At 33.6% G+C, this 72,089-nt stretch overlaps 2 protein-coding genes across 2 annotated transcripts; both read right to left on the bottom strand.

Annotated features, from left to right (window-relative positions):
• Positions 1-16,595: 16,595 nt before the first annotated feature.
• On the bottom strand, positions 16,596-37,446 carry LOC120422761 (protein real-time; the record flags this gene model as incomplete). The annotated part of the gene is made up of 8 exons (XM_052706930.1): positions 16,596-17,184; positions 21,020-21,120; positions 21,184-21,454; positions 26,342-26,416; positions 26,698-26,819; positions 26,885-27,143; positions 36,303-36,882; positions 36,959-37,446. Coding segments are annotated over 8 exons (2,073 nt in total), but the record flags the coding sequence as incomplete, so codon positions are not given.
• A 3,197-nt stretch (positions 37,447-40,643) lies between these two features.
• LOC128093106 (tigger transposable element-derived protein 4-like) lies at positions 40,644-46,213 on the bottom strand. The gene has a single exon (XM_052708814.1). It carries the CDS (start codon positions 45,832-45,834, stop codon positions 44,731-44,733), a length of 1,104 nt encoding a protein of 367 aa, XP_052564774.1. The 5' UTR covers positions 45,835-46,213; the 3' UTR covers positions 40,644-44,730.
• Positions 46,214-72,089: the final 25,876 nt, after the last annotated feature.

Raw genomic sequence — 72,089 nt, 5'->3', positions numbered from 1 at the left:
GAAGCGTGTCCCTTTTCCGTCCCTCTTCCAGTTACACCAGATCGACTGAGATTGTCCACCGGTTCCGGGTATGCAACAACCAAGGTATACAAACAACAACGGAACCTTCAAATCATTTAGAGGCTTGGTGGTGGAAGTGTTAAATTAAAATCCACTTGGGGGCAGAATGGACCACCCTTTTCCTGCCTTATAAAAACAATCAAAAGTTACAAAATTGGAGCTAAATGGATTATTTCACTCCTGGTAGCTTCACAAATCACGTTTAATGCAACAAAAGTTGATTTTTTAGTTGTTTCGAAAAATAGTGTCTTTTTTCGACATATTTACACTATTTTAAAAAATCTTTGTTTTTTCAAGTTACTATTTTTATAAAAGTGATCAAATTTCATGGAAACTATAATGGAAAGGTCCCTCAAGTAATTTCTTATCACCCTTCAACGTTGTATTAGAAGAAATGGCTTGTTTTCTAAGGTGGCCCATTCTGCCCCGCAGGGTGGTCCGTTCTGCCCCGCACCCTGGAAAGTTAGTCGAAAAAACTTTTTTTTTAAAGTGGCTCAAAAATAGTTTTAAGTAAAAAATTTTCATCAACCAAGTATACAACATTGAAGGGAACATTCCAAAGCATAAGCCTACTACACTGGATTCATAAATTTTTATGTTTTTCTATGGTTTTTGGTGCATTTCCCTTAGGCGGTCCATTCTGCCCCCCCTGCCCCTATACAAAAATGCTGAAATTTGTAAGACCCACTGAAGTTGATGTCAAACTAATTTTAATAGGGGAACACCTTCCCCTCAACCGCGTTACGTAATAAATCATCGCTCCCATTCAGACTTTCTTGTAAATATCGTGAGTTTTTACTTTCGTTCAGGTTTGGCCTGGTTTGACTACAGATTCTGTGACAAAAAAAAAAGATCGATCGATTAATTTAAGCCTCCTATACTGCCGTTCTACGCATAATTGTCCCATGTTCAAAAAAGTGCAACTGAGAAAAATGCGATTGAAATTTTTCGACCGATTTCTGTGTTTCTACGCATAATTGTCCCGTGGGTTCCTATTCGCCCTATGTGTCCCTAATCGCCCCAGTTAGCAGTTTATCACCCTTATTTGTGATCCTCTTGCTATACAACAGGTAAACAAGGCATAATGCTTAGTAAAACTAATGATTCCGTGTAAGAAAATACTTGGTGGGGCAATTATGCGTAGAAGTTCAACGATGGGACAAACAGACTTGGTGTTGTTTTTGATGAGTTTCCGAACAAAGTACCAGATTTTATGTGTTTTTCTTAAAGTACACAGCAGACTAAACTTAAAATTGGCATAAAGTCAAAATCGTCAAAAACTGACATGGGACAATTATGCGTAGAACGGCAGTATACTGCCGTGCTAAGCATAATTGTCCCATGCAGGGTGGCCACTCAAGTCGGGAAATCGGGAAAGTCGGGAATTCGCCAAAATCCGCAAAAAATCGGGAAAAAGTCGGGAATTTGTGATTTTTTGTCAAAAAGTCGGGAAAAGTCGGGAATTGTGAGCATACTTGTTTGAAAATTATTTTTTAACTTTTGAACATTTTTCTAATTAAAGTCACTCATTTCTGCTTTAGTAACTTTCTTTAAATTTAAGGTTCTTTTGACTATTTCAATATATTTGAGTATGGAAAAGCTGTTTAAGACATTCAAAATCTTAATGAATATTGGGGTCTTTGACACAGATTTTCATAATATTTTTCTATGAATCAAATGATCGCTATTATTTTTTGTTCATTAAACAAGAGGTAAACTGCCGTTCTACGTATAATTGTCCCATGTTCAAAAAAGTGCAACTGAGAAAAACGCGATTGAAATTTTTCGATCGATTTCTGTGTTTCTACGCATAATTGTCCCGTGGGTTCTTATTCGTCCTATGTGTCCCCAATCGCCCCAGTTAGTAGTTTATCACTCTTATTTATGATCCTCTTGCTATACAGTATGTAAACAAGACTCAATGCTTTGTATAACTAATGATTCCGTGAAAGAAAATACTTGGTGGGACATTTATGCATAGAAGTGTAATGATGGGACAAACAGACTTGGTGTTGTTTTTGATGAGTTTCCGAACAAAGTACTAGATTTTATGGGTTTTTTGAAAAGTATACGACAAACTAAACCTAAAAATGTCATAAAGTCAAAATTGTCCAAAACTGACATGGGACAATTATGCGTAAAACGGCAGTAAAGTAAATGAAAAACTAATATAAAAATAAAGCCTAATAGATTCTATTTAATTTTGTCACATAAATTGAATATTTGAAAACAGATTCCAAATTGAATGTGGCAATGGTTGTTTTTTTGTAAATATTATTAATTGTTTAACTAAATTCATTAAGTAATTTGAAATATGTTTTTTTCTTCCAAATGTTATGCCGTTCTACGCATAATTGTCACATGTTCAAAAAAGTGCAACTGAGAAAAACGCGATTGAAATTTTTCGTCCGTTTTTTGTGTTTCTACGCATAATTGTCCCGTGGGTCTCTATTCACCCCATAAGTCCCTAATCATCCCAGATAGCAGTTTATCACTCTTATTTGTAGTCCTATTGCTATACAATAGGTAAACATGACACAATACGTCGTAAAACTGATAATTTCGTGAAAGAAAATACTTGGTGGGACAATTAGGGGAAATCTACCCTTTCCAATCAAACACCTATCTTCGTCATATGGAGAGTTTGATGCTCGATTAAAGCTCCAAAAATACTATTTGGGCTATAAACTTACCAGCAACAGCACCGCCTCGAGTAAGCACGCAAATGTATGCCACTTACTGGCCAAAAAGATCACATTTAATGCACTTTTGATCATAATTTGTATTTTGCGAGACCACTTCTCATCATTTTGTTGGCACACACAGTGACACACACGAGAATCCCTCAAACGCTTAATGAATATCGCCAAAATTACCTTTTCACTTTCGCTTACTTTTTCACGGCGCTTAAGATATGAAATTGCTTCCAACTACCGGCAACATGTTCTTTTGATCATTAGTAAGGCACTCACTTGAAGAATAATCCCGAAAAATGTAATAAATTAGCAAGCGCCATCAAAAAAACAAACGCGTCAAGTCGTTTGACGTTTCAATTTTCACTTTGCATTCCAACCGAAGGCTGAAGAAAACCGAGCGAGAGACGAAGGCAAAAAAGAACAAAGGCTGGCCGTCAACACCACCAGCAGTACAGCCAGCGATGCCAGGAAACTTTCCCTATAAATGCCACTTTTCGTGAGTGTTCGTTTGAACTGTCAGCGCAAATGGCAACACTCGACAGAGTGTTGGAAGAAAAAAGAACTAAGCCGATATTAGAAAAATGGGCGTGGCCCAATGCATTCGCCTCGATTAGAATACCCTTGGGAATTTTTTTTTTGTTAAATGCTTGGTAAAGAAATAGAATAACTTTTAGTGAAAGTGAAAATAAACAGAAATGTTCACAAAAACTTGCTCTACTCGTTGGTGTACTTGGTTTTAGTAAAATTCAAGGGAGACTCTAGATTATCCAGCATCATTCAAACACGACCGCTTATTAGGATTAAAATGGGTAGATTTCCCCTATGCGTAGAAGTACAACGATGGGACAAACAGACTTGGTGTTGTTTTCAATGAGTTTTCGAACAAAGTACTAGATTTTATGTGTTTTTCGAAAAGTAAACGTCAAACTAAACCTAAAAATGACAAAAAGTCAGAATCGACCAAAAATGACATGTGACAATTATGCGTAGAACGGCAGTGTTGCCCTTGAACTTTTTTTTTTGTGAGTATGGGTAAATTACCTACCATAGATAAAGCTTGATTTTCAGTTTTCGGAAAACTTAATTATCGCATAAAATCCAAAATTGAAAAAAAATTACGTTTTTAAAACATAAAGAAAATTTTGAAATTGCAAAAAAAATATCCAAGAAATTTTGAGTTATTGCAAAATTGTTTAAAAAAATAGTCTCATCAAACATTTTGCTTAAAAAAAGTGGGAAAACATACAATCATATCAAACTGAATTTTCATTGAAAAAACAAACAGTTAAATACTGACCACTAGATAAATTAGCATTGATTAGAAAATTCAATATCAAAAATTACAAAATTAAAAAGGGAACTTGGCAAAAACATTTTTTTATGAATTCCTTGACATTTTTTTAAATCCTTTGAATGAATAATAACAGCAATTATGTTTGAATCATTCTTTGATTTAAAATGATGATGAAGTTTTAAAAAAATAGGATCGAGATTTTAAGTTCAGTTATCTTTAACTTTTTGTCATTTCCAGTTGAAACGAAGTATCAAAAACTATACGTTTGCCAATTTAAAAACGTTGTTGAACGTTCGTTTTTTTAAGCTGATTTAATAAATTTTCACTGAAGCCTAAAAAGTGTGCCTAGTGTCAAAATTATGGGGAGTAACATGACGAAAAGGGCGCAAAATCGAAAGGACAAAAATATTTGTTTTTCTTTATTTTTGTTTCGTTAGTTAAAATGAAATTAAATGTGTACCATTATCCGGGGCAAATCGAGACACATGGGGTGAATTGAGAAGTGATGTTAGCAATGTTTTTGCACAATATTTGAATATTTTTTATTGGTTTAGTTAGAATAGACACAAAACAACCAAATTAGTTTCTAAATTTGAACTTTTTTTTCATAGAAAGCATTCTTTTCGAAAATTTACCAACACATTCAAACCATGGGGTACCATTGAAGTTGGTTTGTTTGACTCAAAAACATGCTTTCTTGTAAACGCAAATGTGGTAAAATGTACCATGCTTCCTCGAAACTGTATGGTAGTGAATACTAAATCATGTTCATCTTTTCTTTATTGGAGGGTTAAAATTACTATGCACTACTGGACATCGTAAAATTGACAACGTAATTTATTCAAATCAAATTTGTACGGTTTGTTTTAAGCAAAATACATCGGTGTGTGCCTCAATTTAACTCCACAATATGGTAGCAAAAACCATGATTGGACTTTCAGTGCATGATGATTTGAGTATTATCTAGCTTTAAACTTAATGTTACGATGAATTGTTTCAGGTGGAAACTTTTGCTCGGATATCCCATTGTCTGGAGATGGATTTATCAAATTCGAGTTCCTGAGCCAATTTCAGAATAACTTGTATTAAAATGTGTATATTTATCCATTTGAGCAATTCCATGTCAAATAAAGAATCGGTTGTACCCGACCCTCTCCGATTTCAATGAAACTTTGTAGACATGTTATCCTAGGCATACATAAGCCATTTTTGTGTATATGTAGCCAGTAACGCTCGATAATGACATTTGAGAAGGGCGTAAGTGTTTTCAATATTTTTGTACTTCGTAATTTAAATATTACTGTATCTCGAAGCCGTTGCATCGTATCAAAAAGTGGTCAAAGACAAACTTGTAGGAAATTTGACGGGCTTTCCGAAAAAAAATACACTGAAAGAAAAAAACACACCACTTTAATGAGTTTTTTGGATTTTTAAGTTTAAAAGTCAAATTTGAAGGTGAGCCTAAGATGTTACAAAAAGACTCACGAAAAATGCAGGATGGAGCAACTCACCTAAAAAAATACAAAAATGTCTACAAAAATGTCTACAAACATGTCTACAAAGTTTCATTGAAATCGGAGAGGGTCGAGAAAAAAGTACCTAAAAAATTACTGTTTTGGGCTGGTAATGCTCATTTATACTCTTTACTAAACTAAAATTTAATGAAATCATCGATTCACAATTATTGGAAACTAGGTTCATATCCTACAATACGAAATGTCAACCGACAAGAGCAGATTCTTATTTTTTTACTTTAATTTTTAAAGAGTAGGCATAAATGGATGAAAATCAACTTTTTAGTTCTTACAATGAGCTCCAGGTCGAAATGTCGAAAATTGCAATTTTTTTAACTTAAATGCTTATAACTTCCGTTAGATTTGAACAATTGGGATGCTTCATAGTGCTCATATTTAGCCCAGAGGTTAATTATATGTTCAAACAACCCCTGAATTTCAGGCAGATTGGTGAGCTCCACAACGTCCCTAACAATGGGCTATGCCCTGTTCGTGGACTCGCTTTTAAGGTTTCCCAACAACATGGTTGAGCTCACATATTGGTTTAACCGCCTCAAATTGTAGAATTAAATTAACATTATGATGATCTGTAAGTTCATTGGCCAAATAAGAATTTGCGAAAGACATTTCGGAGGATTTCAAAAAGACACCTGCTGGGAAGCTTTGCCTGAGACCTGATGCTAAACATATATTGTTGTTGGCGGAATTTTTGGTTTATTTTAATGAAAAAAAAAATCATTCTGAGCAGCTACAGGATTATTTTCCAAAAAAAAATAAGACTTTTTATATTTTGATTTGTGACCCTCTGAAATGTTATTCCCGAAACAGCGCCACTAAACATTTGGTGGCGGCTTCAGCAAGCTACTTCAGTATCACGGGCCTGCTCATATCAGACCATCGCCGGGCCCTGGGTTACATATAGCCCTTAATAGCAACGTACTTCCCAAACACGGACGTGAATTTCAAGTACCTAAAAATTCACGTCTTACGTCTTACGTTACAATCACCGAGCGTGCCGTTCATGTGCCAAGTTCTCCTGCTTTTGATGGCTTGTGGTTAAATCCAAATTTCACGTTCTGTCGGTAGTTCACACCATAGTGATCTCCCGGACATTTGGTTACTAGATTAAAGTTCCAACGGTGCAAATCTTCCCCCCTGTTTTTTGAATGATTTCTACCCAGAAATATCACAGGTTGCTTACGAACACCGTTTCGATGTCCTTTCATCCAATGTTATGCTATTTCCGCTATGGACACCCTTGTTGGATTCCTACAGTTGTATCAGGTGTAAGGACGCTTCGCATAGACGCTCTTGCCGCCATCCATTGTATGATTTCTGCAATTGTGCTCCTAAAATGAAACGGTACGGTTACACGCCTTGGTTGGGTCAACTCCGTTGTAACTCCAATCTTTTAAGCAAGGCTTCCAGTAATTTTTGTTCGTTTTCGGACGGTGTGATAGCTAAACAATGTCATAACAATAATTCCGATAGTTTGTTCAGTCGTTTGAGCTGTTGAGCTGAGAAAATGTTTTCTGATCTTCAACAGTTAAGGTTGGTTTGTATGACTCAATCTCACCCCAGACCCAATGGCACCCTAATTAACGGTACTTATCTACGTCGGTGTTAGGGAATTTGAAACAATTCAGTAGTTAAACCAAAGGACATGTTACTATTGATATTTTAAAATCATATCATTACGATTAGTTTGAAGCAATGCTTGAAAAGGGATCGATCGCTGGATGGGACTGCTCGATATTCGATAGAACTTTCTGTCAGCGATCATTTCCCAAATCGATATTTGATCGCTGACACACATTGGCGAAGCCTACTGCGATCGATAACAATGGGCATGAAACACGTTTACTTATTGTAGCGCACATGGTATTGATTATTCAGTTTGATGTATTACTAGATTAAAAAAAAATAAATCTTCTTTTCCCCCAAACAGCAACAACTTCCACATTCTGACACGGTAGAGTTTTTCCAACGCCTCTCGCCGGAGACGCTGTTCTTTGTGTTTTACTACATGGAGGGCACCAAGGCGCAATACCTGGCGGCGAAGGCTCTCAAGAAGCAGAGCTGGCGATTTCACACCAAGTACATGATGTGGTTCCAGCGCCACGAAGAGCCGAAAATCATCAACGAAGAGTTCGAGCAGGTACGGGTGTTTAGCGGACGTTTTTGTTTAAAATTTCTTATTTAATTTTTGTGTTTTATTTTTGCAGGGAACCTACATCTACTTTGACTATGAAAAGTGGGGCCAGCGAAAGAAGGAAGGATTCACTTTTGAATACAAGTACTTAGAAGACAGGGACCTGAATTGATCTACGATGATTATGGAAGTTCTTTTTTAAAAAAATATTATTAAAAAAAAATGGAAAAAACTGTTCAATAAAAATCGGAAAATATACTGAAAGCATATTTGAAACCAACAACAACAATGCGATCAAATTGAAGTCCAAGAAAAAGATAGAGAGGAGAATCGAAATCGTACTACTGAAAACAGGCCAGTGTTCCGTCACCAATCCCACACACACACACACAAACAACCGGGCCGTCAAGCAACCAATCGTTGATCACGTTCAGAGAAGACCCCTTCGTCGTTCCTTCCCCCTGTTGAGAGCAAGCAACAGAATCGTGCTGATGTTGACAAAAAATGGAAATGTTTGTTTTCTGTATCAGAGAGAAATAGAAAGTGAGAGTGGAAAGTCTTGGTTAAAATCACACCATCACACAAACACACACACACATACAGAGAGAGAAAACAAAAATCACCCACGTTTAACCACTTTCAACCTGCCAGTTGATTGGTGTAATCTCGAATTCAGATCCGCGTCATCGTGACCTGCCGCCCTGCGTTCTGGCTCATGTAAAATTGTCAAGTTTTTTTTTCTTCTTTCTTTCGTCTGTGTTATTCCCTATTGTTCTGTTCGTACGCGTACTGCCACCATCATCATCGCCAGGAAACGGGTCGCAAATTGTTTCGGTTTGGCTGTCTCTGTTGTCACGAGATTTGCAGTGTTGAAAAAAAAAACAGCGGGACTTGTTTTGGAATATCATGTTTGCCAGGTTAAATGTTATTATCGGAATCTTCTTTTAAACACGACACAAATGCAGTTAGAGAAAAATAAAAACGCTTAAATGAGGCATGTGTAAATTATTCTAGCCATAGACAGAACCAGAAGCAAACTTGTATGATAAACATCACTAAAGCAGAGCAAAAGTTAAGAAATTCCCTTCAATTTGCAGTTTGTAAAGCTGAAAACATCTTTTAGCGTGTAAAGTGTGTCATCTAGTTATGTGCTTAGAGACAAGCATGGTTTTTTTGCGGGAGTTGTGTCGGACAAATAAAAGAAGAAAAACGAATTAAAAAATCCACAAAAAGTAAGCTATTTTCTTCATCCAAGTCGAGAGTCATCTTCATACAACGTAGAGAAAAGCACTAGAAAGAGGCATTCACACACACAAACACACATCTACCACCTAGAACCACCTGTAGAGAGGAAAACGCTGAAAACCCCTGTTCAAACGTTATTACAACAACCGTGTTTTTGCGAACAATATAAAAGTAGAGAAAAATCAAACAAGTGAAGTAGAGCTGTTCTTTTTACTCCTGGAAAGAAATTGCTCCTTCCGCGCAAGCCCAGAACAACCCGCGACGCGTCATCGGACTAGAGGAAGAGAGAACAATCGCAGTAGGCCAAGAAGTAGCTGTGCCCGTCGTCGTCGTACGTCAGATAAAGAAAAACAATAGTCTAAAGAAAAGTGAAAACAAAACGAAGAAACGAGAGAAAACCCAGAAAACATGAAACAAATAAGAAATGAGAAAAATGAAACTGCATTAAAATGTGATTTATAAATATAGATAAAATAAAAACAAAATACACTTATATATTGAAAAACAAACAAACAAAAAAAACTCACAAGTATTTGTTAATATTTTTCTTGGAAACTAACTTAACAAAAGCGTAATTTAAAGAAAAGAAAAGAAAAAAACGGCAAAAACAAACAAAAAAAAACTGAATTCAACCACGGTGCGAGCAGCAGTGAAAACTCATGTAGTCAATAGTGTGGAGACTAAGCGCGGCAGCAGCAGCAGCAGCCAGCAAAACGACGAGAGTGTATGCGGTGAAGTTTTAATAAAAATCGAATCATTATCACACCAAAGTTTTGTGTTGTTCAGATTTAGAGTCCCCCCACTCCCGAAAGAAAGGTGGCGAATCGAATGGAAAAATTGGTTAGTTCACCCACTAGGAATTTGTAATCCCCTTTCTGATTTTAGGCTAGTCTGCAGATCGGAAGGAAAGGGGTCAAGAAACAGCTTTACGAACGGCAGGACAAAAGAGAGGGAACGTTTTCTTGGGGCTTTTCTTCACCCTCTCTGGCTTGCTTTCGCTACCGCTGCTGCCCATTTGAATTTTTTCTTGACAGGTTTCTTCCGAAGTGCATACCTTACATTTGACGAAAAAGAAAAAGCTATGTACAGGGTAGCATGCCACAATGGCCAACTAAACTTTTAGACATTTTGATTGTTGCCCAGTACAAAAAAAAATATCTAAGAAAGTAAATTTCCACACTGTGCTCCAAAGCTACCCCCTCAACGTCTAAGTCTTCGCTTTTCGCTCGGTTTTCTTCAGTCTTCGATTGGAATGGGTCGCCAAAAGACTTGGCGCGTTTGTTTTTTTATGGCGCTTGCGAATTATTTACATGTTTCGGGATTATTTTGCAAGTTCCAAGTGACTAAATCGTGCTTTCCATTTCATTAGGGCACAAAACTTTTGTAAACAAGAGTGTATCCACTCTCACACCTTATGCAAACTGTCATACGAGTGAAAGGGATACTCTATTGTTTACAACAGTTTTGTGCCCTTTTGAAATGTTAGGCTCCAAATAAAGTTCAAAAGAACATGTTGCCGGTAGTTGGAAGCAATTTCATATCTTGAGCGCTTTGAAAACGTTAGCGCTAGTGAAAAGATACTGATGGCGAGAGTCTGCGATTAGCAGAGCAGCGAGTCAGACGTGCGTTTCTCGTACACCAAATAAGTACTAAAAAGTACAAAAAATACCTCACGGCAAAAAAAGGCGGTCCTCACCAGTAGGATCGGCAGATTTTAAGAAGTTAAAGAATGCCGATGCGCGCCTGCAAAGCCAGGCAGTTTGAGCAAGAACGCTCAAAATTCGTCTGGAAACCAGTTCGCTACCCTCCCTGTGGACGTGAGCGAGAAGGAAGAATTTGAACGACGGGAAAAGTTGCCACCCATTTTTGTGAAAACATCGTCATCGGATTCGATGCGAAAGTGGCTGACCGGGTTTATCAAATCTGGTGCTTTACGAGCTTCCATTCGCTTGTGTGCAGATGGACTCAAAATTCTGCTACCTACCAGAAAGGATTACAACTACGTTCGGGATTTCCTGAACAACACAAAGATTGAATACTACAGCCATGACGATCCAGGTAAACGCCCCATGAAACAGGTCCTCCGTGGCCTGTACGGCGTGCATGTGAGTGTGCTGAAAGAAGAGCTCAAAACTCTGAAGTTGAACGTGATCGAAGTCTTCAAGATGACGAGACACAACAAGGACATCAAGTATCGTGATCAACTGTACCTGGTTCATCTCGAGAAAGGATCGACAATGCCGTCTGAGCTGAAAGCAGTTCGGGCAATTTTCAACACCATCGAGTCTTGGGAACTTTATCGTCCAGTGCACCGTGACGTGACACAGTGTTCGAACTGTTTGCAGTTTGGACATGGTGGAAGGAACTGTTTCATGAAGAGTCGTTTTGCAACCTGTGGAGGTGAGCACAAAACTCAAGCTTGCAGCACAACCAACGAGAACATCGAAGCCAAATGCTTCAATTGCGGCGGTGACCATTCGACCAAGAATCGGAGTTGCCCAAAACGGACTGAGTTTGTAAAAATTCGGCAGCAAGCGACGACAAGGCACCAACCAAATCATCGCAAAACACCACCAGCATACACGGACGTGGATTTTCCTGCTTTGGCGTCACCAGGAGCGGGATCTGCTCGAGTGGTTCCAAATCTGCAGCCATTGCCGTTGTATCAGCGGCAAAGAGTTGCACCTCCTGGCTTCAGTCAGCAGTAGTGACCTGTTTTCACCACAAGAACTTCTGAACATTTTCATCGAGATGACAACAACACTGCGTGGTTGCAAAACTCGTACGGAACAAGTAAGAACTCTTGGAGGATTTAATTTAAAATACAGTTCGTAGTTTACTCGTTCTAATGATTTTGAATATTTCAATGAATTTACTTTTTTTTAGTTTTAAGTTGGGATTAGTTGTTAAAGTATTTTTTTTCGTTTTTACCCAAATATATTCGATTCAATGCAAAAATGTAAAACAATTTGAAGTAAATAAATGAATGTGAACAGTTAATAATAAAACGAAAAATATAACAAAGATTAAGAGCATTTAGCCATACCACTTAGAACAGGGGTGCTCAAAGTTTTTGGATGGCGGGCAAATTTGAAGTCCAAATGGAGTTGCGGACCATATGTATAACAAAAATTGGTTATTTATAAAATGAAGTTACGTTTTATAAATTTAAAAGACCAATAAATACATCTATTACTTGAAGTTTCTCTTTTAATGTTTTTTTTTTTTCATTTTTGTTATTTAACAATAATAGAAACCGGGAAATGACAGCTTTCCATCTGTTTTGATGATATTTTTCTTTTCGGTATTTGAAAAAGGTATTAAGTTGAATGTACTTGTGTTTTCATTAAAATTTTAAGTTTTTCCAATATTTTGAAAATTATTACATAAAATCAAAACAATTTAGGTAACGGCGAAATTTTATCTTTAAATTAAGTGTAGAAAATGAAAATGAAAAATTAAAAAAAATATATTTATAAAAATTTAAATTACAAGCTAGAACATTCAACATTTAAATGAAAAAAAAAAAAAAAAACTGTTAGAAAATGTATTATACACTCGTACAGTTGATTTGCTATCTTTATTTTCAAAATATGAAAGATTCGACGAAAACATCACTGTTTACACGAAATTTGATTTCAGATTCGGATTCAGCGCCAAAAATTACTATACGAAAGCATATTCTGACCTTTAAGACATATGCTTGCAACGTCGTGTAATTAGTAGGCCTTGTTTCTGATTTTTTTTTAAAAAGGTCCAATAAACCAAATTTCCAGTTTTTGCATTTTGGGTGTTTTTGAAACAGCCTTGAGTCAGGGGTATTGAAAAACACCCAAAAAGCAAAAACTGAAAATTTGGTTTATTGGACCTTTTCAAAAAAAAAAAAAAAACTCCAGAAATATCTCTGGGGTGTCGAAATTGCATTTTCTCAGAAGGAAAAATGGTCGCCGTGAAATTTCCTACAAGCTGCATGTATGGTTTTACTGGGAAAAATAGGCTACCATAAATTAAATGAACATTTCTGAAAAAAGTTTCGAAAAAAGGCGATTTTTTCGGCATAAATCCGCCTGGGAGGATTTAACTTTAACTTTGGTCCAATATGAATAGTGCATCTTAATCTATGGACAAAAACCTATCGTTTGAAGATAATACACACCTGATCGAAACAGTTTTTGTAATGATTTTAAGCGATTTTAGAAAATTTGCTCAAAAAAGTGACTTTTTCAAGAAAATCGAAGAGGGGGAACGAGAAAGTATATTATTATTTTTTCTTGTCTAAGAAAACATTGTTCCTAACATCATAATCTATCATTTAAGAAGAGAGCACCTGAAATTCCTCGACATGACCTCAAAATGGGAAAGGCTAATAGGGGAAGGTGGAGCAAGACGACCATATGGGCAATCGCTCGTATGGCCGTAATTTTTACAATTTTGATTATTTCCAGTATGAGGAATTGTTGCTAGCAATGCAATTAGCTGATTCTACTACCACATAACCGCCAAAACGACGTAAACGCCACGGGGCATGAGATTTAATGAAGTTTTTTTCAAAACCTTTGTTTTCTTATAATATTTGGAAAGTACAAAATAAGGCTTAGGGTTCGATTTAAGGCTCATTTTATCAAAATGCTATTTTTCCTAGATCAGTAGTGTCCCTACCAATGACTTGCACCTATTATAAAGTATGATTTAACTTTTGGCTATTTTTGTTGAGAGCTTTTAAAAAACCTTGTCCAGGTGGGGCAAGTGTACCATATGGATTTTTATTATGGAAAAAATACGAATTGCTGCAACATCATATTTTATTGGGAAATAAATACATAAAAGTACTTAAAAACTGATAAACAATTGATAAAAAAAAATTCCGTACAAAATATAGTGATATTATGAAAATTTCCTTTTTTTCATCTAAGTAATAATTTGTTTTTGTATAAACGATCAATTTTTTAGTAAAATATTATTAATTAATCAAAAAATTAAAGAAACGTTTCAAATACATTCTAATCTGATGTATTTAAGTGATAACAGTTCAATTGTTAGCAAATTAACATGTTATTTCATGCATTGTACCACTAGTTGAGAAGAACGTACGGAAAATCATTTTTTTTAAAATCAATTTTTTACATTATAAAACAGGATTTTTTAAAAACTTCTTCTATCAAAGTCTTAGTCAAGACCTGGAATAAGATGATTATAAAAAAATCCGACAGATTTTTAACGTTTTTTATGGGTTATAACGAGCATTTCCTTAGCTTGTTACACTTGCCCCACTTTCCCCTACCAAGGAAAACAGACCAACAAGGTTTTGGGCAAACCTCAAAGGATGAGCGATTCACACCTGCTTCAGCTGGCAGCAAAGTACAAGAATAACTATCGGGAGAAGTGGAGGCCTGTCTTAACCTGACTGGATATTCTAGCCGAAAACATGGCGAGGTACGAAGATCTGGAGGATTTCGATTTGTTGGCGCAGGAAAAAAATGATGATTTTTTTAAGAAGGAGGAGTTTGGGGACGAAAATTGGTCCTAGAGAAAATGACAGCTGGTTTGACACCAACTGTTGTCAAACGAAAGGAGTCACTTTTTAGTTTGACACCCCTTTTACACGGAGTTCACACACACTACTAAAGGTTTGTTTTGATAGTGTGCGTGAGCGCCGTGTAAAAAGTGACAGTTAAAATAGAAATATAACTTTCATTTTCAGCTAGTGCGTGTGAACCATGTGGAGAAGTTATATGTCACTCACTTTACTCTGTTTATTCCCAAGTAATTTATTATATTTTTCCATAAATCAACAAGTTAACACAAACAAACAAGTCGTAGATAAGGGATCGTGCACAAACCACGTGGCCTTTAAATTTGAAAGTTTTAAAATTGAATTTACGAGCCAGAGTTTTAACATTTCAATGAAAAAAGTGTTTTAAAATGCACCTGTGCAGTTGTTTTGCAGTTATTGTTTACAAAATATTTAAATATTGACGAAAATTTTATTTTTTACGAAATAAAAGTTTTTGCGGTGCCTTGCATTCAAATTTCATAAAATTCAAAATATTTTTAATCCAGCCCAAATGTAGGGGCGACATAAATTTGAAAAATATTTGCAATGGCCTTAGACGTTCAATTATTATTTCTTGGGCGTTTAAAATTTAACAGGGAATAATCCAGAATATTCTGTAAAGAAATGTTAAAAAATCGTATAAAAAAAACCTATCATGTTCAAGAAAAAAAAAACCCCTGAAAATTAACCCTTAGCAAATGTTGGGAAATAGGCTAGTTTGTTGATTTGCCAAGAGACGGATATTTTCACAAACAATAAACAACACAATATTATTAATTTCAATGCTTTTTATTTGCAATACCTCTTGAAAACAATCATACATTCTCGCTTCTTCCTCTTTTTTCCACAATCATATCAGGTCGCCAAAGTAGGTATATAATCAATCACTGACAAAAAGCGCTCTCATACAATAATAATAATAATAATCCTAATAATCTGTGTATCAATAAACGGGAATTATTTGAATTTAACATGTTTAACGAGATTACTGAAAAGTGTTTTGTTTTTTTTTAACTTGTGTACTTTAATTAATGTGTGTACTTTTATAGTTTCTACTGACAATAGCTGGTTTGATTATGTGGTTATGTGCATTCGCGCGCCGTTATTTCTTTTTTTCGCTGTTTCTGTTTCTTTCCAAAAATATATGAAGTATCGATATATGAGTTTTTGTTTTTATTCTTCTCTATACGTATATTCATGATGGTTGGAATCTGTTCTGTTTTCGATATTGACTGACGTGGACTGTTTAAATTGCATTGCTCGAGTCAATTTAAAAAAAAAAACTTACCTCTGCTAGCTTCTAATAACACAAATATCTAATATCCCATCATATCGGCCAAATGTTTCCGCCCGCTGAGATAAAACGAACAAACGGGGACAACGTATACTGCTGAATTCTTTTTTCTACTAGTCGACATTTTGCGATTTATGTTTCGGGCGGTTTGAACAAGGGTAAAATTAAATAAAGTCTGTCTTCTTATCACTGGAAACGATTTCCGTACGGTACCCGATGAAGAAAGTATGCGAAACTAGTTTCACGTAAATAGTACGGGCATTGAGTAGAGTTTTTTTTAAGTATAAAGGATAGATTGAACGCAACAGCAAACGACGGGGGTTAAAGTAGAACGTGACTTGGCGGTGAAGTTAACAGATGTGAGGTAAAGATTCTTGTTTTTAAATATTTATATTACTTTTTTGTTGTTCTTGTTGTCTGTTTGCGTTGTAGTCTAAAATTGTACATTCATTTATTTTTATGTACAGTTGGTTGTTGATTAGTGTTTCTTGTTGTATATTCTCTTTTTGTAACATTGAGTTCTGATCGGCTTGACTGCTTGCTGCTGTGTATAATAGTATAGTACAATTTGATTTAATGTTTGGCTACTTTTTATCTGCGACCACGAATAGAAAAAGGGCGATTTCTAGTCTAGTTATAAGCTTTGTTCATTCCATAATTGTGAGTGACACATTGATATCGATAGTTTTCCTTAGGTTTGTTTGTTTCCTTAGTATAAAATTGGACACAAAAGCGTTTGTTTCTGTCTGATTTGCTGATTGGTGTAAGCTGCTGCGGGGTTCTTTGTTCTTGCAGGGGGATTCTGTTTCGTTCACTGCTTGGCAAATGTGTTACAATTAACAACATAACGATTCTTCTGCAATTTGCTTGATATTGTCTTACATGTCTAAGTCACGCGGACATTTCAATGTATAATTCTAAATTTGCTAATCACTTTTGACACCTTTCCACCATCTAAGACTCACTGTCACCTTAACGCGTAATTGATTCAAATCGTGTCCCTCTTCCACGCTCCCCCTTTTTTCCTCCTACTGTTAAAAGATTCTCGCATTCGATTGTTAGCTTATTGTTACGGTGTTACAACCTTCGAATTAGTCACACGATTTTGTCCTAAACATCAAATGCATTCTCCGCGTACTGAACACACACCGTCACTTGAGCTTCAATCTCCCTCCGTCGACACATCCTCGCCGCCACTTCATCGGGACTGTAAGCTGTTGGAGGAGAAGCCCGACTGCAAGCTGGTCATCGAGCCCTTGTAGTTGGCCGAGCTGAGGATCTCGTGGAAATACATCAGCTGGGCGGGACCGTCGCACGACGGGGGACACATCCACTGCAGGACGTACGTGCCGGCGGTGAGCATCTCGTGGGAGCCCTGAGGGATGGAATCGAGTATTTAGGGGAATTCACTTCGAATCATGTTAGCAAAATTGATGTTACACTATTTTCAATCAATACATAAAAAATCGGAAATCTTAGAAATAATATCAGTACAGTACTTGTTCGGTAGCTGGGCTCAGACCATAGCTTATCAATGCAAATGGTTTTTTGTAAAACCTTAAAATTTACTTTTATTTTGACTCAATATTTTTTTTGAGAAATTGGAGTTTTTCTCTATGAAAAAAAAAATTACAATAGCATATTAAAAGAGCACAAATTTGTTGACTTCAGTTTTGAAGGTAAAATCAAATTTGCAATCGATATACCCACATTAAGGCCGTTGCAAATATTTTTCAAGATACTTTCTGTGAAGGAAGGCCGCTAAGCTAATTTTACAAAATGGAGTAAAACGAATCTATGAAATTTCCCCGAAACCCATATTACCGAATGGACATTTCCCCGAATGCCACTTCCCCGAAAAGACACTTCCCCTAATAGCCATTTCCCCGAATTACATTTACCTGAATTTCCCGTTTCCCCTAATCGTCCACATCCTCGAATGCAATTTTCCCGAAAGGGCCACAATCCCGAATGCCACTTACCCGATTAGTCATATCCCTGAATAGTCATTTCCCTGAACGCCATTTCCTCGAACGAGGTCAAGCGGATTTTCCGCTTGAACGCGTTCGGAGAAATAGCATTTTATAAGAAAAATTTTGATGACAATTTTTATCAATTTTTATTCGTTCCCCGAACCTTCTGCTTGTGGGGCAGAAGCAGTAACCATTAAGCCACGGACCCAGTGCATTTGTCCGATATTTGGGTTCTTAAACAAAATTCGAAAAAAAAAAGACAAATTTCCTTGCAAATTTCTCTAAAATAAAATCTAATTATGCGGTTGAATACAAATGTTAATATAACAAAAAAAATTCTAATAATTTACAACATTTAATCAACAGTTTACCGAAAAAACTGCTAGGTGAAATTGAGAAAGAAAATAACTGTAAGTCTTTTCCATGACTTTAGCGGCTTTAGCGAAAATGATAATTAAGGGATATGATAATTCGGGAAAATTAAAATTAAAATAAACGGCAATTGGCGTAAGTGTCACTTCGGTGAAACGGCATTCGGGGATATAGCCGATTAGGGGAAATGATATTCGGGGAAATGGCATTCGAGGTTGTGGCTGTTTAGGGGAATGGTATTCGGGGATGTGGTCAATTAGGGGAAATGATTTTCGGGGAAATGGAATTCGGGGAAATGAGCTAGACCCGATTAAAACATCCATTATAAACCATTTGTACAAAGGTTCATTTTGCAGATTAAAAAGAGCTTTATCGTGGTGATAATATTAACAAATTAAGCTTAATTTTAGGACCCAATTCGATCGATGAAAAGATCATAAGATATAGCAATTAATGATTTTGTTTATGTTAGTATAATAAGATTATATTTAGATTAAATTTTCCACAGGTCCTATCTGCATAAGAAACCCATGACTCATAGGTTAATTGAAAATTCACTCTAGATATACTCACTAGCGTGCCCAGATCCTCAAGGAAGGTGGGGCAACAATATGAGCGTTTTGAAAATTTCGTCGTATTTTAGAACAAATTTCTGAAGATGGTGGGGCAACTGCTCCATGTTGCCCCACTCTGTGTACGCTAGTGGATATACTGTATATTTTTACAAATATATTTTTTATAAAATGTCTTATTTTTTGTGATGTATTTAATTATTTTCATTTCGTAATATTTTATTTTAGATGATTACAACTTTTTGTGCTGAGCCTAAATGGCCGTTTCCAAGTATTTATTTTCGCGAGAAAAAAAAAGTTTTTGTGCTGTACATTGAAATTTCATAAAAGTTCAAAATATTGCGAACCCAAACATGCTAAATGTGATTATCAATGAGCATGAGCATGAGCATGAGCATGAGAGACCACCCATGGTTGTCCTTCTCCGTTGCTGAACAGGACCGTAATATCCTATCAATACAACCGACCATACGCTTAAACGATCTAATGGTGTTTCCCTTATCAACAGCATGTATGAATGCGCTGAAAAGATAAAACATCAAGATCATTCAAACTAGATCTGGAGCAAATAGGTAACAGTCGTTGGCCACCAACGGCGCCCGCCATGTCAGTTTGTAGGTCTCGGGGGATTGGGAAGGGAATGTTAGTTAGCACAGGTTGCTACAAAGGGTGGGTTCTATACGATATCCACACCCCCACGTGTGCCGGAAAACTACTTCTACTTGGGATTTTGTTAGTGGGTAAGGATAATGGCCAGGATTCAACATAGAGGATGATGATGCGACCCAATAATCAATAAATTTTGTTTAATGATGTGATGTATTATGCATTCTCAAGGCAAACATTCGGAGGATGCGGATGAGACTATTCCCGGTTATTTGGTGTTGAGTTTAGCATAAATGATTCAATCTTAGACAGCCGGCTGTGGAAAGATAAAACCAAATAAAATGCGAAAACGCGAAACCGCCCGGACCGAAAAACACACACAATCGGGGGGAAAACAAAGACGGAAACGGCAACGAAAATCCGGCGTGTTGACCGCGACGCGCACCGTTCAAATTCTCCAAAGCAACTCACATGCTAAATGTGATTATCAATGCATTTTAGATTGTTCTCAGTTGATTAGACTTCTATTTCCATTGAAATTTTGATGTTTTTTGAAAAAATATTTTTTTGCCCCCTGATTTTTCGGACCAATTTTGAAGGGGGACATAAACTTGAAAAATATTTGCAACGGCTTAAATTGTATTTTTTTTAAATCTTTAATATTTTTTATTTGTTTTATTACTAAAACTATTTAAAAAATAAAAAGCTTTCAAGCCGTTTAAAAAAGCGAAAATGTGTAGATTTCAACAAAATACCACTCGAATAGCCCGAAACGTTTTAAATGCATAAAAATAAAAATGTGTAAATTGACATTTTTTTCAATATCTACTTAGGGAGCGTTCTTTTACTATGTAACGCAACATTTAAGATTTTTGACCTCCCTCCTTCCCCCGTTGTAAAAAAAATCTATACAAATTTTTAATAAACGTATGAAGCGTAATATACAGCTTTTGACTGCGTAATAAAAGAACGCTCCCTCAAAAATCCGCGTATTTCAACCGATTTTAGCTCTTTTGGATGAAAATGAAGGTTATTTGTTGGACTTTCATGGTAAAATTGTTTGGATACCTAGAGAAGTATAAAAAAAATATTTACGTTAAACTGGGGCAAAAAAGAACATCTAGGATAGTTATGCGTTGAAGTAGAAAAATATGACGTTCAAATTTCAATCGCTTAACTAAGGTACCCTTTATTTTCATGCATTAAATTCTGTTTAAAAATAGGTTTTCAACATTCTTCAAAAACACATTCTATATTTTAGAATATTTTTTTCATTTAAAATTTGGCACACAAGTTGTTTGAAAGTTATTTTTAAAACATGTAGATAAAAAAAAGTTTAAGCAGTTTAAATGGGAATTAACCTGTTCCGAACGAAATGCTCAAGTTTGACTGGATAATTCCCATTTAAACTTGTTCCTGATCAAGGCTTGCCAGTTTTCAACCGAATGGGCTAAAATTGGGCTTGAGGCCCCATGTTAAATACTTTTTTGGACAATTTCATATAATTTTAAATCTGGGTAACTTTATTTCTTTCCGGGCTTATACATACATACAGATTCAACTTTTAGCTTTTCTAAATCTGTGTTTTTTTAATTCTGAAGGACGCGATATATTTAAAAAAAATTGCTTTGATAACGTTGGTAAACAATACAGAAGTTTGGAAAATTTAGAACAAAACAAAACTCACCTGAACTCCCTCTTTCGGTCTGCATTTCACTTTGTCTTCCAGTTTGGTATAGCTCACACCTTCCTTGAACTCTGGCGCGTCAAACACGGATGAGAAAGAATCTGAAAAAAAAACCACAGAATGTTTTCAATCAAACCTAGCATCACCCTTATCCTCCAACTCACCGTTTGAGACCTGCTCAAACTGCTTGTCCGTCCGGTACAGCGCAAACAGCAGATCGTTCCGCAGCACGTCAAAGTCCCACGTCAGCACGGAGCGTGGGTCCGCGTTCCGGATGAGCAGCTCGAATATCTGGCCCGGCTTGAGATCGACCGATTTGTACAGGCCGTGGTGATCGTGTGGCTGTGCCATTCCGCCGTGTCCGCCGCCCTCGACGTCTATCGATTCGGACTTGTACAGGTGCTTCGGGATGAGGCCACCCTCGTGAATCAGGGTCTGGAAATGCATTGGTTGAGAATAAGGCATTTGTTTCTACGTAACAGCTCAAGGAAGTTTAGCAATAAGGAGTGAATTGATATCAATTTTAATAAGCGATAGTTTGCTGATGGTGTTGTTGTATGTTGGGTGGCCGTTGAAACTATGCACTTTTTGTGTTTTGCTTCCAATTCCGAGACAGTGAGGAAAGAGTGACGAAACATATTTAAATGCACTTGAAATGCTTAGACTAGTGGATTTGTGATGAATGGTAAAAGCAGCGAAAATTTTGGTTTGCTTTTGATGAAGATTCATAAAATCTCGATTATCCGTAGTTCTTGCAAAATTTAGCTTCGAATGAATGAACCAGGATCAAATAAAAAACGACGCACTGTCGAGTTGGATGAATACGACGAGTTCTGAAAAAATAGAGATTTGCAACAAGTTGAGTAATTCTCTACGTTTTCGCAAATCGCGTTTCTTTTCTTCATATTTTATTTTTTGTATTTTTTAAACTTTTTGGATGTCTTCTGTATGCCCAAAGATGACATTTTTCATCATCAGTTTATCCATATCACTTTTCCATACAAATTTAGCAGCAGCAGCCATACAAAATTGGCAAAAATCTTTCGATTGATTGACTACACAAAAAAAAATATATATACGCAAATATATTTTTTTGCTGATTTTTAAAACACTTTTTGTCACTAAAAATTGATTTCCAAAATAAACACTTTTTTTTATATGTTTAGGGGACATGACATAAAATTTCATCTTTTTAGAAAATTCCAGAAAGGGCAAAACATGTAAAATCAAATTGGAAATCAAAAAGTACCATAGTGATATTTGGATTGAGTGCACCGTTTTTAAGTTAAAGCCATTTTAAGAAAACTTTTTTTTTAAAAAAAAGAAGCAGTTTTTAATTTTTTAAAAATCGTGTCATGTTTGCTCTTTTTTGAAAAAATATTTTTTCGAAGAGCTTTAGAAAATAAAGCCAAATCTTAGGCCAAATATTATTTTATTAATCCTAGGCCAAATCTTTTTTTATCCTAGGCCAAATCTTTATGATTAGAAGTTTTCCGAAAGATTTTTTTTTATTTAACGTTTTATTACTTAAAGTTGAGTTCCCAAAATACGTATTTTGAATTGTGATTTTTTATATGTTTAAGGGGACAAAAGAGTATTCTAGCACTAGAGGATGGTGCAAAATGTGGTGTCAAAAAAACGATTAAAAAAAATATTTTTGGAAAAAAATCTGAAATAATACCAAATAAAATTTCAAATATTATGTTTAGAAGCTAAATCAAATCTCGCTTATTTTATCAAAAGGTTCTACGTAAATAGAACAAACCAAGGCGCATTGGTTGTTTTGAAAAAGTACTCTAGGAATAATAAATTTGCAATCGAAAATACTTTACTCATTTTATGATAAAGTGCATCCTTTTCAAGTTATAGGCATTTTAAGGGGAAATTTTTCGAAAAATGTTCAGTTTTTGCAATCCAAAAATACTTATGAAAGAAAGCACCCTTGCAAAAAAGGTGGAGAAAAATTTCTTCTTTTGACTAAAGGTTCACTTTATCAAAAATTAGAAAACTTGTATCGATAACAAAATTGATCTTAAAATATTTTTTGTAATTTTGCTTGCCAGCTTTTTTCCAAAAATCTTTTTTTTTAAAGATTTACTGGTAACAGCTTGCTTGATTGCATGAGCGCTGTGAAGCCTAACTGAAGAAGAAGAGAAGAGCCAGAAGAGAGTGAAGAATAGAGAAATTTAGGGTTTCAACGCCGGTGTTATAAACTTTGTAACATTCTTAATAGTGGACGAATCTTTTCGCACTCTTCGGCAAAGTTGTTCTCTGCAACACGAACTATGAGCTCGCAAGGTTTTTGAAAAATGCAAAAATCGTTAAGGGGCTCAAAACTGGCAAAAACCAAAACGCACCGATTTTACGGGTTAAATCCCATTTAAACTTCAAAGTCAAAGCGCCAGGTCCTGTCGCAACCAATCAAGCTCATATTTGGGATTCGGGCTCAGTACACCTAGCGGGTTGACAAAATTGACCTATTTTGTTACATCCTATATAAGTATTTTTAGTAAATTTTGGATTAAATTTAATTAGAATCGAAAGGAAGATATTCGAAAACCACATTATTGAGCAGCGATTCCACGTGAAACCAGCAGAATCCACATAAAAAGTGCTTCGATTTGGCTTAAATTATGCATGTGAGTCCCTTGGCCAACATAATAAGACCCGTATTTTTTGTTTGTAGATTAGGGCAAACCTATCCGAAATAAGTTGGTTCAAAAATTAATGTGTTTGACGATTTTCGCGAAAACCACATTTTTCGCATTTTTTTTCAGTGTAAGAACGGGCCTTGACCGATCTTATGCACTAGGTTCCCGACGAACACGCACTGCCCTTACACCTACATCTCACCCTTGCTCTGAGTCAGTACGAGCAACACGCTAGAACACGCTTTGAGTGTTCGTGCCAGGCATGCACACCTTCTTTTCCGGTTACGCATTTTAACTCGGCCGGGGGTGGTACATTACGTAGGGTTTGATGTAAGTATAAGCGCCTAACCATTTATAGTGTGCCTATCAACTTTCATTAAACAAAAACTGTTTTATTTTTAGTCTAGTTGTTATTTAACTGTGTATTGTTTTCTCCTGAAATCTTCCCTAATGTTAAGTCTTGTTTTTCTGTTGCTATTCCTTTGTTATTTGTTACAATTGTTTAGTCCTAAGCATGTTATAAAAGTTTTTCAAAAGTACAATAGTAATATTTGTGTTAATCCTTCAATCATTCCATAAATTGAGTAAGGGCTCGAACCTCACTTGTTTGAAGAAAAAGGTGAGGATTGAAAACAATGGACAGTGAAGGAAATATACTATGTAAAAATAAAAGAAAGATAGTAATTTATGAAGTAGATAAAGAAATTAACAATAGTGAAAGAATAGAGGTAACAAACAAGCTTAGATTGTATTGAGGTCAATTTACAGGGAAGATGAGAAATTATTCAAATAGATAAATAAAGAAAAGGCACATGATAAACAAAATTGGCATCGCTGCCAAATTAAGGGAAAGCAGACAGTTTGTTACAGCAGCATCAATTGGTAAAATAGAGTGGAAAAGCGTTGAGAAATAAGAGAATCCTTTCTGTAAGTTTTTTGAAAACTTTTTCTTACTCTTGTCTATTCCCTAGTTATAAGTAATAATTTATCGATTGAATTACGATGTAAAACACAGCTGAAAGGAACTCCAAAACTCAGTTATATACCTAAATGAACTCATTGTAACTTGGATTATTCACAAATAAAACCGAATTGAATTGAATTGAATTGAAATAAGAGAATCAAATAAGTAAAATCGAAATCAAATGGAGGATAGTAAACAGAAGCCGTTTTAGAAAATCAGTGAAACAAAATAAACAGAAGATAGCTGTTAGCTGAAATGGAAAGAAGAAAAACCCCCGTTTTGCGATGCTCAGGTACATCCAAAGCAATTGACTGAACATACTGCGAATCAAACAATACCGTCTACAATCACAAATTACTTCCCTTTCCCACATTGACGCGCCCCTTTCTTCTAGCCGTCTCAACTCTGACCCTCGCTGGTCAAAGGTTTACGAGTCGTTTCCACAGGCCACCAGCTAGGTTACACCTTGTCATCATGATGACTAAACCAAGCCAACGTGGAGGTAAGAAAATAGGACACTTGCAAGGAACCAGAGCCATGCTGTTTTGTCCAAACAGCACTACGGATGTAGTTGGGCTCCTTCCGGGATATTCCTCGCCTGGGTGTCAACCGACGAGTATCATCAGTATCATGCACCCTTGGCCTGCATTCGCGAAAACCACATTTGTCAAAAAAATCATATCTCCGGAACGGATGAACTAGTTTTAACTCGCCACGTTTCAAAGGAAAGGTGAATTGTTGGACTTTAATTAAAAAACTAAGACATTTCAAAAATATAGTTGAATACACTTACAGATCAAATGAAAACATTTTTTGCCGATTTGAAGATCTCGGAATTAGAGAGCTCACAGCTGAACATACTTTTACATTTTTTTTTTTCAAAACCATTCACTTAATATCTAAAAATGGTGAATATCTATTAACAGGATCCTAGTATTGAATCCTATAATATCAAATGAACTCCAAGTACCGTGCTTCTCCATCGAAATGAGTTCCCAAAACATTGGCCTGGAGACGCTTGGTGCTTTATGTTCAACTGTACCAAATTCCGATTATGTTTTTTTTTTCAAAAGATCAAATCTCAGAAATCTCAGAAGTTTTCGTTTTATCTGTAAGTGTGTTCAGATATGTTTTAAAATGACGAGCTGAAGATGGTTCAGCCAATTCGTATTTATGTTTTTTTTGGAAAATGAGGTTTTTGCGAAAATGGTTAAAAACACTATTTTTGAACCTCTAAATTTCGGATAAATCGAATAGGATAGAAACCTAATCGCCAATCAAAAATATACGGGTCTAATTGTTTTGGCCAAGGAACCTCCATGCCTGGTTTGACGTGGAATCGGTGATATAGATCCAGTTTAGTAGATTGCAAAACAAACCAACAACAAATTACAATATCGACTTTGTAATTAATTTTATTCGCATTCCTTAGAATCGTTACTTCCTCTCTTTATCAATCGCCCGTCTGTTTGACGATCCCTTTCCGTGCCGATAAATGAAGCTATCAACTAAACCGACTGCGGTGCTGGATGACACTATTGTAAGTAATGCATAAACGAGCAATTAGCAGTTAAGAGAGAGACAGAGCGCACGTGTGAGCTTGGTGTGTGTATTCGAGTGTGTAGTATGATAGAGCGCGATAGCCAAATTGTAGTTGATTAGCAGGTGAGAGCTTTTTGGGAAGCGTTTTGTTGTTATTATTCTTACACAGTGGCACGCGCTCAGAAAGCAGCGAGTAAAGAGCTTGGATGGGACCGGTTCCGCCACCGTGGGAATCGTCGGCTGTTTTCACCATCCATCACCACCACCACCACCAACATCATCATTTCATTTGCGTACAATGTCATTACACACAGAAAACCGAGAGATAGAGAGATAGAGAGGCACGTGCCAGAGATGAGTTTATTTGAGTTTAAGAAATTTGTACACACGCACACGTTAAAACAGAAGAAAAATTGAGAAGTTAGTTTAAATAGCGTTGGGAGGAGTTATTCAAGTCGGAGAAGCAATTCTTCACTGTACAAATTTAATTAGATGCATTCGAAGGGTTGATTTGGACTTACGCTGCACGCTCCACCCAGAAATTTGGGGATTCTATCCTTTGGGAGGTACTGCTCGAGGCCACCTTCGGTGTGCAAGCAGTCCGGACCTCCGAAGAACAAAAACTTGGACCGGGTATTTTCATCTGAAATGAGCAAGCACAACCAATCAGCAACCGACACTGAAACTAGCTTCCCACAACACTCGCACCGATGAACGCACTGACGATGGTCCACAGCACGGGGAAGACCCGCGGAGCCCGCACGATCAGCACCCGGCCCATCGTCTCCGGGTAGTTCTTCTCGACGGTTTCGATGATGCGGAGCAGCGCTTTGACGCCCGGCCGCCACAGGTGCCGCATCGAAAGCCCGTCCAGGTCCACCAGCAGGCACCAGTTCCAGATGGGCTTCTCGAACAGCTTTGTCGCCTCCTTCATCAGTTTGAGTCCTTCCTCGCAAATGTGGAGTGTCTAAAAGGAGAGAGAAAAAATGGAAGTTAGTAGGTTAAGTTATTCAGCAGAAGCTCAGTTCCCACGTGAAGTATGGAGCAGTGGTGGAAGGTTAATCACTGTGACTGTAAGTAATATGAGCGGCCACTATATTCAACCTGCGGGGGTAATCGCATTTCACAGGGGAGTGATTGACCGCAAAATTGTAGCCCGTCGAGGTGATTTAAATTGACACAGTTTGCGTTCTTATCGTGGTTTTAGATGTCGACGTCGCGTGCGACTCGATGATCAGTGCTTTGAGTGATTATTTTTTTAATTAAGATCTGTGTAATTCTCACCGTGAAGCAGATCATTCTAAGAAATAGCATAAGTTTTTTAAAATCTTTTTTGATTGACGGCAATTTTCAAAAAAATGCTAAATTTTGACGACCTGTACGCATGGTTTGACCTACACGATACTTGTGTTAACAATAATTGTATAAGTGGCCAAATCGTATCACCCAGGAAAAAATATTTTTAGAATATCAAAATCACGACAAATATTCCTAAAATGCAAAATAAAAAGCATCAAGCACTATTAAAATGTAAGTCGTGCTTAGGAATTCAAAAAAAAATCAAAGAGATTTTTTGTTGGCATTGTATATCGGATCAATAGTTTCCAAGACTCTGGAATATATTTTTTTCTAATTTTCATTTTTTGAAAGGCCATATTTCAGTTTCCACAGGTTGAATCGACAATTTCAAAAAAGAAAGTTGAAGAGAATGTTCTCAGATATGAATTTATTTATTTTTATTTATATCATTTTCAGAGATAGACGAGAGTGGACACTATTTTTAAATTGTAAAAAAAATCGCAAAAAAACTTTTTCGCTTGCAAACTTTCTTCACCCGCGAAAGAGAGGAGACAAATCAGGCAAAAGAAAATCGCTCCCGAACTTTTCGAAAAAATCAATCAGTAGAAGTGAAATCGATGTTCCGCTGAATAATTTGATTTTTTCAGTTTTCTTTTAACGATTTCCGATTTTTTCTTTTGATGAGCGTAAAAAGATTTTCTTTTGATGAAGATTCTTCGATCGCTGTTTGTGATAGAAAGGAAATAAAAAAATGTATTTCTCCGTGTACTATTTTTTTCTTAAAAGTCCTTAAGAGCGAGTCCACGAACAGGGCATACCCCTTTGTATGGGACGTCGTTTGGACCTCACCAATCTGCCTGAAATTTTCAGAGGTTGTTTGTACATATAAAACTAGCATCTGGCCAAAATATGAGCACTCTAGGTCAACGGGAAGTGGGGCAAATCGGGACACAAAGTTTAAAGGTTTAAAAACGTCAAAAATCTTAAAAAGGCTATAACTTAGGCAAAATTCAATTAAATTTAAAAATTCAAAATGCATCTGAAAGGGCTCAAAAAATGCAACAAAATGCAGGGTAGAGCATCCCGATTGGTTAAATCTAAAGGGAGTTATTGGCATTTTAGTGAAAAAATAGCATAATTTTCAAACTCAAATAAAAAAGTGTTCCATCCAGATATCAACTCGGTTCGACCTGCAGCTTGTAGGGGACATCTGGGACTACCATCTGAGACTGAGAACGCTTTGGGTAAGGCAGTTTAACATCCCGAGCAGACGGAAATAACTTGGGAAGGTCAGTTTTTGATATTGTGAGAAGATCGAAATATGTTATTGGGATGATCGGATTAGTTGTTAAAATAACAAAAATCAATAACAAAGATTTGTTCGAAGAATAACTTAAACTGTTATAATGTTGTTATTGCAATAACAAACCAATAACACAGAAGGAATCATGAAGGAATAACAAGATTTGTTATTTTGTGCGGAGAGGTGGAGCAGCATAATAACAAAAAATGTTATTGAACTGGTATGTCTCCATAACAAAAAAAGTTATTGTTTTGGTTTATTTGTAATTTGCAAATAAACCTGCAGTTGTCATAACTCCTCTGTACTAGTCAGGGCTGCAGAGTCGGGTACCTCCAAGCGACTTTGAATCCATACTTTGAAGACAACTCCGACTCTGGATGCAGGATATGACGTCAACGACGACTTCAGCTCTCTAAAAATACCCGACTCCAAGTAAAAGTTGCTGAAAATTTGCTGAATCCGATGCAGTCTTCGAGGTCTCACTCCAGCTCGAACTTCAACGTCAGCTCCGACTTCCTGGCTCTGTGAAAATAATAACAGTTTTTGTTATTCACACATCAAAAATTCTAAATAAATAAATCAATTCCGTTAGGGAATATAACAAAATTAAAAAAAAATGAACTCTCAAAAGTAAATTTTATCGGATTAATTTTAGCTTGAAACCCCGTTTCATGGTGAAATAAATGACCCCGATAAAATTGGTCAAAATTATTTCAAAGTTCTAGCCAATTTTAGTAAAAGCAAAGCAATCCACTTTAACGACCCCCGGGTCTTTTGTGGGCTCTGTTGCAAGTTTCTGCTCATTTCTAGGCGTCCGAAGGTTATGTGTGGTGAGTCACCCAAAACCTCTTTTACGCAAATGGACCGACGTTTTACTTCCCCATCCGATAGAAGGCCAGGAGGATAAGGCAGGAATCGAACCCGCGCCCCATAGCAACTTAGGGATCGGCAGCCGAAGCCGCTAACCACCGCGCCACGAGGCCTTAATAAAAAAAAATAAACTTTCAAAATTTCAACTTTTCAGAATAATTTTAGCTTAAGGACCCCATTTCATGGCCATAATAATGGCCCCGACGAAATTGGTCAAAATTATCCCATAGTTCTAGCCAATTTTAGCAAAGTCCTTTAGGGGGTATATCAAATAATTAAAAAAATCAACTTTCAAAATTTCAACTTTTTAGAATAATTTTAGCTTAAGGACCCCATTTCATGGCCAAAATAATGACCCTGACGAAATTGGTCAAAATTATCCCATAGTTCTAACCATTTTAAACAAAGTCCTTTAGGGGGTATATCAAATATTAAAAAAAAACAACTTTCAAAATTTCAACTTTTTAGAATAATTTTAGCTTAAGGACCCCATTTCATGGCCAAAATAATGACCCCGACGAAATTGGTCAAAATTATCCCAAAGATCTAAACATATTTAACAAAAGAAAAAATAATAACAGATTGTGTTATGGACACTTAGAAACTTTTCCATTTGTGCGATTTATGGTAATTTTATTTCTAAGTCAGTATACCGAACGAATAACAAATTTTGTTATTAGGAGAGTTTTTGAAATGTATAACATTTCCTCTTATTAGCGTGTTATTAAACATTTTCAATGTAATATCACTTCAATACCAAATTTTGTTATTTCATCAGAAACTGTTATTATTTTTTCTTCTTGAAGTGAAATTCAGGATAAAATAATAACACTTTTTGTTATTTTAACAGGATTTGTTACTGAAATATTATTAATTTTGTTATTACCGTCTGCCCGGGATATTAAATAGACACTTTTACTTTTAGTGAATTTTTTGGTTGTATTTTTTTTTTTTTTTTAAATTTATATTTATTCAGTTTTTCTTTTCCATGTACATTCATTCAGTTAAAAATATTATTGAGTGTCCAATCACAATCGATGACTTTTCACCTCAATTTATTTTTTGGTTGTAAATTTTTGCTCGGGGGGGCCTTAGATCCCGTTTTCTGGTTATAATTTTATCATATTCGTGTTTCTGAGACAATTTCACAATATAAACAAGCATAAAAATGTTTATTTTGATCAATTTAAACCCTTTAAAAATGAAAGTTAAAAAAAATTATGAAGCTACTTTTTTCTGGTGTCATCTAGTATCCTTGGAAACGAGCTTGATTTTCAATAAATGTGAATCGAAGATTTTTTTAACTTTTATTTTTTAAAGGGATAAAATGGATTAAAATTAACATTTTTATGCATGTTTATATTGTGAAATTGTTTCAGGAACACGAATATGATAAAATTATCACCAGAAAATGGGATCTAAGGGGTCTTCCGAGCAAAAATTTACAACCAAAAACTTCACTAAAAGTAAAAGTGTCTATTTAAAATGTTAAACTAGGGGAAATATACCCATTTTAATCACTCTAAGCCGTTCGACCAATTGTCATCACTTTTGCCGTTTTCCTTTATTAAATCAACATTTTGAGTTGTATCAACAATGGAGAATTGATTGCTCACTTTTATTTGAGCTATTTATTACTTTGGAACAGCCAAAAACACTTCATGAAAGCTGTAATTAATGATCAAAGTGCTGATAGGCCGATAATAGAAATAGGCTGAAAAAGGGTATAGTTCCCCTACCTTACCCAAAGCGTTCTCAGTCTCAGATGGTAGTCCCAGATGTCCCCTACAAGCTGCAGGTCGAACCGAGTTGATATCTGGATGGAACACTTTTTTATTTGAGTTTGAAAATTATGCTATTTTTTCACTAAAATGCCAATAACTCCCTTTAGATTTAACCAATCGGGATGTTCTACCCTGCATTTTGTTGCATTTTTCAAGCCCTTTCAGATGCATTTTGAATTTTTAAATTTAATTGAATTTTGCCTAAGTTACAGCCTTTTTAAGATTTTTGACGTTTTTAAACCTTTAAACTTTGTGTCCCGATTTGCCCCACTTCCCGTTGACCTAGAGTGCTCATATTTTGGCCAGATGCTAGATTTATATGTACAAACAACCTCTGAAAATTTCAGGCAGATTGGTGAGGTCGATGCGAGATGGGTATGCTTTGCTCGTGACTCGCTCTTAATACAACCTATAACTTTGCTCTAGATACCAAGGTACCTTCGAATATACAGTATGTAAAAAAAGTATTTACACCCCTTGGGTACTATGCACATTTTGTGATGAAACATGTAAAAAAATTAAAGTTTGACAGGAACCTAGTACTACGTTTTGTTCAGAAACTCATGCCAAACATTTTGCTACAAAAAGCTCATGAAAAGATGATTTCTATAAAAAGTTATATAACAAATACTATTACGAAAATAAAAAAGGTGCAAAAAAAGTTTGTACACCTTTCGAAAAATTAACATAAATAATGTTATTTGTTGACAAATCACCATAAATCCAGTCTCCCAACTCCAAATAGGCGTCCTTGACTGATTAAAAAAAGAATTTGGATTGAATATAAAGTTTACTAACTACTTAGTATAAAAGTTTATATAACTCTGGAAATTCTATATAAAACTTATCTAAACTTAATTTTGCAAACTTTTAATTCAACTAAATGTCAATATATTACCATATAATTGCTAAATAAACATTTTGGAGTGGGTATAATACCGTTTTGGGGGTATTTGTATCGATAGAATAGATTTTTCGTTGGAATTTCGTACCAACTCGGAATTACGTCGTAGGAAAATCCGCCGGCATCCGAACCGGTCCACGATTCACAAGTCAACCTATGAGGAATCGGAAAGGGCATAAAATTTCCGATCTTTTGATACCCAAACATCTAGGTTTTCTCTAAAACCTACGGTTTTAAATACCTAAGCAAAAACGTTGTTATGGTTTCGTTTGAGCAACCTGCCAAAAATGTATGGAATTTCGTAATTTTTGTTCTCCTGGATCAAACTTACTTTTTGCCCAGGTATTTAAAAACGTAGGTTTTAAAGAAAACCTAGATGTTTGGGTATCAAAAGATCGGAAATTTTATGCCCTTTCCGATTCCACATAGGTTGACTTGTAAATCGTGGACCGGTTTGGATGCCGGCGGATTTTCCTACGACGTAATTCCGGGTTGGTACGAAATTCCAACGAAAAATCTATTCTATCGATACAAATACCCCCAAAACGGTGTTATACCCACTCCAAAATGTTTATTTAGCAATTATATGGTAATATATTGACATTTAGTTCAATTAAAAGTTTGCAAAATTAAGTTTAGATAAGTTTTATATAGAATTTCAAGAGTTATATAAACTTTTATACTGAGTAGTTAGTAAACTTTATATTCAATCCAAATTCTTTTTTTAATCTGTCAAGGATGCCTATTTGGAGTTGGAAGACTGGATTTATGGTGATTTGTCAACAAATAACATTATTTATGTTAATTTTTCGAAAGGTGTACATACTTTTTTGGCACCTTTTTTATTTTCGTAATAGTATTTGTTATATAACTTTTTATAGAAATCATCTTTTCATGAGCTTTTTGTAGCAAAATGTTTGGCATGAGTTTTTGAACAAAACGTTGTACTAGGTTCCTGTCAAACTTTAATTTTTTTACATGTTTCATCACAAAATGTGCATAGTGCCCAAGGGGTGTAAATACTTTTTTTACATACTGTATGCGTAGCACTTTTGAGTTTTGGGCTCACTTTGCCTATTGGAACAAGCCCCTTTTTACCCGCAAAAATGTCATTTATTTTACACTCACAATTACAATTAATTTTTATTTTAAAAAAAAGTTTGTATTTCACATTAGATTTCTTGATTCACATAGCATAGCATACCCGAGCGGACGGAAATAACTTGGGAATAACATTTTTTGATATTTGAAAATACTAGGCCAATAACATTTTATGTTATTTATAACAAGATTTATTATTTGTCGCTATGATTTTTTTGTTATTGGATTGTTATTGTAAGAAAAGACTAATAAAATTTTTAGTTATTATTCGAACAAATCTTTGTTATTATTTTTTGTTATTTTAACAACTAATCCGATCATCCCAATAACAGTTGGCGGTATTCTTCCATAACAAAAAATGTTATTTCCAAGTTGTTTTGGCTTTCAACCAATATCAGACCAATAACAAATTTTGTTATGATAACATAAATTGTTATTAAACCCTTATGCAAAAATGGATTTTTCAAGAAGAATCCATAAAACTTTCTGTTATTTTAACAGTATTTGTTAATGAAATGGCATGATTTTTTTTATTACGGTCTGCCCGGGTAGCCTCATTAGCTTTTTATACAAGTCTTCATACAATCTTTTAGGCTGGTCACATATAATGGACATGATAATAGTTGAAAATTTGTATCTTGAAAAAGGATTATCTGCAATAGAAAACTACATTATTATTTTTTCGATAAGTTGTGATGAAGTGTTTCTCACGTTTTTGGATATTAAATGTTAACATTTTCGCGTAATGTTGAAGTTTTCGCATTTGAAAAATATTTTATGATGGTTTTTTCTTCAAACCATTCAAATTAAATATGGTTGACATGCTGAGAAAATAGTGATCGGACTGCTGGTTGCTCAGATATAACCTCTAAATGTTAAGCATTCGTGAAAAAGTGCTTTTCTCTGTCACATAGCTAGCCCTAATTTTTAACTGACGATATCTCGAAAACTATGTTTTTTTTTTGAGAATTTTTTGCCTTTTTTTGAGCGGATTATTTTACATTCTAGCAGAGCTAAACAATAAATTTGAACATTTTCAAATGCTAAGCCAAAAAAAAAAAAAAAACAAAAAGCGCAATTGTTTCAATTTTCACCATAGAATAAAAAGAAATTATAAGAAATTTTCTCAGCTTTTCGAACATGCTTTAAGCAGGGGTGCTTTCTCCATACAATATTTGTAAAGGGACCATCCATAAACCACGTGGACACCTTTTTGAAAATCTAAACCCCCCCCCCTCCCCTCGTGGACAATTGTCCATACAAAAAAAAAACTATTTTGTATGGACCACGGACAACCTCAAACAACCCCCTCCCCCCTCTGTTTCCCCGTGGTTTATGGATGGCCAGTAAATTGAAAAAATGAACATTTTTCAAAAAGGTTAAAAAATGCTTTTTTTTCATCTAAAAGTTAATTTCTCTGTATGTTTGATATTGTTTAGATTTAACTTTTTTTCCTACAAAGGTTTTTAAATGAACTTTTCATAAACAAAAAAAAAGGGTTTAATGTTTTAAATGACAAAAATGCCAGCTAATGAGCTAGTTGTTAAACTTTTCTTGGCAGTGTTGGCATTTTTTGAAAAAAAAAATCATAATAAAAAAAAAAGTTGAACAAAGTTGTTTTTTACCTAATTTTTTGATGTAAAATCAAACTGCAATCGAAAAATTCTTTATATAAATTATGGTATCATCACTAGCGCACACAGGGTGGGGCAACATGGAGCAGTTGCCCCACCATCCTCAGAAATTTGTTCTAAAATTGCCGAGGGGGTGTCCATAAACGACGAAATTTTCAAAACGCTCATTTTGTTGCCCCACCTACCTTGAGGATCTAAGCACGCTAGTGGGTATCATGCACTGTTTTAAAATTTATATCCAAAACCAACAGAACAGATTTCTTTTTTATAATTTGTTATTTACAAAGACATTTAAGATCAGATCAGTGGTTACTGAGATACAGCCTCTGAAACAAAAGCAAACAGGGAAAAAGAGGTTTCTCTACATCACCAAAAAAGCGGTAATTTTTTTTGACAGAGACGATAACTCGGACAATAACGTCATGATTCGAATTTCCGGACGCTTCGAAACCCGGACACCTCATCTAATTTATCAATTATTTGGATATATGTAAGTTCGCATTATGAATGTCAAAACTGTGTTTTTCGATGAATTCTAACATCAACTTTCATTTAAATTTTGTTTGAACGCTGATTAACTACAATTATATAAAATTAAATAAAATAAAATTATAAGTTTACCAAAAATTTGAAACATTTCACTGATATGTTTCATAGGCGTCCGAAGCACCGGGAAGGCAAAGCAGAAATTTATGGTTTTGATTTCCTTAAATTCTAGCAATTTTTTATATAAAATATCGATTGTTTTGACGTTAACAGCTTATTTGAGACCTAAAGAATGCCATTCACTACCATTTCAGTCCAAATTTGGGCGGTTCATAAGCAAAATCGAGTGTCCGCAAATCGAAGCAAAAGTGTCCGGATTTCGAATCAGCTTTTATCAGTGTCCGGGATTCGAAGCACAACAAGTCATTTTAATTTTAAAATTCTGATGAAAAATTATTAGAAAAGACATATTTTGCATGCATTCTCTTAATACTAACTGTTTATACTACATCCTGATGAAATTTATACATTTCCAACATGTTACATGATTTTTTGCCAGCTATAACAAAAATGATATGCTATATTCGAATCATGACGTTATGCGTCTGATTTTCAATGTAAAAAAATATTGTGAATCTTTTCGATCTCTAGAATAAAAATTTGGTAAAAAAGAACTACTGACTGCATTTTGATTTGTTTCCTTCAGCATCAACTTAAAAATATCAAGTCAATATAAATCACTCACCAACTTCAGCAGCTCATCCTCGCCGACCGACTTGAGCAGCCCCTTAACGTCCATGTTGCCCAACCGGAGGACGTACAGCGGCCGGCCGTCCTTGTCGTGGTGGTGCCATCCACCGGGGAAGTACTTTTCCACCACGACCGGCGTCTTGTACTCGCTCAGAATGTCATCGATCCGATGTTCGGCCCGCCACTGTAACGATTCCTGCAGCATGGTGGTCGCTTTGTCGATACTAAAGTCCCGCGCCCTCAGGAATCGCAGCAACGTCTGGTAGTCGGGCACGGCGCTGTCCCCGTCGGAGGCCGTCGTAGCTTCCTCGATTCGTTTGCGGTACTGCACCAGCTTGGATTCCTGCAGCGGAGACAGCTGGCCCAGATATTTCGCAATGTAGTCCGCGTCCAGAATGCTGTTATCGCGCGAAAGGGGCGGTTTTTCGCTGGAACTCGACACCACCACCAGCTGTGAACTGACGGCGGTTGACGTGCTGTTTGCGTTGTTGGCGGCACCGGTTGGACTGGTTCCGTTGCCGGTGGGGGTGGCAGTGGCGTCTGTCGGGGACTGAATGGTGGCGTCTTCTTTCCAGCTGGAATGTGGGAGGAGAAAAGGGAGTTTGATTAGGGGTTTGAAGCGTGTTTGAAGAAGTCTCTTGTGCCACTCACCGATCCACGTGCTCGACGCCCTCCTTTTTGAGCTCCACGATGAAGAACTCGATAATCTCCTTGCCCTTCTGGGTCGTCTGCGAGTACTGCTTCATGCCCATCTTCTCCATCGAGTGCTCGAAGCCGAAAAAGTTCTTAATGTCCAGCGTGGCGACCTGGTCGAAGCAGGTCCAGTCCGGGTTTTCCGGGTGCGCGTAGTAGCGACACTTTTCGAAGATTTCGATGCGCGACGAAAAGGTCTCGTTGGTGGCCTCGATGTTGAGGGTGCGCGCCTTCAGGTCCAGGAAGTTCTTCTGGATGAAGAAGACCACGTCGACGCCGATGATCTTTTTGAACAGGTAAGGCGCTTCGACGGCCAGCTTGCAGCGCCGGTGCGTTTCTCGTTTGGAACCGTCGTCCGAGACTGTGTCCTCGGTGATGTTGCAGTCCAGCACGATCGGCATCTGGGGGCAGACGGGGAAGCGACGCTCGTAGGCCTGGAATGGAGAAGCAGAGGAATTGTTTGTTAGATTTCCCAGTTGAAAACAGTAAACAAAATGTAATCATTTTATCATCAATCTTATTTAACCCTTTCAACCTGATGGGTCATAACCTAAAAATCAAAATAGCCTATAGTATTTGTATGGTCATAAGAATGATTCTCCCATCATTAAGGGGTTACATACATTTAAGTAAAAAAAAGTAAATCTTTCCCAGTTCCTGAGGGGAACACCCTTGAAGAGTATCGGGGCCGGCATTTACAAAGCGGATTCAGTGGCAATTTCATTCTCAACTTAATGTTAACAAGTTAAGGTTAATGTTAACATTCCATAGGTCGCCTCCCTAAGGTGTTGTGATAAGGCCCAGTTTGTGACGATACACTACCTTCCCTTTACTAAGCAATCGAAACCAGAAGAGAAACGATCACCAGTTGTGTTGGTCCGAGCCGGGATTTGAACCCCGATCTGCCGCTTACTAGGCGGGAGCGTTACCACTAGGCTACGTGGCTCGGTCCTTACATACATTTAGAAAACCACAAATTTTCATATTATAGAAAATTTACTTATTTTTCATGTCTGAAAAAACTAGTTAATAATGGGAAAATGATCCTGAGGACCATACTCAAATTATGGGCTACATTTATAAATTTTGATTTTTGAGTCATATATGACCCATCAGGCCTTAAAGGGTTAAAAGATGATTTTCAATCGCTCCGGAAAGTTTCATGAATATATTTCATTATTAAACTAAGTAAGAGACGATTTAGGCTCATAATTATGCCATGCTCAAATAACTTTTTTTTTTTTTTTTTTTTTGGGAGGGTGGTCCAGCCGCACATCGTTGATGTTGAAACCTCTAAACTGGGCCCTCGTCCTGTCACGTCCGTCAGTAGTCTTGTCGTACATTACAACTAGAATCAGATCTGCCAATGAATTAGTACACTTCGACCAAATAAACACTGACGCTGTATGGATCTGACTCTAGAATAAATGCACAGTTGTGTGTTATTCATAAGTCCAACTTATTCAATTATTCATTTGCTAACTACTTTGGATTGAAAATATAAATTTTAATCTTAAATCCTCTAAACTTAATGTTCAAAACTAAACGTTCCTTTAACTGTTGTAGTACTACTTCTATCAAAAAAACAATAAAAATTTGTGAACTGATATACAAATAGGATAGAAATCGCGATTTGAAAAAGAAATGACCATTTACGTCAAAAGATCCGTAGTTCCTCGATTCGCAACAATGGTCGATACAACCATAATCCGAAAACCGTTAGTTCAACAGATCAACGAATTTTATCCGATATCATTACATTATTGATTGATCGAGACTCTATGAACAATTTGACATAAACGAATGCCTAGTATTCTACATCAATCAAAGTTTAATGACAGCATTACTCTAACTTAACAATTGCAACTAAATTTATCATCAAATAGATTTGGAAAGCATACAGATTTATTTTAAATGCTAATGCTAAGCAACAAATCAATTGTACTATCCTAAAGTCCCACCTAAATCCCACATTGTGATAGTGAAAAAGTCACAGAAGCAGCGGTGTCTTGTGCAATTGTGATATTTTCACTATCGGAGAACTACCTAGTTCACGAAGACAGCTTATCGGTCAACGCTTAAGCCCTGGGGCTGCGACAAAGCGAGTTCTCGTAGCATGAAGTGGTGTCCATAGTGCTTATAAAAAAGAATGTATACCCAAATTTTAACTAATGCACTAGGATCAAATCATGCCCCTTGACTTTACAAGGCCCAGGGAATTATGCCATGCTCAAATAACTGTCCAAATTTCGTGAAAGTTTTTCTCGAATCACCGATTTGATTTACGAGTGCCACAATACCTTTAGCACAGAGAACAGATGAACATCATTGAACGAACAGCATTCAAAAACGTGTGTAAAAATTCAAACCAAATTACGTTGAAAAGAGCTAGGGTGTGCACCATTAGGGTGGAATCGAAAATTGATTTTTTCAGCAACACATTTTTTGGGTCCCTTTTAGGGTCCCAAACAACCTCCCAAAATTTTGGAGCAATTGGTTAAGCCCACGATTGGCGCAAAGCGAATGAAATTTGTATGGAAATTACTATGGGGAAACATGCGTTTTCACATTTTTGATTCTACAAAATTCATGTTTTATTATTTTATGAAACTAACACCGTAAAAGTATGGTGCTAAATTGCTTCTAACAAAAGTTACAGATCGTTCAAGAGATTTTTCATATTTCATTTCGAAATACTCGGAAAAAACATACTTTTTGCCAACACTGCCAAGTCAAGCGGAATCTTTCAAAAAAATACAGTCGACTCTCTGGCTGTCAATATTGAAGGGACCGTCGAGGAAAAGAGTTATCAAATTATAGAACCAGTGCGAAATGAGTACTAGATTAAAACTGTAAATTAGCAAAGTGGAGTACAGCTGTCAGCAAAACAAAGTCAAAGGTAATTAATTGTTTAGTTAAATCTTCGATGTATTCTTAGGTCGCATTCAATTATAAATAAAACTGCTTCTAATTTTGTGAATAATAAGCTTAGTTATTTTATTTAATCGTTCATAAATTCAGAAAGCAACAACAATAACAAATCGATCAGTACTTCTGCTGAAGAAACTGTTCAAGCGCATAGTAAATTCCAAACATTTCAGCAGGAACATTTTCAGTAGCCGCCAGAATGTTGTTCATAGCGCCCAGCGTGTTACGAACCATGCTGCTGGTCACTTCCATTGGCTGTTGGGGGTCGGCTTCCGTATCTTCGACGTCTTCCCCGTTTACTGATTTTGGCTCAGTAACGAATTCGAGAATGTCGTCGTCCGACATCAGCTCAGCAGTGGTCAAATCGTCATCAACATTGCAATACGCCGAAAATGAGACACCTTCGGACAAGTGCGCCATCATATCATCTGTAATGGTGGGAAGATCGTCCTGGATGTCTTCATTCCATTGTTGATCAGCATCCGGACAGACGAATCCGGCTTTGGCGAAGCAATTGGCGATAGTGGACGGTTTCACGTCCGCTGCCCAATTCCTGGACATGCACTTTATCGCATCCAGAACGGTTATGTCGGAGAAATCCTTTAAATAAGTTAAAGTTAAATAAATTTTTTTTTTCATTCAATATTTAAAAAAAATACCTTTTTCTGCTCCATTTCATCCAATCTGCGCTTAACCAAAGAGTAGCGATACCCAAGTAGCAATGCGCAACATGCTCAAATTGACTAAGTTCAAAATAAGTTGCAACAAGGGATCAGAAAGCTAAGCTACAACAATCTTATATTTAGATGCCAAATATGTCACAACTATGTTTCAGCTACGTTTCCTCAGTGAAGCATCGTTTTAGACTCGAAAACAAATGCTCTTGAAATAATAGCTATTGCAACGTTTTCGCAACAAAAATATAACAATATTTAAGAAAGCAGAGTTTAGTCGGAAGCTTGAAAAGAAAAATGATTGAGTGTTCGCGGATTTTTTTTTTAAATATTTTTCCAACTGGAAAGTTTCGTTTGTGTATTGCGTTTCCTCCAGAAAGGAATCTTTCAGTACGGCCCGTTTCAAAACCCAGCGGTCGCAATGCAAGGAAGAAACTGAAAAACGCTCGGAATGACGAGGACGGAATGGACCATTCATTCCCCATCGGATAGATCACCAAGCAGCAGAAAAACAGAGGTTTCCGGAGCATACCGGAACCGAAGATTAAGAACCGGTTCCAAAACAGGAGCAGGACAAGTTAGGACAGCACAACGTCCGGAAAGAGAAGCAGAAGCAGCTGCTGTGCGACGACAATTTCTAGAAGAAACAAAACCGACCTAACCGACAGATGCACTTTGTCGTTGTGAGATCTGCACTGGAGGAACAACGTTTGAAATCGGTTGATTACCGCGTGCTACATTTGTAAATCAGAAGCAACCAATGTATATATGATAACTTTCTATATTTTGAATAAAAGTAACATAAACCTACAAAGAAACTAGTCTAAAACACGACAATTTTTGTACTTCTATGTCTGGTTGTATACACCTTGTGGTTGACTTTTTCAATTTGTTTTGTTTGACAGCTCTAGCACAAAGCAAATTTGCAGGAGCTGGGTTGTTGCGGTGGACACATAAATACAACGTTAAAATAACATTACCAAAAAAATGTGAAATTATTGTTGCCATTATGTTACCACAACATAACACAAAACAAAAGAAAGCTTGAAGTGTTTGCAACATATCTGAAACGTTTTTGCTACATTATCTGAATACAGCAAATATTTTGAATATTTGTTGGAACGGCAAATAACAGGGACGTAATTGGGAGGGATGAACGATAAACCTTTGTTATTGGACCAATTAATTGGCTCCAAAAATTTGAAAAATGATTTTTCTGCGTTTTGCTGTGGCAGTAAAACCATAGAAGGAACACACCAATGTCTTTTTATATATTATCGCGGGCGTTAATAATTAGAGTTCACGCGCGCTGATATGACCGCAGAAGAATGGCCGCATGACAGCCGCAGAACAAATTTTTGGCTGTTGTCAAAGGTTGCCTTTAGTTTTCTGCTGACTTTTTGGAAAATATTCAAAACAAATCAGGTTGACAGCCAAATCAACGCTGAATTTCAGTTCAACCTGCTGATTTTTACACAGCGGTAGTTCGGCGGCTGTCAGTCACAGCGATGGAGAAAAGAGATTTTATCTCGCAATAAGCAATATATATTTGAACGAAAATTGATTTTGCTACATAAAAATGTCATGTAAATTGATCAATGTTGTACCAGTACTTCCCACGAAATAAAAATGTAGCGTGACGGGACAACATCTGAAACTAGACTTTTAAAAAGCACACCAAAATTAGCGCTACAGTTGAGCATGTTAAATTTTATCGTACTTTTGCTATTCTACACATTGTCACAATTTGAAAAACGAACCTTGTGCTCCTTGAAATGAGGGAAATGGTTGAATTTTGAGTTTAAAGCAGCCTTTTCTTTGCGTCGGGACAACGAAAGAAGCAGATTTTAGAGCAGGGGTGCTCAAAGTTTTTGGAGGATGGGCCAAATTTGAAGATCAAATGAGCTTGCGGGCCAAATTTACAAAATAAGAAAATAAGACGGTTTAAACAAAATGTTTTTCACTGAAAGTACTTGTGTTTTCAATTTAAAAAAAATTATAGTATTTTTATAATTCGAAAATGATGACATGTAATCTGCAAAATTCATGTAACAGCGTAATTTTATCATTATATTAGGTGTGACTAATAAAAAATTGTTGAGAGCCAGAATTTCAACATTTCAACAAAAAAAAATGTTAGAAAATGTTTTAAGCACCCGTAAAGTTGAATTGCAATCATTATTTTCAAAAAATGTAATATTCGACAAAAAAAAACATTTTAGCAAAAAAACATTTAATCATCTATACATTTTGAATTGATTTCAGATGATTGCACTTAAATTTCCAGTTTTTGAAGTTTTTTGAAACAATATTTATGCCCATGATTTTTTGACCCAATTTTGATAATGGAGGGAGAGGAGGAATGTCGAAAAAAAAACTTTGTAAAATACTTGGAAAAGCCTTATTCCTCCGATGTCAACATTTTGTCTGCCTTATCCTGAAAGCCAGAATTTCCAAAAATGTTTGATGAAAGTTTTGATGATATTTACTAGAAGATTAGCATAAAAATGGTTTAATTAAGCCATTATTTTGAAAAAGTATAAAATCTCAGACCATTTTACATGATAATTCAAAACGGGTCCGCGGGCCACAAAAAATCACCTTGCGGGCCGCGCTTGGCCCGCGGGCCATACTTTGGTCACCCCTGCTTTAGAGGAAAAAAAACCCTTTCCCATTGAATGCAGGCCTTATTTGATCAGAACCGTTTGAAACAGGTTTGATTTGTCATTCAATACCTTTCAACTCTAAGTTGAGATAAAATTATGGTGTCTTCGACAAAGTTACTTAAATTGTCAGGCCCAACAAATTTTTAGGAGAGAAAAAAAAAAACCAAAAATAATCCTGAAAAGTTAGATTTTATAAAACATAGGATAATCGTAAACCACTCTTATCTCAACAAAGCCAAAAGTTGTTTTTTTCCTATTTTCAACAACTCTTATCAAGACACCAAAGCTCAAGAACAGCATCATTTTAGGAAAATCAATTTTCATTGAAATTTGCAATGTGGACCACTGTTGCAAAACTGATTATTTTGACCAAATACTCCCTAAAGCACTAGCATGCCCAGATATTCAAGGAAGGTGGGGCAATAGGGTGTAATATGATTGTTTGAAATAACAAAGTTGTCTAAATTTAGTGAGCACAGCAATTTTTCAGTTCTTTTTGGTGTCCTAAACAACTCCCCAATGTTTGGGAGCAATTGGTTTAGTCCTCATTTTGCGCATAGTGATTTATGATATTGTTAACTGGGACGAATCGGGACTACAGTCTGAATAGGGACATCAGTTTGTAGAGCACTTAAAAGCTTGAAGTTTGAAAAACGATACACTATTTTGGTTGTTTTGTGACCGTTATATCCGAAATTAACCAAAAATATCCAAATATTATGCATTCACAAGGCTACAACATCTGTCCCAATTCACCCTATTTGTCCCGTTTTACTCCAGATGACGGTACATATTTTAATTTATCCTTAGTTCCTAATGAAATAGAATTTAATAACAATCATTTACTTATAGCTCATTTCATGAAGGTTCCTGAATACAACCCTGCACATACGAAGCGCCATGATGGTGAAAGTAAAGAATGACTTTAATAATCAATTTACAGCTATTTAATCCAACTTTTTATAATTTTGGCATGATAATCGACATTCTGAGTAGCTTGAATAAGAACTCAGACACTTTTTACATATATCAGCTAACTTTTTTTTTAATATTGCCTTTGAAATTTTTCAAAAATAGATAGCAAATTTTAACAAGTTTGATGGCGCATGAAATAATTATGAGTAGAATGCAATTTTACTCGGTAAATTTGAAATGGCAATAGAAATAAACCTTCTATACATTCAACAAAACTGATTTTGTTTGTTGGGAAAGGAAAATAATGTGCGATCATTTTTCAAGACTTATCCATTTTTGTTTTGCAGCGATACAAAAGTGGAAACATTTTTATTTAGAATTTAATTACAAGTTTGTTGCGCTTGAAACCATTTCGGTTGCACGTTTCATTTCAAGCAACCCAAATTTTCAGCAATATGGTTACATATTTGCAATATATTTGTCACATTGTTGCAACACCATGATTTGACTACAGTGCATCAGAAACGTTGCTGTAACACGTTTACAACTATCTGGCGATTGTTGCCAATCGCTTCGTTGCAGTGCGCTTTTTTTGTCTCCAGAAGTGTTGCGTAAATGTTGCCACAGCAATTTTGGATTGTTTTGAATTAGTTGCAAATAAGGCTTGGCAACAGTAATTGCTACTTGGGTAGTAATGCTTAAGATTCTTTATGATTCCAAGGTCCAACGGTTGCAGCACTGAAGTCGCGTTGGGCGGGAAAAACTGCAAGTTGATGTTTATCAGCTTGTCTTGAAGGCGTTTGGGATGAGCGGTGCAATTATCGACAAACATCAGCACCTTCCGATTCTCTTCTCCAAACTTCCTGTCAAGATCGTTCAACCACTTCTCAAATATGAGTGAAGTCATCCAGGCTTTCGAGTTGCTCTCGTAAATTACGGGGAGAGATTTCACGTTTTTAAAACAACGCGGCTTCTTGCTCTTACCGATCACCAACAACGGTAACTTATCCGAGCCGTCCATGTTGGTGGCGCACAGGACGGTGATTCGTTGCTTGGAGTATTTACCGCCGTGGCACGCCTCACTCTGCATCGTGTAGGTTTTATCGGGGAGGCACTTATAGAACGAGGCAGTTTCGTCAGCGTTGTAAATGTCCTTCGGATCGTAGCCGCGAACCAGATCCGGCAGCGTTTTCTGCTTGAAGTCGTCGCACATGTTCGTATCAACGCTGGCACTCTCGCCACAGAGCTTCTTGAACGCAAGATTTTGCCGTTTTGCGAACTTTGAGAGCCAGCCGGCGCTTCCTTTGAACTCAGTAAAGCCGAGCTGACAGGCGAAATCCTTAGCTTTTTCACGGATCATGATCCCGGAAAGCGGCAGGTTGTTTTCCCGCGCTTGTTGGACAAACAGCTTCATGGCCTTTTCAAGGCGTTCGTTCGAGACGGCTCGTGGCTTTCGAAGATTGCCCTTGTCTTGCATCGCAATCCACTTCTCCTTGTTTTTGACGACAGTGGACACGGTGCTTTGAGGGACGCCGTAAGTTTCCGAGATTGCACCGATCTTCCAGCCAGCTGCGTGCTTTTCAATAATCTTCATCCGCTCGTGAACGGTCAAAACCGTTAGTTTCCTCCGAGTATCTGGCCGGGGCGACATTTTCGGGATAAGAGATGGAGACAACTTCGAACCGGAACACAGCACAAACGTCAAACTTATGTTCGTAAAACTTCGCTTCTATATAATCACATCATTGGAGGCCATGACACGTAACCATATCGATAGCCAGAATATAATTTTCATTCAATAATGTTCCTAGGGACCGTCGAGGAAAAGGGTCGTCGAACAAAAGAGAATATTGAGGAATGAAGAAAATCAAAGTATGCAAACTGAAGGGACTGAAAAATTTATTGACAGCAGGAGCAATATTGATATCGAGAAGATCGACAGCCAGAGAGTCGACTGTATAATTTATTTGAGGATTTTGGGTGCAACTTAACAAAATAATGTCTTCTAAACAATTCTTCACATCGATTTTAAGTAAGGTTAATCAAGATATAAGAACAACATGTCTGTTTTGCATTTAGTGGTTCCTTAGGCAATGTTGGCAGAAAGTTTGAGTTTCACTGATTATTTCAATACACTACTTTTGAAAACACTGTATCTTTTTTATGAAGTACTTTAGCACCATACTTTCTTCGGAAGAGTTGTTCAGGACATCCAGGGCTACACTTCTACGGTGTTAGTTTCATAAAATAATAATACATGAATTTTGTAAATTAAAAAATGTGAAAATGCGAATTTCCCCATAGTAATTTCCATACAAATTTCATTACTTGCGCCAATCGTGGGCTTAACCAATCGCTCCCAAATTTTGGGAGGTTGTTAGGGACCCTAAAAGGGACCAGAAAATGTGTTGCTGATTGGATTTTTATCATTTTTAATTTTCTCATATAACTAGATTCCACCCTAGTGCACCATCCGCCTAGATAGCGCCACTTTCAAAATCATGATGACCTACAGTAGCAGAACGTTGGACCATCCAATCACTGCCCAAAACATTCCTTACGAACGACATCAGACCAATGTCTGACTGTCCTTTATCAGAGGGTTGCAATTTTACGCGCGAAAGAAGGTAAACAAAACGAAATCGGGGTTAACATGTGTAAAGGGACTATTTTAAGTTGTCGCTTAAAAAATCATTTTTGAATCTCAACACTGCTTTGACTAAATCGGCTCAAAATATTGGTGGAGACTCGTTAAAATAGTTGTGTGTGCATGACGAAGGCGGATTTAAAAAAAGTTTATTTGAAAAAAAGATAAAAATATTTTTATGTTTTTCATATACAAAATCGCCTGTTTTGGATTTTTTTTTATTTTTTTAAAAAGTAAAATTTCAAAATCGGGCTTCGTCATGCATACGGGGTATGTCTTGGGAGTCTTCGCCCCAAATTTCAGCCAATTTGGTCCATCCCATCTCGAGATATCGTGGCACCCGTAAATCAATTCGATGTTTAGAGAAAAACGCTCACAAAGTTTGACAGTTCGCGTTACGCATGGCAAAATGTTAAGCTCAAATCGTCTCTTTCTCAGTTTAATCATGAAATATCTTTATGAAACTTTCAGTAGTGATAAAAAACCATCTTTTTAGGGGATTGAATTTTTTTTCCTGTGATATGAAATTTTAAGATTTTCTGTTCCCATTAAAGGAAATTTTCAAGAAATTTTCGGATGTTTTTTGTGTTGTGGTATAAAAAAGTTCCTTGTATATTATAAACTTTTCAATGCTTTTAAATTTTAAGTTTCAAAACGTGCACGAATGTTTAAGGTACCACTAAAACCGAAATCTGGTCAATTTTCATGATTTTTGCCAACACTTCCAAAAAATGTCGCGCAACATAAATTGATGTTGCAAGGTACCAAGTCAACACAATTCGAATTTTGAAACGGAATCTAACTAGAATCGTATACGAATTCCTTTTCAAACACAGCAAACGTGTTCGATCCGGATGTTGTAGATTTGTTCAGATATCCTAGGTCATCAAGAACCTCCAGAAGTTTAGGTCCGTGAGTCTACCACCGTAACAAGCAAGTGGTCGATAGATTTCGACCCAGGATCATATGCCAATAACTTAAGTGGGTATGGTAGACTACTTTGTTGATATGTTGGGATATCCAAGATCATCTAGAACTCCCTGAAGTTGGTTCTTGCGGGTCTACCACCGTAACAAGTAAGTGGTCGATAGATTTTGACCCAGGATCATATGCCAATAACTTCAGTGGGTATGGTAGACTACTTTGTTGATATGTTGGGATATCCAAGATCATCTAGAACTCCCTGAAGTTGGTTCTTGCGGGTCTACCACCGTAACAAGCAAGTGGTCGATAGATTTCGACTCCGGATCACATGTCAATAGCTTCAGTGGGTATGGTAGACTACTTTGTTGATATGTTGGGATATCCAAGATCATCCAGAACTCCCTGAAGTTGGTACCTGCGGGTCTACCACCGTAATAAGCAAGAGGTCGATAGGTTTCGACCCAGGATCATATGCCAATAGCTTCAGTGGGTATGGTAGACTACTTTGTTGCTATGTTAGGATATCCAAGATCATCTAGAACTCCCTGAAGTTGGTTCCTGCGGGTCTACCACCGTAATAAGCTAGAGGTCGATAGGTTTCGACCCTGGATCATATGCCAATAGCTTTGGTGGGTATGGTAGGCTACTTTTTTATATGTTGGGATATCCAAGATCATCCAGAACTCCCTGAAATTGATTCCTGTGGGTCTACCACCGTCATAAGCAAGTGGTCGAAAGATTACGACCCAGGATCAAATGCCAATAGCTTCAGTGGGTATGGTAGACTACTATGTTGATATGTTGGGATATCAAAGATCATTTAGAACTCCCTGAAGTTGGTTCTTGCGGGTCTACCACCGTAATAAGCGAGAGGTCGATAGGTTTCGACTCCAGATCATATTCTAGTATTATATGGTAGACTAGTTTTTTGATATGTTAGGATGATCATGGATATCCCGGATGTTGAATTTTGTAATTTTGTAATTTTGTAATTTTGTAATTTTGTAATTTTGTAATTTTGTAATTTTGTAATTTTGTAATTTTGATATTTTGATATTTTGATATTTTGATATTTTGATATTTTGTAATTTTGTAATTTTGTAATTTTGTAATTTTGATATTTTGATATTTTGATATTTTGATATTTTGATATTTTGTAATTTTGTAATTTTGTAATTTTGTAATTTTGTAATTTTGTAATTTTGTAATTTTGTAATTTTGTAATTTTGTAATTTTGTAATTTTGTAATTTTGTAATTTTGTAATTTTGTAATTTTGTAATTTTGTAATTTTGTAATTTTGTAATTTTGTAATTTTGTAATTTTGTAATTTTGTAATTTTGTAATTTTGTAATTTTGTAATTTTGTAATTTTGTAATTTTGTAATTTTGTAATTTTGTAATTTTGTAATTTTGTAATTTTGTAATTTTGTAATTTTGTAATTTTGTAATTTTGTAATTTTGTAATTTTGTAATTTTGTAATTTTGTAATTTTGTAATTTTGTAATTTTGTAATTTTGTAATTTTGTAATTTTGTAATTTTGTAATTTTGTAATTTTGTAATTTTGTAATTTTGTAATTTTGTAATTTTGTAATTTTGTAATTTTGTAATTTTGTAATTTTGTAATTTTGTAATTTTGTAATTTTGTAATTTTGTAATTTTGTAATTTTGTAATTTTGTAATTTTGTAATTTTGTAATTTTGTAATTTTGTAATTTTGTAATTTTGTAATTTTGTAATTTTGTAATTTTGTAATTTTGTAATTTTGTAATTTTGTAATTTTGTAATTTTGTAATTTTGTAATTTTGTAATTTTGTAATTTTGTAATTTTGTAATTTTGTAATTTTGTAATTTTGTAATTTTGTAATTTTGTTATTTTGTTATTTTGTTATTTTGTAATTGTACGTATTTTCTTATTTTCTTATTTTCTTATTTTATTATTTTCATATTTTCTTATTTTCTTATATTCTTATTTTCTTATTTTCTTATTTTCTTATTTTCTTATTTTCTTATTTTCTTATTTTCTTATTTTCTTATTTTCTTATTTTCTTATTTTCTTATTTTCTTATTTTCTTATTTTCTTATTTTCTTATTTTCTTATTTTCTTATTTTCTTATTTTCTTATTTTCTTATTTTCTTATTTTCTTATTTTCTTATTTTCTTATTTTCTTATTTTCTTATTTTCTTATTTTCTTATTTTCTTATTTTCTTATTTTCTTATTTTCTTATTTTCTTATTTTCTTATTTTTCCTATTTTTCCTATTTTCTTATTTTCTTATTTTCTTATTTTCTTATTTTCTTATTTTCTTATTTTCTTATTTTCTTATTTTCTTATTTTCTTATTTTCTTATTTTCTTATTTTCTTATTTTCTTATTTTCTTATTTTCTTATTTTCTTATTTTCTTATTTTCTTATTTTCTTATTTTCTTATTTTCTTATTTTCTTATTTTCTTATTTTCTTATTTTCTTATTTTCTTATTTTCTTATTTTCTTATTTCTTATTTTCTTATTTTCTTATTTTCTTATTTTCTTATTTTCTTATTTTCTTATTTTCTTATTTTCTTATTTTCTTATTTTCTTATTTTCTTATTTTCTTATTTTCTTATTTTCTTATTTTCTTATTTTCCTATTTTCTTATTTTCTTATTTTCTTATTTTCTTATTTTCTTATTTTCTTATTTTCTTATTTTCTTATTTTCTTATTTTCTTATTTTCTTATTTTCTTATTTTCTTATTTTCTTATTTTCTTATTTTCTTATTTTCTTATTTTCTTATTTTCTTATTTTCTTATTTTCTTATTTTCTTATTTTCTTATTTTCTTATTTTCTTATTTTCTTATTTTCTTATTTTCTTATTTCTTATTTTCTTATTTTCTTATTTTCTTATTTTCTTATTTTCTTATTTTCTTATTTTCTTATTTTCTTATTTTCTTATTTTCTTATTTTCTTATTTTCTTATTTTCTTATTTTCTTATTTTCTTATTTTCTTATTTTCTTATTTTCTTATTTTCTTATTTTCTTATTTTCTTATTTTCTTATTTTCTTATTTTCTTATTTTCTTATTTTCTTATTTTCTTATTTTCTTATTTTCTTATTTTCTTATTTTCTTATTTTCTTATTTTCTTATTTTCTTATTTTCTTATTTTCTTATTTTCTTATTTTCTTATTTTCTTATTTTCTTATTTTCTTATTTTCTTATTTTCTTATTTTCTTATTTTCTTATTTTCTTATTTTCTTATTTTCTTATTTTCTTATTTTCTTATTTTCTTATTTTCTTTTTTTCTTATTTTGTTATTTTCTTATTTTCTTATTTTCTTTTTTTCTTATTTTCTTATTTTCTTATTTTCTTATTTTCTTATTTTCTTATTTTCTTATTTTCTTATTTTCTTATTTTCTTATTTTCTTATTTTCTTATTTTCTTATTTTCTTATTTTCTTATTTTCTTATTTTCTTATTTTCTTATTTTCTTATTTTCTTATTTTCTTATTTTCTTATTTTCTTATTTTCTTATTTTCTTATTTTCTTATTTTCTTATTTTCTTATTTTCTTATTTTCTTATTTTATTATTTTCTTATTTTCTTATTTTCTTATTTTCTTATTTTCTTATTTTCTTATTTTCTTATTTTCTTATTTTCTTATTTTCTTATTTTCTTATTTTCTTATTTTCTTATTTTCTTATTTTCTTATTTTCTTATTTTCTTATTTTCTTATTTTCTTATTTTCCTATTTTCTTATTTTCTTATTTTTCCTATTTTCTTATTTTCTTATTTTCTTATTTTCTTATTTTCTTATTTTCTTATTTTCTTATTTTCTTATTTTCTTATTTTCTTATTTTCTTATTTTCTTATTTTCTTATTTTCTTATTTTCTTATTTTCTTATTTTCTTATTTTCTTATTTTCTTATTTTCTTATTTTCTTATTTTCTTATTTTCTTATTTTCTTATTTTCTTATTTTCTTATTTTCTTATTTTCTTATTTTCTTATTTTCTTATTTTCTTATTTTCTTATTTTCTTATTTTCTTATTTTCTTATTTTCTTATTTTCTTATTTTCTTATTTTCTTATTTTCTTATTTTCTTATTTTCTTATTTTCTTATTTTCTTATTTTCTTATTTTCTTTTTTTCTTATTTTTCCTATTTTCTTATTTTCTTATTTTCGTATTTTCTTATTTTCTTATTTTCTTATTTTCTTATTTTCTTATTTTCTTATTTTCTTATTTTCTTATTTTCTTATTTTCTTATTTTCTTATTTTCTTATTTTCTTATTTTCTTATTTTCTTATTTTCTTATTTTCTTATTTTCTTATTTTCTTATTTTCTTATTTTCTTATTTTCTTATTTTCTTATTTTCTTATTTCTTATTTTCTTATTTTCTTATTTTCTTATTTTCTTATTTTCTTATTTTCTTATTTTCTTATTTTCTTATTTTCTTATTTTCTTATTTTCTTATTTTCTTATTTTCTTATTTTCTTATTTTGTTATTTTCTTATTTTCTTATTTTCTTATTTTGTTATTTTCTTATTTTCTTATTTTCTTATTTTCTTATTTTCTTATTTTCTTATTTTCTTATTTTCTTATTTTCTTATTTTCTTATTTTCTTATTTTCTTATTTTCTTATTTTCTTATTTTCTTATTTTCTTATTTTCTTATTTTCTTATTTTCTTATTTTCTTATTTTCTTATTTTCTTATTTTCTTATTTTCTTATTTTCTTATTTTCTTATTTTCTTATTTTCTTATTTTCTTATTTTCTTATTTTCTTATTTTCTTATTTTCTTATTTTCTTATTTTCTTATTTTCTTATTTTCTTATTTTCTTATTTTCTTATTTTCTTATTTTCTTATTTTCTTATTTTCTTATTTTCTTATTTTCTTATTTTCTTATTTTCTTATTTTCTTATTTTCTTATTTTCTTATTTTCTTATTTTCTTATTTTCTTATTTTCTTATTTTCTTATTTTCTTATTTTCTTATTTTCTTATTTTCTTATTTTCTTATTTTCTTATTTTCTTATTTTGTTATTTTGTTATTTTGTTATTTTGTTATTTTGTTATTTTGTTATTTTGTTATTTTGTTATTTTGTTATTTTGTTATTTTCTTATTTTCTTATTTTCTTATTTTCTTATTTTCTTATTTTCTTATTTTCTTATTTTCTTATTTTCTTATTTTCTTATTTTCTTATTTTCTTATTTTCTTATTTTCTTATTTCTTATTTTCTTATTTTCTTATTTTCTTATTTTCTTATTTTCTTATTTTCTTATTTTCTTATTTTCTTATTTTCTTATTTTCTTATTTTCTTATTTTCTTATTTTCTTATTTTCTTATTTTCTTATTTTCTTATTTTCTTATTTCTTATTTTCTTATTTTCTTATTTTCTTATTTTCTTATTTTCTTATTTTCTTATTTTCTTATTTTCTTATTTTCTTATTTTCTTATTTTCTTATTTTCTTATTTTCTTATTTTCTTATTTTCTTATTTTCTTATTTTCTTATTTTCTTATTTTCTTATTTTCTTATTTTCTTATTTTCTTATTTTCTTATTTTCTTATTTTCTTATTTTCTTATTTTCTTATTTTCTTATTTTCTTATTTTCTTATTTTCTTATTTTCTTATTTTCTTATTTTCTTATTTTCTTATTTTCTTATTTTCTTATTTTCTTATTTTCTTATTTTCTTATTTTCTTATTTTCTTATTTTCTTATTTTCTTATTTTCTTATTTTCTTATTTTCTTATTTTCTTATTTTCTTATTTTCTTATTTTCTTATTTCTTATTTTCTTATTTTCTTATTTTCTTATTTTCTTATTTTCTTATTTTCTTATTTTCTTATTTTCTTATTTTCTTATTTTCTTATTTTCTTATTTTCTTATTTTCTTATTTTCTTATTTTCTTATTTTCTTATTTTCTTATTTTCTTATTTTCTTATTTTCTTATTTTCTTATTTTCTTATTTTCTTATTTTCTTATTTTCTTATTTTCTTATTTTGTTATTTTCTTATTTTGTTATTTTCTTATTTTCTTATTTTGTTATTTTCTTATTTTCTTATTTTCTTTTTTTCTTATTTTGTTATTTTCTTATTTTCTTATTTTCTTTTTTTCTTATTTTCTTATTTTCTTATTTTCTTATTTTCTTATTTTCTTATTTTCTTATTTTCTTATTTTCTTATTTTCTTATTTTCTTATTTTCTTATTTTCTTATTTTCTTATTTTCTTATTTTCTCATTTTCTTATTTTCTTATTTTCTTATTTTCTTATTTTCTTATTTTCTTATTTTCTTATTTTCTTATTTTCTTATTTTCTTATTTTCTTATTTTCTTATTTTATTATTTTCTTATTTTATTATTTTCTTATTTTCTCATTTTCTTATTTTCTCATTTTCTTATTTTCTCATTTTCTTATTTTCTTATTTTCTTATTTTCTTATTTTCTTATTTTCTTATTTTCTTATTTTCTTATTTTCTTATTTTCTTATTTTCTTATTTTCTTATTTTCTTATTTTCTTATTTTCTTATTTTCTTATTTTCTTATTTTCTTATTTTCTTATTTTCTTATTTTCTTATTTTCTTATTTTCTTATTTTCTTATTTTCTTATTTTCTTATTTTCTTATTTTCTTATTTTCTTATTTTCTTATTTTCTTATTTTCTTATTTTCTTATTTTCTTATTTTCTTATTTTCTTATTTTCTTATTTTCTTATTTTCTTATTTTCTTATTTTCTTATTTTCTTATTTTCTTATTTTCTTATTTTCTTATTTTCTTATTTTCTTATTTTCTTATTTTCTTATTTTCTTATTTTCTTATTTTCTTATTTTCTTATTTTCTTATTTTCTTATTTTCTTATTTTCTTATTTTCTTATTTTCTTATTTTCTTATTTTCTTTTGTCCTTATTTTCCTATTTTCTTATTTTCTTATTTTCTTATTTTCTTATTTTCTTATTTTCTTATTTTCTTATTTTCTTATTTTCTTATTTTCTTATTTTCTTATTTTCTTATTTTCTTATTTTCTTATTTTCTTATTTTCTTATTTTCTTATTTTCTTATTTTCTTATTTTCTTATTTTCTTATTTTCTTATTTTCTTATTTTCTTATTTTCTTATTTTCTTATTTTCTTATTTTCTTATTTTCTTATTTTCTTATTTTCTTATTTTCTTATTTTCTTATTTTCTTATTTTCTTATTTTCTTATTTTCTTATTTTCTTATTTTCTTATTTTCTTATTTTCTTATTTTCTTATTTTCTTATTTTCTTATTTTCTTATTTTCTTATTTTCTTATTTTCTTATTTTCTTATTTTCTTATTTTCTTATTTTCTTATTTTCTTATTTTCTTATTTTCTTATTTTCTTATTTTCTTATTTTCTTATTTTCTTATTTTCTTATTTTATTATCTACTTATTTTATTATTTACTTATTTGCTTATTTTCTTATTTGCTTATTTTTCTTATTTTCCAAATTTTTGGTACAATTTTAGAATTTTAGATTTTCAGAATTTTATAATTTTATAATTTTATAATTTTATAATTTTATAATTTTATAATTTTATAATTTTATAATTTTATAATTTTATAATTTTATAATTTTATAATTTTATAATTTTATAATTTTATAATTTTATAATTTTATAATTTTATAATTTTATAATTTTATAATTTTATAATTTTATAATTTTATAATTTTATAATTTTATAATTTTATAATTTTATAATTTTATAATTTTATAATTTTATAATTTTATAATTTTATAATTTTATAATTTTATAATTTTATAATTTTATAATTTTATAATTTTATAATTTTATAATTTTATAATTTTATAATTTTATAATTTTATAATTTTATAATTTTATAATTTTATAATTTTATAATTTTATAATTTTATAATTTTATAATTTTATAATTTTATAATTTTATAATTTTATAATTTTATAATTTTATAATTTTATAATTTTATAATTTTATAATTTTATAATTTTATAATTTTATAATTTTATAATTTTATAATTTTATAATTTTATAATTTTATAATTTTATAATTTTATAATTTTATAATTTTATAATTTTATAATTTTATAATTTTATAATTTTATAATTTTATAATTTTATAATTTTATAATTTTATAATTTTATAATTTTATAATTTTATAATTTTATAATTTTATAATTTTATAATTTTATAATTTTATAATTTTATAATTTTATAATTTTATAATTTTATAATTTTATAATTTTATAATTTTATAATTTTATAATTTTATAATTTTATAATTTTATAATTTTATAATTTTATAATTTTATAATTTTATAATTTTATAATTTTATAATTTTATAATTTTATAATTTTATAATTTTATAATTTTATAATTTTATAATTTTATAATTTTATAATTTTATAATTTTATAATTTTATAATTTTATAATTTTATAATTTTATAATTTTATAATTTTATAATTTTATAATTTTATAATTTTATAATTTTATAATTTTATAATTTTATAATTTTATAATTTTATAATTTTATAATTTTATAATTTTATAATTTTATAATTTTATAATTTTATAATTTTATAATTTTATAATTTTATAATTTTATAATTTTATAATTTTATAATTTTATAATTTTATAATTTTATAATTTTATAATTTTATAATTTTATAATTTTATAATTTTATAATTTTATAATTTTATAATTTTATAATTTTATAATTTTATAATTTTATAATTTTATAATTTTATAATTTTATAATTTTATAATTTTATAATTTTAGAATTTTAGAATTTTAGAATTTTAGAATTTTAGAATTTTAGAATTTTAGAATTTTAGAATTTTAGAATTTTAGAATTTTAGAATTTTAGAATTTAAGAATTTAAGAATTTTAGAATTTTAGAATTTTAGAATTTTAGAATTTTAGAATTTTAGAATTTTAGAATTTTAGAATTTTAGAATTTTAGAATTTTAGAATTTTAGAATTTTAGAATTTTAGAATTTTAGAATTTTAGAATTTTAGAATTTTAGAATTTTAGAATTTTAGAATTTTAGAATTTTAGAATTTTAGAATTTTAGAATTTTAGAATTTTAGAATTTTAGAATTTTAGAATTTTAGAATTTTAGAATTTTAGAATTTTAGAATTTTAGAATTTTAGAATTTTAGAATTTTAGAATTTTAGAATTTTAGAAATTTTAGAATTTTAGATTTTGTTTAGATTTTGTTTATTTTGTTCGAATTTAGAATAACAATTATAATAGAAATATGCAATTTATAATTTCTAAAATACTTCCAAAACTTGCCAAATATCGTTCCAAATAAATAATCTACAATAACTAAAAACAAAATCAAAACTCCATCTAAAAATCCTATAAACTCCAAAACTCCAAAATCCAACAAACTCCAAAACTCCAAAACTCCCAAAACTCCAAAACTCCAAAACTCCAAAATCCAAAAATCCAAAACTCCAAAACTCCAAAACTCCAAAACTCCAAAACTCCAAAACTCCAAAACTCCAAAACTCCAAAACTCCAAAACTCCAAAACTCCAAAACTCCAAAACTCCAAAACTCCAAAACTCCAAAACTCCAAAACTCCAAAACTCCAAAACTCCAAAACTCCAAAACTCCAAAACTCCAAAACTCCAAAACTCCAAAACTCCAAAACTCCAAAACTCCAAAACTCCAAAACTCCAAAACTCCAAAACTCCAAAACTCCAAAACTCCAAAACTCCAAAACTCCAAAACTCCAAAACTCCAAAACTCCAAAACTCCAAAACTCCAAAATCAACTCAAAACTCCAAAACTCCAAAACTCCAAAACTCCAAAACTCCAAACTCCAAAACTCCAAAACTCCAAAACTCCAAAACTCCAAAACTCCAAAACTCCAAAACTCCAAAACTCCAAAACTCCAAAACTCCAAAACTCCAAAACTCCAAAACTCCAAAACTCCAAAACTCCAAAACTCCAAACTCCAAAACTCCAAAACTCAAAACTCCAAAACTCCAAAACTCCAAAACTCCAAAACTCCAAAACTCCAAAACTCCAAAACTCCAAAACTCCAAAACTCCAAAACTCCAAAACTCCAAAACTCCAAAACTCCAAAACTCCAAAACTCCAAAACTCCAAAACTCCAAAACTCAAAACTCCAAAACTCCAAAACTCCAAAACTCCAAAACTCCAAAACTCCAAAACTCCAAAACTCCAAAACTCCAAAACTCCAAAACTCCAAAACTCCAAACTCCAAAACTCCAAAACTCCAAAACTCCAAAACTCCAAAACTCCAAAACTCCAAAAACTCCAAAACTCCAAAACTCCAAAACTCCAAAACTCCAAAACTCCAAAACTCCAAAACTCAAAACTCCAAAACTCCAAAACTCCAAAACTCCAAAACTCAAAACTCCAAAACTCCAAAAATCCAAAACTCCAAAATCAAAACTCCAAAACTCCAAAACTCCAAAACTCCAAAACTCAAAACTCCAAAACTCCAAAACTCCAAAATCCAAAACTCCAAAACTCCAAAACTCCAAAACTCCAAAACTCCAAAACTCCAAAACTCAAAACTCCAAAACTCAAACTCCAAAACTCTAAAACTCCAAAACTCCAAAACTTCAAAACTCAAAACTCCAAAACTCCAAAATCCAAAACTCAAAATCCAAAACTCCAAAACTCAAAACTCCAAAACTCCAAAACTCCAAAACTCCAAAACTCCAAAACTCCAAAACTCAAAACTCCAAAACTCCAAAACTCAAAACTCCAAAACTCCAAAACTCCAAAACTCCAAAACTCCAAAACTCCAAAACTCCAAAACTCCAAAACTCCAAAACTCCAAAACTCCAAAACTCCAAAACTCCAAAACTCCAAAACTCCAAAACTCCAAAACTCCAAAACTCCAAAACTCCAAAACTCCAAAACTCCAAAACTCCAAAACTCCAAAACTCCAAAACTCCAAAACTCCAAAACTCCAAAACTCCAAAACTCCAAAACTCCAAAACTCCAAAACTCCAAAACTCCAAAACTCCAAAACTCCAACACTCCAAAACTCCAAACTCCAAAACTCCAAAACTCCAAAACTCAAAAAAACAACTCCACCCCCTATACCTCCAAACCCCCCAACCAAACACCACCAAACAAACACCCCGCAGCCACCCAAACTAAACCCCCACACCAACCCGCCCCGTCGGTACCGCCCCCGCTCACCCAACATGCTCACACACCACCAATAAATACCACCTAACGACTGATCAAGCATAATCCGTAGCCTTGAAGGGATGCTGCCGAGGCCACCGTGAGATGTACTTCCTTTTGAGCGGGCAACATGTGTTTCCATCCGTCTTTCCAGATCTTCTTCTGTCCTCCCGTTCTTGGTCATGACGCGGCAAACTCGGGTTTCTTCGTCTTCCCGGAACAACACACACTCCGCTGAACCAGCTTACCTCCACCCGCCAACCCGGGGTTCTTCCGTCTTCCCGGGACAGCACACACGCCGCTGGTCCAGATAATTTCCTTCGACAAACCTGGATTTTTTTCGTCCTCCCGGGACAACACACACAAACCGCTTCTCCGACAAACCCGGGTTTATTTTCCATCCTCACACAAACACACCGCTGGACCTGTTTACCTTCACCCGCCAACCCGGGTTTATTCCGTCCTCCTGGGACAACACACAAGCTGCTGGTCCAGCTAGCCTCCTCCAATAAACCCTGGGGTTTTCCGTCCTCCAGGACAACACACAAACGCCAACCCGTGTTTCTTCCGTCCTCCCGCCGCTGGTTCAGCTAATCTCCTCCGACAAACCCGAGTTTCTTCCGTCTTCACACACCGCTGGACCAGCTTACCTTCATCCGCCAACCCGGGTTGCTGGACCAGCTTACCTCCAACGTTCTCGGTGGGACGCGGCAAACCCGGGTTTCTTCCCGGGACATCACACACAAACTGCTGGACCAGCGGTAGTTGGACACTCCCCCAAACATTCCACTCGCGGAGCGACCGACCGACCGACCTGTAATCGCGGAATTTGAACCGACATCCGACCGGAATCGCGAAACTAACAGCTGTTACCAAAACAAACATATGCAACAAATCAAACTGCGTGCAACAAAACAATTGGCGTGCAACAAAACATATTTAGAAAAGATGCACAGTAGAAACGGTTTTTTGTTTTAGGAATTTCAAATCGTTCAATGCAAATTTGCAAAAAATATTGTAATATTGTGTGTAATGTTATCAAAACCTATAGATTTCATTATCATTGACTAGAAAGCATTTTTGCAAAAAGTTGTTGGTGATAAAGTTGAAGTATTGGACTGTTTTTTATTTTTTGACCATCTTTTTTTCAGCTTTTTATACTGTGCATGCAACAAACGCCGTGCCAGGCATGGATGCCGGTACGCCCGGGACTGTCCGGAATCAGACTTTCAACTTCCTTCTTACTTTTGGCCACTTTGGGAGGAATTTCCGGGGAAATCCGGATACCAATCGATTCCTTGAAATGTCCCCAAGTGATTCAATATGTTTTGAGCGTGGTTTATGCAGTGTACATGGTGGTGCGAAGCATCGAAAATAATTTTTTTTTTCGGTTTCCATACAAACAGCAGTTTTTCATTCAAACATCTTGAGTTCTGCTTATTTTTTGAAAAAACTATTTGATAAATTTCATCAATTTTGGTCTCATTAGCTTCGTGAATCATTTTTCAACAAAATGAGTCAATATGGAAGTTCTAGATGTAACCGGGTTGAAGATATATCAATTTCGGTAAAAAAAAACCAGGGGGGGGAAATACGATTTAGGTGGTACCTTAAGCAAATCCAAATTAGTACACTCAAATAAAAAGTACTTTTCAGTACCACTATTATTTCTTCGACGGAAAGTAGGCCGTGTCGTCATTAGAAAGTAAATTTAGTTTCCAAATAATAGATTTAGTGAGTTTGTTTTTTTTTTCAAGGAACGTTATTTAATTTTCAAATGTTTTTGAAAGGTTTGATCGGGATTAATTTCTGTATGGTTATGCTGAATAATAAATTGAATATAATACAAGATCAGTAAGCAAAACTTGTTCTGACAAAATAAATCGGTTAGTTTTAGTATTCTTTCAAACCAATTGAATTCCATTCAACATGAGCATCTAAAAAATACTTTTCAAAAAATATTTTGAAAAATAATTAGTTAAAAATATTTTGCGTTTCTAATAGACCTGAGCAGAAAATATTATATTTTTTTACATTTAACGCCTAAAAATTTCCATATGAATTCCCCACTTTTTCTCGAGCTTGGGAGTTTAGGTCTTAAATAGAGTCTCATCGGCCTAAGTATACGCTTATTACTTGTTTTTTTAACGTGAAAATGAACTGCCGTTCTACGCATAATTGTCCCATGTTCAAAAAATGGCACCTGAGAAAAACGCGATTGAAATTTTTCGATCAATTTCTGTGTTTCTACGCATAATTGTCCCGTGGGTCCCTATTCGCCCTATATGTCCCTAATCACCCCGGTTAACATTTTATCACCCTTATTTGTAATCCTCTTGCAGGTAAACAGGTAAACAAGATAAAATGCTTCGTAAAACTCATGATTTCATGATAGAAAATACTTGGTGGGACAATTATGCGTAGAAGTTCAACGATGGGACAAACAGACTTGGTGTTGTTTTCAATGATTTTCTGAACAAAGTACTAGATTTTATGTGTTTTTCTGAAAGTATACGTAAAACTAAACTTAAAAATGATAAAAAGTCAGAATCGTCCAAAAATGACATGGGACAATTATGCGTAGAACGGCAGTGAAGTTCTTGAAAATAAGTCAAGCGGTAAATAGCCTGAAGAAAGTTGAGATCCACTTGATGAAGGCGTCCGCTACCTTTTGTAATTTAAGAGTACCGTCTAAAATGACAAGCCACCAAGCGTCCCCATCGGAACCATAAACCGAAGTGGAGTCTTTACAAGGCACTTGAGGGGGGATGATTTGCTTTTTATCGCCTCAGTGGAGCTATTCCATCGAAAACTCATTAGCTTTAATACCGTGGTCAATTAATCCTGATTATTTAGTAATTGTCGGCGCCTTGTCGTGGACGTCCACCGTGCATAATCGAGGGCCGCCTCAATCCCCCGTGCGGGCATCAACCCGAAAACGCGGTGGAGGTACACGTGGCCCGATAAAGCGATGGAGGGTCAAAGCCGGCACAATGTTATAGTTAATTGATTGGTTTATCATAAAGGGCGACCATTTTCCAGCACCACCACACACCCACACTTTACTCTCGCGCTGGAAAACCACTATTTAGTTCAACTACCCCCTTGACTATTATAGAGCAGCACGCCGCACAACAATGCAACCAAGTGGGATGGCACGGCGGGGGCGTCGGTTTGTTGAGAAGCCTTGACACTGGGTGGGTGGCAACACTGTGTGCCATTCCTGGTGGCCGTGTCTGGGCCAGGCTGGAAGCGAAATTATAAATACTTTTGCACGGTTGTGGACGCGGGAAAACTGAGCCGCGCTTTTTAATGGAAACCCCCGATCGGGTTTGTTGGTTTTGGCTTAATCGAAAGGAAATAAGGGGAAATTATAAATATTGTGCAGCGATGGTATCAGTTTCAACGAATTCAGGGCGTAATAGAATTTCAGAGGAATTTAACAACGATGAACAAACGCAGTCATAACAAATGCCTTTTAAAACTAAAAAAAAATATAAAAATTGAAATAACAAGCCATAGTCTCAACATTTCAATGCACAGTGGTCCGAAACCGAAATCAGCGTGACAAAATTGATAGCGGCCACACGTTAAGATTTAGAGCTTTGGTGTCTTCGGGGCAAATGATCTGGGTCAATAGGGACATCTTTTGGTGTGGTGGACATTAGGGTGGTCCAAATTTAAAATTTGTAGGGAACACCATTCTGTGCAACTTTGCTCAAGAGCAAAAAGCTCTATCTTCAAACGGGAAGTTTCTAGAGCCATTTTTGTAATTTAGGTTGAGGTGTACATGAAAAAAAAAGTTTTTGGAATTTATCAACTCAGGCTTATGTCGTAGCGAGTCGGTGTTATCTAGTCATTTGTAGAGCTTATCAAAACACACATTTATCTTCCAAGAGAACGAAAATCGGACCTTTTAAACGAAAGTTATAGCCAAAATACGACGAAAAAGACGCCATTTTGAAATGTGAATAACTCGAAAAGGTGGTGGAGTTTGACCTCGCTCTTAGAAGCTTAGAAGCTATCTCGGAGGTCTTTTTTGTTTGACTCATTTAATCTCAATTTGAAAATGAGCATTTTAAAATCGTTTTTGTCCATAACTTTTGATAGAATCGACCAAAATTCGTTTTTTCAAGAATAAAAATGTTCATTTTGACAAGCTCTACAATTGTCTAGAAGGGCCCAAAAATGTTCAAAATAATCTGGTGGTTGTAAAAGAAATAACAAGTTTTTTCTGAAATATTTCAGGAATAAATTTAATTGTTTTGCTGATTCCTTAAATTTATCTACAAATGTCTAAAAGACACCAACTCGCTACGACATAAGCCTGAGTTGATAAATTCCAAAAACTTTTTTTTTCATAAACACCTCAACCTAAATTACAAAAATTGCTCTAGAAACTTTCCGTTTGAAGATAGAGCTTTTTGCTCTTCAGCAAAGTTGCTTAGAATGGTGTTCCCTATAACTTTCCTGAAGACACCGAAGCGCTATCTTGTCATCCCGCCACAATAAACATTCTGAACCACCCTAATATTTGGACCACCCTAATGTCCACCACACCAAAAGATGTCCTTATTGACCCAGATCATTTGCCCCGAAGACACCAAAGCTCTAAATCTCAACGTGTGGCCGCTACCAATTTTGTCACGCTAGATTTCGGTTTCGGACCACTGTGCAATGTTAAAAGTGTTTTAAAATGCATTTACCACAAGTTAAGTTGTTTTGCAATCATTAGTTTAAAAAAAGTAAGATTTGACAAAAAAAAAATTTGCCAGAAAAAACGAAAATTTTCAAAAATTCTAAAGATTTTTAAATCAACCCAAACATGCTAAAAATGATTTTAAACGCAGGGGAATGCATTTTAAATTGATTTCAGCTGATTGCACTTGAATTTCCATTGAAATTTTGAAGTTTTTAGAAAAAAAAATTTTTGCTCCCTGATTTTCCCGGCCAACTTTGAAAAACTTTATATTAAATTTGTACCTAAGAGAAAAACGCTAAGAAAGTTTGACAGTTCGCTTTTACGCATGGTAAATTTTTTGGCTTAAATCGTCCCTCTACTGCCCAAATTTTTTTTTCGGAGATTTTTAATTTTCCCGTGTTGTTTTTGTCCCCGTTGCTCAAAATGACCTCCTCATTTTGAGCAACTATTATTCTACGAAAAACTTGACTTCTCTTGTTTGATGTTTTTCTTGTTTCATTTTTAGTTCATTTTTAATTTGCATTTATCTTTTTCAGTTTATCTTTGTTTTCGGTAGTTTTTGGCTTATTCTACCACCTCCTATCATTACATTTTGCAATGGATGATTTTTTGACTGGAATGTTCTGTTTTGATTGGTCGGCTTTCTCAGTCGGTTAAAATAATCATCGCTTGATTATTTTAACCGACTGAGAAAGCCGACCAATCAAAACATTACATTTTGCCTATCTCGTTTTTCTTAGTTTTTACAGCAACTTTTTAAATTTTTGCTTGCTTTTCAATTTTTTTGCTATATAATGGCACAATTATCATTTAAATTGTAAAAAATGCGTAGAGTCATAGTCTGGGACACTACAAAAATTACCGCATACTTCTTTTTACATAAAATATACACAGTAAAAAAAATGTGTAAATTTGGTAGGTGTAATTTTTGAAGGTTGAATATTTCCTCTTTTATGATGTGATTTTCCCTCAATTTAGACTGAAAAAATGACATTACTCCAGAAAGTGGTAAAATTATACATTTTCAGAGGTAAAATTACACATTTTTTCTGACATAAAAGAGGTACCACTTCCCTGATGTAATATTTCCATGATTTTTCTTACTGTGTAGGAAATTTTACTAAAAACACTGCCAATATTGTACCCCTAAAAAAAATCATTTTTAAAAACATTGGCAAAGTCACATAAAACAAATAAAACTTCCAACCCTAAAACTTAAAAAAAATTTAAGAGTTGTTTTTTCAATGCTTTTTAAAGATCAAAAATCGGTTGAAAATTGATTTTTGACGATTTTTCTAGCCGAAGCCCGTCTAGAGGCAGGGGTGGGTTGTAGAGGATCAATCGTAAAATATCTTCATGAAACTATCAGGAGAGTTTGAAAATCATCTTTTTAGTGGATTTAATAAATTTTCTGTGATATGAAATTATGTGATTTTCTCTCCCTTAGATCGTGTTTTTTACCCTATTGAAGTATTTTCTTTTTTTTCAAAAAGTTAAGAAAATTTCACACAAGTTTTACTTATTAGCATTGAAAATCTGATCAATGGTTTCAAAGATATCATCGATTGAAAATTGAGGGTCAATTGGGTAGAACTTGGAAAAACTCATTTTTGGTCATTTTCATTCTTTGCAAGGACAAAGTCGATTTGCGAAATTCAAGAGAATCGCTTATAGGTATTTACCAATGTATCCTTTGGGAGACCAAACGAGCGAGAGCCGAATACTCGTTATGCTCAGAGAAAATTGTAAAAGGAGCTTCCGGCCAAATATATTTTATGCAGCACACCTAACTGGATGACATTTATCGGCGAGAAAATTGTACGTTCAAACATATTGATTTTATTTTAAACTGTAATATAATCTACTCAAGGGGTTGAGGAAAGCCAAAGTTCACACGGTTCAAACGTGTGGATTTCCGTAATTGAATACACCGGTTATTAATAAATATTTTATTCCTGACCCACATACTGTAAAAAAAAAGCTGAACCGTGAGTGGAAATGTAATCAAATATTCAAACCACCTTTGAACCTTGGCTCTACTTCCTTCACGTGGCATCGCTGCCTGCCTGTCCCACGTGTGAGTGTTGACGGTGTAAGGGGTGAGAAAATGCTTTTCCTCGCACACCTTTTCTCGCGCACTCGGTTTCGGCGGAAAACCAGCAGGTGGTTTCCGTCGAACGTTTCCGTTGCGGTTTGATATGATTTATACACGTCAATAATTGCCGGTGCTATTGGGAGCCATTTATATATGACTACATGTCTTATTCTACGTATAGTAGAGTGCGATTAGAGAAAATGATGGATATCAATTCTTAGAGTCAAGCCCGTAGCCTTGAGTTTACATTGAAATTCTTTTAAGTTTAACATATTGTCTTGTTCTTTGAAATTAAACAAACTCGCAATCAGCAGTACCCCAACCGGATTCAAGATTTGCAAACAAGATTCGCCGACGACAATCGGCACCGCACGGGCTCAAAGTTCACGTCGAAGCGCCATCAAGAATAAAACAGTGCTCCGCCGACGACCCAAATTGACGCTTGCAGGTTGATAAAGTGTTTGCCCTCTCACTCACTCCAGGTCATCGGCAGCGGAGAACGCTGCAACTATTCAACCCAAGGAGTTCAACGGCACAAAATTGCTCCAGTTGGGGAGCTGAGGTACACAGCTAAAAAAGTTGTAATCCAGCTGCGAGTAAAAGGCCTTGGTGTAAAATAAATATTGCATTATTTTATGCAATTTTATGTGATTTTACACTCTGAAATATGTAGCCCATCAGTATGGGAAACCTACTTGACCGAAATGTCAAGCTCATATATGAGTTTATCCTTTCAGCTTTCTATTGGTCTGATGGCCGAGTGGGCTAAGGCGCCAGCCCTTACTGTTGGTGCTGGGTTTGATTCCCGTCGGTTGCAACTTTTTTTTTTGTGTTTGCAAAAATTGTACATGCAGCGTGTAATATTAAGTGTTTATTTTGATGAAGGTGATGTGCATGCTTTTGCATGCGATTTTACCATCGGATTTTTTGCTGTGTACCATACCCCCCAGCAACGAACCAACCAACCAGACAGGGTCTAACTGATAGTGGATTTTGGCTCGAGGAGTCATTTCTGAGTGAGCACGTAGCACGTGTGAAAATGCTACTGGGACTGCTTTCTGTAGGGGAATTTGGAAATGTGATTTTCTGTATATGAGTCTGTCAAGATCTTCTTTTAAAGTAATTTTGTACAAAAGCAATTCCAGAGAGTTTTTTTAAAGATCATATTATATATCTTAAAGGACCTATTTAAAAAAAAACTCTGGAATTGAATTATAAAGATACATATAAAAATATTTGAGATTTTTGATCCGTCAAAAAAAAAAAGTTCCTGAAAAGTTTGCACTTCAAGACAAGTCATGTGAAAGCATGGAGTTTAACCCTCTACCGCCCAAACTTTTTCCGAAGATTTTTATGTTGGAAAAATGTCCATCGATAAATTTGTGTTGAGACTCATTTAAAAAGAAATTCGAAAGAGGTTTTTCCTTTCTCATGCACAAAATATTAAAAAAATAAATAAATTAAAAAAATCATTCCCGGATTAATCAGTCACTGTCACTTTCCATTGTTTTTTTTTTGTGACTTGTGAGGTTAAATCATGTGTACTTCAGTTTTAATTACACCACCTACAAAACATGAAAAAAATTACTGCGCAGGCTTAACTCGAGGGGAAGCATGAAGTTTGCGGTTCGTCGCTCTTGCATACAACCAAAAATTGCATGCAATATGTGGGAGTAGCGAACAGCATTAATTCTCCATACAAACTTTGGAGAAAAACCATTCGGCCCTGTCTAAATATTTTTGAAAAATTCAAAGTGCACATGTTTCTGGGGACTCCAAACTTTATGCTTCTCCTCGAGTTGAGTTTTCCCAGAAATTTTGTTGGTCGGTGTTATTTCTAGATTAAATTTTCAAAACAACCTATCCCTCATGGGTTTCCTATGCAGATAGGACCTTTTGAAAATTTAATCGAGATTTAAGATAAATAAAGCTTTAAAAAAAAATCCCAGAAACATTTTAAGTATTACACATTTTGCTTATTTGTTGTTTTATGTTTATTAATTTTATTTTTTTTATTTCGATACGATAAGCAATCCTAACAAAAATAAAATAGTAGTTTATGTAACAAGTTGCAAAAAGAGGATTTTTTCAGCACGAGTCGTACATTTATCCAACGAGGTTCACCGAGTTGGATAAATACAAAGAGTGCTGAAAAAATCAAGTTTTGCAACGAGTTCCATACAAGAAGTGAGTGAAATTTTAAGTCAAATTTTCATGTATTTTGTCAATAAATCGTTTAAATCAAAAAATTGTGAAAAGTGTTACTTTTCGAAACAAGTGCTGAAAAGTTCAACTGTGCTGAAAAGTTTTTTTGAAAAGTGTTGCTATTCGATTCTGTTATTTTTGGTACAGAAAAGTAGGCTATTTCGTCGTTCAAGAATGACAGGAAAAGTTAGTAGTTTCACGACGGAATTGCAAAAACTTTTTCTAAAATTGATACGACCCAAATTGTGAAAATTTCATAGATTTCTGTAAAAAACATTAAATAAGATATTTGTTAATCGATTTAAAATTTTATTTAATAATTATAATATTGCGTTGGGGGCAAATCAATAAATCAACGCTTCTATACTATCTTGAGACAATTCTTATCTTTTTACAACAGACTAGTCACAAGCACAAAAATGAAGATAATATATTTAAGTTTGATAAACTTCAGAAGCTTTTTTTAATTGTCATGATATAAGCAAGCAATCAAATATATTGCTTCATTATTAAATAAATTTTTCAACCAATTTTTGATCTTCAAAAAGCATAGGAAAGAAGAACTCTTAAAATTAAAGAAAATTTTAGGTGTGTAACTTGTTTTATTGTGAGTTTGTCAATTTTCAAAAAAAGTTTAAAAATTGAATTTACGAGACACGGTTTTAACATTTGAATGAAAAAAGTGTTTAAAAATGCATTATACACCGTCCAGATGTTTTGCAATCATTAGTTTTTAAAATACCTAAGTATTAACGACAATTTATTTTTTTGCAAAAAAAGTTTTTGCGGTGCTGTACATTGGAATTTCATAAAAAATCAAAATATTTTTAATCCAGCCCAAACATGCTAAATATGATTATCAATTTAGAAAAATGCGTTTTAGATTGTTTTCAGTTGATTTGACTTCTATTTTCATAAAAAAATTTAAGTTTTTTGAAAAAATATTTTTTTGGACCAATTTTGAAGAGGGGTGCGACATAAACTTTGAAAATTATTTGCAATGGCCTAAGTTCTCACAATCCCTTAGTACCCTTTTCATCGCGACTCTGGCGATGAAGGCAGCATACATATTACATACATAATCATCTTGTCTTTTCATAAGTAACCCGAGCAGCTGTGGCGCCCGTCATTTTGGGTAAAACGTACCCAACAAAAAAAAGGGAATAAATGTAACGCAAACACCAATCAAGAAACGTCTTTCGCGATACGTGTGTGTGCGTAATGACTAGATTTCCACACGAAGAAAAGCGTTTTTCATGCTGAGAAACTGGGACAAAACAAAGATGAAAAAGATAGGCAACTGTCTGTCATCGACAGAAACGGTTTATTGAAACCGATTTTGGGTAAAAGCGAAAGAGATTTGAGTGATATTGACTTTGCTGCTCCCCCCGTGTTCTGCAAATGTGACTAAGCATTTGACCGACGACGTCGTTTCCCGGGAAAGGGCAATTTTGTTTCGGGGTAAAAATGAATGAACGAATGGTGAATGGAATCTGTTATGAGATTCATTTTGTTGGTTGTTTGAAGTGGTTATTATACTAATTTTGTTCATCTCTTGAAACATTTTCGCTTTATCAAAGTATAAAAGTGTTCTTCTCAACCAAACTCAATACAATATGCATCATCAGCGCGAAAAGTTTTCAAGTAAATCAATAATCAATTTACGTAGGCAAGTTTTACTTTGGAAGATTGTCATGAAGGTTGGTGTTGGCCTATTATCATGTAACAGAAAGATTTAGTAAACTATTCCAACTTTATTCCCAATTTATCACCAAACATTAAAAAAGCCAAAAATAAAGCAAGTCAATTACGAATCAACAAACCCCACCACAACTCACGACGCACTTTGTTGACCTCGGGTGGTTAACCCCGGCTTCCAGAAATACCCGAAAAAAAAACTTTTGGTCTCGTCACCCATTCATCGGCTATCAATCGATAGCACTACCCTGAAATATACCAACTCTTCACTTGCACGGCTCATTTGCGATCGTTACTTTGCCTTTTTTTTCCATGCTTCAGCTACTTTGTTGTTACCATGAGAAATTACCAGCCTTCTTTTTCTGCTGTAGGGTGATGACTTGTGTTATTTGGAATAGTTTAAACATTTATGCTAAGGAAAAATATGATTTTGCCCAAAATTATGGCCCCTTCTCCTTGATGAAAGGTAAAGTCCTTAAGAAGTTAAATTGTGAATCGTAAGGTGCTTCCAAGGTTGTGTACAAAAATAAGCTAAATTACACCAAGTAAATTATTTTAAACAGTATGCATGAGAACTCTGGCGTGTGGAGGTTTATAGATTTTTAAAACTTGAAAGTCATTCCATGTGGCGCGACGACCAGCGAAGTAAGGTGTTACCTGAACAACTTTACCCAACCAACTATAAAGTCGAAATAACTTGCGTCAACACACTCGAGAGAGTGGGAACCAGCAGCAAACTGGGTCTCTTGACTATCGAATCGGGTCATATTTTTTTCTTTCTTTCTGGGAAGGCAAAATTTCATAGTCGTTGCAGCGCCGGCACTTTATATCGATGCAGCAAAGAAAATGATTTAATTGCAATATAATGACCAGCGGCTATTTGCATCTGAAAAAGGCTGTTAGTGAAATTGTTGTTTGCATTATTAAATCACGTGCAATTGAACGGCTATAGTCTTTCCTGTAACATACCAACTTTCTAGAACAGCATGGGAACCATCTGGAGCATTTATATTTTAAATTACTTCTATTTTTTTACAGCTTCCTGGAATCATCTTGATTTCATTTATTATATGGGTCATTCCAGCTGAAGCGGAACAGCATTTGAAAATTACCCTCTCCGATCCTGCTCAAATTTGGCAGGGCTGTTGTTACTATCGAAACATGCAAGAATCCCGAATTTCATCCAAATCGGACCACCCCGTCCATTTTTGTACCTCCCCAAAAAATCGACTTTTTGGCGATTTTTGTGCGAAACCCCTATTTTCAAACGGCGATAGCTCAGGAACCACAAATCTTAGAAGGTCGGTCATAGACTCAATTTTGAAGGAAATTGGACGTAGAATCCATTTCTGAGATCAAAATTTTGATTAATTTATTTTTACTACCTGTATTGCGCAATTGAAAACTTTAAACGGCCGTATCGCAAAACACCCCATCTTATTTTTTTTATTTGACCTCACCATCGTGTTCCCCGGCCAATTTTACATAAGAATCACTTATCGACAGAAAGGAATATGTTTCGTTCCAGAGATATCGAATTTTAAAGTTTTTAGTTTTTGAGATTACCTACATTAGCTTCATTCGCCGCATCTGCTAGAAGCACTCATGAGCGCTGTTCAATAACTGCTACCTGGTAATTTATTGGAATAAGATATCATATTAAAAAATCTTTAGCAAATTGGGCAAAATAAACTGTATAACAGTGTAGGCGTTAACGTGAAGACTTCCATCATTGCCATGATTTTTCGTTCTGGATATATTGCGTCGCTATTAATATTTTGACAACATTTCTTTTACAAGTTGTTTAGAATAGTGCCCTACACAAGCTGATTCCTTTTGGTAACGATTATCCCAATAATTGCAAAGTTATGGAAATCGTCATTGATCAATGATTGCCAACTAGGATGTCAATGATTGTACCACAAAATAATAAAAATTTTGAAACACATTTGATTTAGACCAACAATTCTTTCAGTGGCTTTGAGAAGGCAACAACCGGCACATGCTGATTACATTTGGTGCAGAAATTCGTTAAATTGGATTTAGTACAGAACATTTTAGAGTGATGATCATTTTTCTTCGAAAAAGATCAAAGGCTTCACCTTAAATCGAAAATGATTATCCGCTTTAAAAAAATGAGATGAATTTCTATGCTAACCCACAGGATAGAGCAATAACGACACACAGTACAGGGCAGAATTGGATTCCGATGCAGCGAGCAGAAAAATGCAATTGATCTGAACAATAAGTGCACGATACATTATTGAGTAAAAAATATGAATTAAAATGAATAAAATTTGTTGATACGTTGTATTCTCATGAAGAACGATCACAAGGAGTAGGAAAAGGATTTCTGGAAAGTATTAAACTGAAAAATGTAAGAAAATCACAAAGTTCAGCTAGTTCCCAAAATTTAGTAGCGATGATTTAGACACCGTCCAAACAATAATGTTTTTTTTTCTTCTATCATTTCGGATTCTTGGA

The sequence above is a fragment of the Culex pipiens genome, chromosome 2 (genome assembly GCF_016801865.2).
Source record: "Culex pipiens pallens isolate TS chromosome 2, TS_CPP_V2, whole genome shotgun sequence".
Lineage (NCBI taxonomy): Eukaryota > Metazoa > Arthropoda > Insecta > Diptera > Culicidae > Culex > Culex pipiens.
Note: the sequence above shows the minus strand (reverse complement) of the source record. Positions and strands in the feature narration are given on the sequence as shown.

What these genes read in the sequence shown, in the direction of transcription:
- LOC128093106 (XM_052708814.1), bottom strand. Translation starts at nt 45,834, where the DNA reads ATGTCGCCCCGGCCAGATACTCGGAGGAAACTAACGGTTTTGACCGTT.